The sequence below is a fragment of the Muntiacus reevesi genome, chromosome 13 (genome assembly GCF_963930625.1).
Source record: "Muntiacus reevesi chromosome 13, mMunRee1.1, whole genome shotgun sequence".
In the NCBI taxonomy this organism is placed as follows: domain Eukaryota; kingdom Metazoa; phylum Chordata; class Mammalia; order Artiodactyla; family Cervidae; genus Muntiacus; species Muntiacus reevesi.
In genome coordinates this window covers 51,791,533-51,863,621 of record NC_089261.1, presented here as the reverse complement: position 1 = coordinate 51,863,621, position 72,089 = coordinate 51,791,533, and positions in this window count along the sequence as shown.

The window sequence follows — 72,089 nt, the reverse complement described above, 5'->3', positions numbered from 1 at the left end:
ACCACTAAAATAGAAGACTCTTGACATGTTTGAATGAAGCAGGAAGCTGACAAGAAACATGTGTTATCTCTGGTGCAGTAATCTAAGTACCAGTGAGATGCTTTGAATGGCACGCTCTCACCTCTTCCTCCCCATCTTTCTTCCCTCCACACTCTGCTTATTACATTTCTGTTTATATGTACAGTGAGGGGTTAACTGAATTTTCTGCAGTATCTAGTTCCTTGTGCCTTGACTTACTTTACTGCTTATGAGAAAGAGAAAGTATAATTTCTTGTAAATTAATAACTATCAGAATGGACCTAAGGAGCAATAGGATGGAAAGATAATAGGTAATAGTGGGAGGGAGATATAAATGATCTTTGAGAACAAAACTGAATTAAGAGTCTTCATTAATTCCTGATTACTAAGAAATTAGAAACTGGGTATTCCATTTCTAATTCTCTACATTCTACATAGAATGAATTTGAAATCCACTATCGTTTTTTAATTTCACAAAACCATTGTTCTTCCATCATCTACACTCCCAGAATTGATTGCTTTATTTTCTCCTCAAAGTGAAAGGAGTTTTGCATTCACCCTTCAAGGCTTTTGATATGGGATTTGTCTTCTAGAGAAATTTGAGCAGAAGGGATACCTAAAAACTAAGTTTTCCAAGGCAAAGCAGAGGCAAGAGTTTGTTTCCTGAGTAGAAAAAAAAAATGGTTATGGAAATTATGTTCATACAAGCTTCTATTTTTTTATACAAGTAACCTTTCCTGTGGCTAGAGTACCATGGTTCAGCATTTTCAGATGTAAATATCTTTTCCTGACCCTGGCATAAATAAGTTTTGGAAAGCACAGAGATATATTTGGCTTTAAAATAAATGACCTCTCATTTAAAGGGCTCACTGAAAGATGCAGTGGAAGGGGGAATGAGTATGAGAAGTGGTGATGATGATTATTTATCAGGCTTCTCGCAGGTCCCCATTGGTGTCTAGGAGCTTGACTGTCTCTGCACTTGCCACATTAATCACTTCCTCTTTTAAATTCAGGAGCTTGGTGTACGGGGTCGAAGACAAGGTAAAACAACAAAAAGTCAATTATGGTAAATACCCTTCTGATAGTGAGTTAGAGGTAGTTCTCTGATGATTTTGGCATCAGTCATTAAAAACACTCTGCTTTCAATTTATAACTTTGCGTATATTTATCATCTTTATTTGTAAAAAATCTGTGCCTGCTAATGTGATAAGCTATACAGTTCTTGTTCTCCTTAGAATTATTCGGAATGTAAATATGCATGACTCTCTGGAGATAACAAATACTGTGTTTATATGAGAGGGATGCTTTTACCAAGAATCCAGAGATACTTGCCTGAAGGTGATCTCTGGTTTTTCTGCTTATACCATCAACTGTTCTCAGGTTTGTCTACCATATATAGACTTTGGCCCTCTCAAGGATACAGTGTGAATCTGTACACATGTCCCTCTTTGCTCACTTTTATTTCTCTTCAGAAGAGAAGAAAAAAATGGAAACTCAATTTTGTGTAAGTAAACCTAGTATCAGGAAGTCAGAACAGGGAATGGTTTCTGGTATTTTCAGAAGTAAGGACTTTCAACATCAACAGATTTCACCATCTCTCTACTCTTGACAGAAAGTTGCTAGACATTTCATAACATATTCAAGACATGTCTGTCATTTTCAGGTTTCATCAATTTGAACAACTGCAGCACACACATGTGGGACACAGATTCGGTCTCTGAGCAACGTGACTCCAAACAGCCTCCTCCCTCCCACAGTCAGGACACCCAGTTCCACAACTGCCTCCTCTCTTGGACATGCCCAGCCCTCTCCTCTTTGGGGCCCTTGCATTTGCTCTTCTTCTTGGAATTCTTCACTGCAAGATCTTCTCAGGACTGGCTCTTCCTTACTGTTCTGGATTCAGCTCAGATATTGCCCATACAAAGAATCCTGCCTATGGCCACACCATCTAAAGCAGCACTCCTGTCCCTCCCCCATCTCCGCCTTTCTTCCACTCACTCACTCACTGTTGCATTACCTTCCCTGTTATTCAGTAGCTTTTGCTGCAGTCTGGTATTACATTATGCATAGGCTGTACTCCTTTGCTGGACTAATTCTTTATGAGAGTGGAGACTTTGCTGGACTTGTTTCTATAATATCCACGAGTACTCTTGATAAGGTACTCATTATATATTTGTGAATGAGTGGAAGAGAATATGGATCACTGGGTTTTTCAGCATATAAACAGGGACACATTGGCTTAGATTTTTCCTTCCACACAGTCACAATTGACAAATGGGTTGGATTACTGGATATTTAATGAATGTTATCCTGTTCTTTCAGAATTTTTAATGATATCCCAAAGTTGAGGAGAAAATGTTTTATGGAGATTTTATATAGATCCCTAAAAAATGATCAACCTTGTTTAACTGTCTCCAGCCTATGTAAGTAAAGGGCTCCACCTGTGTTGAGAGAGCAGTGGATGGGGAGAGGAGAGAGAGGCTTCTCCTCCAAGGCAGTTGAGGGGATGTTCTTCTTTACCATCTGAGCCACCAGGGAAATGTTCTTAGGGTTTCCCTGTGGCTCAGATGGTAAAGAATCTGCCTGCAGTGCAGGAGACCTGGTTCAATCCTTGAGTCGGGAAGATCCCTTGGAGAAGGGAATGACAACCCACTCTAGTATTCTTGCCTGGAGAATCCCATGGACAGAGGAGCCTGGCAGGCTGCAGTCCATGGGGTTGCAAAGAGTCCTACGTGACTTAGTGACTAACACACATAGCCCCCTAGCAGGGGACTCCTGCATCTGGCTTCCAGCCTGGAGGCTTGCTCAGCCACAAGTTGTGTTTTCTGAGGCTGGTGTATGTATTGCTACCAAAGCAGAGAGCTGGGGAACTCTTTTGCGATCCTGATAGGAGATCCCTGAAGTCTGAAAGAGCAGAAACTGGGGACTCTGTCGGGGAGAAGTGTGAATGCTGGGGGTTGGCTAGGGTTGCTTTCACTTCTGAGCAGGGGGAACCTTAGTGAATTTCTCTGGGTCAGTGGAATCAAGATAGGGAACCAAACCAACATCATCTTTAAAAAAGTCTCATCCAAGAGAATTGCCTAGAGACCCGGGCTCCCAGTAGAAAGATGCAGTGGAAGGTTAACTGTGGGAGGACAGCTATGGGGTGTACTAGCCACATCAGAGAGTGGTACAGAGTGGGGAGTGGAAGCTGTTAAAAGCCACTGAGTCCCCACTTTAAGGAGACACACCTGTGGATGCTTGCCACAACAGAGGGGATGCAGTAGCCAAGGGACAATGACATGACACCAGCTAAGAAAAAGACCTTGCAGCTTCTGTTCTTCCCCACCCTGGCAGAGTAAATGAAGAAGAGTGGGAAAGCGCAGATCTCATGTCTCACTCTTGGTCGAGGGCAGCACTTCTCAACTGTATTCATTGCTGCTTCCTCACAGAGCCATTTCTGACTTTTTGCATGCAATTGTGAGTTGTTGATACGACAGATATACTATAAGCTTATGTACTGTGGCCCGTGCGGAGGACCCACAAACTATTGGGTCATCTAACACTTGTTCTCATCCCTTGAGAAGCAATTTTCACTCCCCTGGGGGCAATATCATGCCCGTTAAGAGTGCATGGTCTAGAGTGGTGGTTTTTAACCAAGAGGGATTTTCCTCCCAAGGGGAAATCTCGCTGACATTTGGCAGTATCTGAGTTTTTGTTTATCACAACAGGAGGAAGTGCTACTGGCATGAATTGAGTAGACGCCAGAGATGCTGCAAAGCATCCTACAATGCACACATCAGTCCCCACAGCAAAGAATTTTCTGATTCAAATTACCAGAAGTGCCGAAGTTGAGAAATCCCCGGTTAGAATCTAGAATTTCCAGGCTAAACATTCAGGGAAAGGCTTATGCTGAAAGGAGGGGAAAAACTCTGAATTAGCTCAGAGATAAATGCATTGGAATTGACTGGAATTTTGAAAAGCCTGAGTGATTGAAAAGGTATGGAGTCTGAACCCAGTGCTATCATGAGGCAGAAGATTATTGGATGGAATGAGCCAGAAGGCAGTGTGGGAGAATAAAACTGTCTCCTGATTGCGCCCTCCTGAGCTTACTTTTGAATCAGTTGGTTAAAGTTGTAACAAAATGGCTTTGTAAGTTAGTGGTTTGGAACTCCTAACTAATGCAGCATATGGGTATTAAATCCTCAGACCAGCTCACCAAGCCCACCCTGTAATGCATGTAAGCGGTATTGATGGACTGTGGCATATGGCCACTGCCGGTGGTTGTGTCTGGCAGAATGGGAACATGGTTTTCTACCATTCCAGTTCTAATTGTGGACAGTGTCTCCTGGGACTGATAGCAGGTAGGTGGGACAATAGCTGTCTGGGCAAATACAAGTGTTATAGGGATAGGATGGAAGGAACTAGACCTTCTGCTGAGGAGAGGTTGTTTTCCTTCCAAGACAACTCTCTCCTTCAGAACTGTTACTGGCCTTTCTAAGACATTTATTTGAAACATAATATGTTAACACATCCAAGGAGAAAAAAGAAAGCTGCTAAAGTAGGAATACATTTGAATTTGCACTAGAATCCTGACTTCCATAGTCAGGGAGGATGAATCAGTTTTCGATCCCAAGATGTAGTGACTTGAAATAGCAGTTTATTCTCATAATTCTGCAACATGGGCTGATGGGCTAGGCTCAGAGCGGTGACTTACTCAGATCTTAATAGACGTCCCTGATGTGGCCATTGTCAGTTGGTGTGTTGACTGGGGGCTGGCTGGCCCCACATGATCTCAAGAACATGTGTGGACCTTGGTAGTGACGGCCGGGTCTCTCCACCTTTGCAGCCCATCCCCATGAAGGTGAGGCCAGGCTTCCTTCCATGGCAGCAAAAAGGCAAGAGAAGAAACTGAGACCTTTTGAAGTCGAGTGTAAAATCACACGGTGTCCCTTCTGGAGTGTCAGTCCACATCAATGGGAGGGAAACTAGTTCCGCCTTGAGAAGAAGGTGTTTACAGGCCGTTCACAGGCAGTTTACAGAGGCGTATGCTTCCAGGAATGGGAGGAATTGATGGAACCATTGTTGCACACGGTCTACCAGAGGATCTGCCCTAGTCTATCAATGTGTTCACAGATGAAAAACACTTAAAATTTATTTGTGGGTTTAAGAGTAGGATCTGCTGATGAATGGTCTCTAAGGAAAACAATACTAGTACCAGTGTAATACTACACGTGTATGCTGGTACTAGTACTACACAAACATGTTGGACATATTTTCTGGTATGATAGACTATATAAGATATTCATAGCAGCTTCTGTTTTCAGTCTCCCATTCCTCTTCACTTAGGGATGGAACTAGTGTAGTACCATCTGGATTCTCTTCCCTGTGTCCTAAAGTTGTACCTTTCTACACAGTTAAGCTGTCGGCAGGACTTCTGTCACAAGACCCTATTACTTTAATATGATCTTAACTAATATACAGAGGATGAGATGGTTGGACGGCATCACCAGCTCAATGGACATGAGTTTGAGTAAACTCCGGGAGTTGGTGATGGACAGGGAGTCCTGGCGTGCTACAGTCCATTGGGTCGCAAAGAGTCAGACACGACTGAGTGACTGAACTGAACTGAACTAATACACTTGTTTAAACTGCTATCTTTGAGTACTTAAAGTAATCTCAAAATGCAGTGGGTCTGTAGTGTTAAAGTCTAACCTGAAAGCTCTGTTTGTATTCTCTGCCAGGGTCAGAGTTTTGTGCTCTGCCACAGGTTTCTTCATGTCATAAAAACAGGGGAAGTTTAAAAAGATTCTGTGATGTGAAGAATCTTCTTCTACTCAGAATCTGAACTGCAAATAAATCCTGCATTTGCCCAGAGCTGTGACAATTCCAGTGTGTAGTTGATCGAATGCTTTGGGCTATAAGTAACAGAGTACCTGAACCAGATTGGCTTAGACAATAAAGAAATTTATCATCTGCTGTAGCCTCAAGTTTGATTCACTTAAGAACTTGATGGTGGGCTCAAATTCTGTCTCTCACAGTGTTAACTCGAATCTCTTGCTTTTACCTAGCGGTAGAGAGAGAAAAACTTCTCCCCAACAGTGGACATCTTACATTCCATCTAATTAAGCCATTTAAGGTCACTAATACCTTAAATTAAGGTCAAGCATTCATACCTCTCTGTAATTCTCTAAACTCATTCATTGGCTGAGATTGATCTTGAATTGCCTGTGGAGTCAGGGATGTCAAAAAGTGTCTTACAGAGTGAATAATTGTCATAAACATCCTCTGCAAAGCAGTTGTTGTTATTTAGTTGCTAAGTCATGTTCAACTCTTTCGCCATTCCAGAGACTACACCCTGTCAGGCTCCTCTGTCCATGGGATTTCCCAGGCAAGAATACTGGAGTGGGTCACCATTCCCTTCTCCAGAGGATCTTCTTGACACAGGGATCAAACCTGCATCTCCTGCATTGGCAGGCAGATTCTTTACTGCTGAGCTACCAGGGGACTTACTGCACAGCAGCTCTGGATGATGCAGAAACTGATGGAACTAAAATTAAAATGGGTAAAAATAATAATTAAAGGGAAAATGCCAGAGTTTCAAAAGATACTTTAAAAAAACAATAAACCTTATATTTCTGAATTGTGCTTTATTTGCTGTGAACAAAGTTCCAGCACATTTACCCTGTTCGTCTTTAGGCTCAATATCACATGTAAAGACACAGAAAACACACAGGTGGTATGGTATGTACTTAGGTCCCTAAAAGTAAAATGTGTTCTGTCAACATTTCCCAGGAAATCCTTGATCTGTTCTCAAGTGCCTTCCTTCCCAGAGGTCACCTGGTGGGAATGGTTCATGATGAAGGTGCAGTGAAGGGAGGATCTGGAGAATGTTTATTCTTGCTTATTCTCTCCTTTTCTCCTTTAATCTGGGCAGATTGTGAAAGGTAGGCTTCCAGACAGCAGTGTCTGAATTGGTTCCCAGCTGTATCATTAGCACCTGGAATAGCACCTGGCACAAAATAGACATTCAGTCAATTGTTGAATCAATTGCTGAAAACCCTCTTAGGAGTAGCACTGAGGTGAGGGTAGCCTTGAGACAAGGAGTCTTTCAACAACTGTGAGCAGGAAGGATAGAGGGCAAGAAGGGAAGTGCCGCCCACTCAGCTGGCTATTTACAAGGTCAGTAAAGCTTGGACAGCCTCCCCTCAAAGCACTGGGTTCTTTTTTTTTTATTAAGCAGCAATGAAACTAACCAGCTACTCCTTCAGAGACTAAGATATCCTGAGTTAATGTCTAATGATGGGGTTTTAAGAAGGAATTTAATTAGCCTTGGTGGATTTTGTTACATTTCATGTAGCTTTTAGCTTTTCCTCAGGAAAACATACCAGACATGGAGTGAGTATAAAGCACTCCATGTGTTTTGTTTGAAGATGTTGATGTGAATGTGTGTCCTTTGATGCTAGTGCTGTGGAATTTAAATATAAACATTTTGATAAAAGCTAAATTCCCAGCATACTCACAACCCTTTGATGGCTCACCATTAAGGGAACGAGAGCCCTTGGTCAGGGGCAGGATGATAAATAAGGTGACTGCTGCCCTTTGCCTAAAATCTTTGTCTGAAAATTAGATGCTTGGGTCCTTTCTTTTCTTTGCGGAGCCCATTATAATTTTTGCTCATACTAATTCAATATTGCAACCTAGGCTGCCAGAGAGGAAATTGGGTCTCTTGGGATTGTTAGTGGTGACCTCTTGGAGGCTCCCTATGTGTATGTGTGTCTGCAAGAATGTTCCAACTATTATCTTCAAAAATGATGACATCTCTCCTTTAGTGAGGAAGGGTGATGAGTGCCAGGTCTGTGCTAGGCTCTACATATGTCTTTTTGAGTCATCTTTACAAAAATGCTATGAGGCAGGTGTTTGTTTTACTTCTACCTTGCCCTCCTGTGGTCTGTTATTAACTCAGCAGCGAGTGACCCTGTTCAAGTCAGATCCTATCACTTCTCTGCCCAGAACCTTCCAGCAGCTTCTTGTCTCATCTCAGAATAAAAGCCAAAGTCCTGCTGTGACCTACAAATCCTTTGGTTTGATGCCTCCCCTTCACCTCTCGGACGCCTTCCCTTCCTCCATTCCTGTTACTCCTAGAGGACATGGGGGCCCTGTGCTGTTTTGGGGAAATACTTACTTCAGGGTGTTCATACTTTCTGTTCCTTCTGTTTGGGATGGTTGCTTCTAAGATAGGCACGTGGATAGCAGTTCCTTTAGGTCTTTACTGGAATGTCACCTTACCAAGGACTTCGGTAGCAATCCTAGCTAAAATTTCACAGCACCGAGTTTTTCATATTTTCCTTTCCAGCTTTAAGTATTTTCTTTTGATATCAATTTTACCTCCTTGCTTTGTTAATTGCCTACCCTATTGCAATGGAAGCTCCACAAATGCAGGGATTTTTCTCTTTTTCTTCTCCCTGCCCCTACTCTCTACAACCTTCTACTGAGTAACTAGAACAGTGCCTGGACCACAGGAAAAGTGAAAGTGTTAGTCGTTGAGTCCTGTCCAGCTCTCTGTGACCCCATGGACTGTAGCCCGCCAGGCTCCTCTGTCCATGGAATTCTCCAGGCAAGAATACTGGAGCAGGTTGCTATGCCCTTCTCCAGGGGATCTTCGTGACCCAGGGATTGAACCCGAATCTCCTGCATTGTTAGGCAGACTACCATTTGAGCCACTGGGGATGCACAGAGGTACATACTAAATATTTATTGAATGCTGATCAATTTCATTCTTTCAGCCATCAAGTATTTATGATGTATTTACACTGAGAGCCAGACATTATGCTGGACTCCTGTAAAATGGAACTAAACCAGAGAGACAGGATCTCTAACTTCATAGAATTTAAAATCAGGAGAGGAAAGAAACAATTTAACAAGTGTCTGTTTTATACTTGTGGACTCTAATAAATTTCACCGAAATTTGTGAAATTCCCCAATGCCCACTGTTCTTAAGTGGCACAACTGGGATGAACAGCGAGGAATTTGGAATTACCTTGTCAGCTCTCCTTCCTTTATGGCATTTGGGATTAACATATGTGATTTTTTAAAATTAATAATTGCACATGTTTGTGTGTACTCACAATGCCCTTCATTGAGCAGGAATTTTGTTGCTGTTTGCATCTATTGGGAGAGTTCTCTAAGGTATTAAGGATTATCATTAGACTAAACTCATCAATCATTATTATTCTGGATAAGCTTCATTTGATCTGCCCTTCAAGAACGTCAAAATAAGAATAACAACTATTTCATCTCACTTGTTCTAAATAAAGAAAAAACCGTTTAGCTTATGATATGCATAGGACAATATGAAAATAAAATCTAAGCGAATCCCTTATCTTACGATTCATACTATGATTTCTTTTTGAAGAAGTTAGAGTGCCCATTAAATTTCAACTGAATATAGTAATTATAAATTTTTGATTAAAATGGGTACTTAAAATAAGGATATATTAGTTAACAGTTATAATTTTTCACTGTTAACTCTGGTTTTGTTAGGTTTGGGATTTTCACAGAGAAAATTTTTCAAAAATTTTGTTTTTGTGTTTTTTTTTTTAAATACACTTAAATTTCCTAAACAATAACAACAAATTTTTAGACATTGGCTGATGTGCTATCTTAGGAGAAAATTATATATGGTATTTTGCAAATAGGGAAGAAATCTCTACGTTTGGAAATATATCACTTCACAAAGGAAAGGCTTATCGCCTCCATTGCTATTTGATCATAAAGGTTTGAGTTTATGGTTCTGTGCTCTTTAATGAGAAACAACAAAAGATGCTGTTGGAAGAGGTTCTGCCAGATTCCTGCTGTATCCGATAGAATGGAGAAAGGCTTGGTTTCAGTAAGACCCTTGTCCTTTTCATAACTCATTGTGATTCAGGGGGAAAATGCTTGTGAACAGAACATGGTCTTTCATTTCTTTAATCCTTTCAACTTTATTCTCAGTGAGAAGAGATATTTTAGTGTATAAATGCCATCAGCATTAGCAGGAAATAACCTTGTTTTTATCTTTATAAATGTTAGTCCCTGAAGAAGAAAGAGTCACTCTACTCCTCTCCAAGTGGAAATAGGAACATATCAAAGTGCTAGCTGCAGGATAAGCCAGGACCCTGGAGGAGGGAATGGGAGTAGGAGAGAGGAAACCCAGGGAAAGGGACTTCCAGCTGACCCTTCCAGATGTCCTGAGCCACATACACAAAATCCTGTGTGAAAGACATTGCTTCTGTTACATTAGTAATTATGCTGTCCCTGGGCTCCCAGTAAAGACATGGTTATCACATGATATGAAAGTTATGTATGTTTCTCAAAAATCTGAAGGAGAAATGCTTTGGTGTAAACAGAATAATAGTAAGTTTGAAATGAAGGCATGAAGAAATGATCATTTGATATGATTTCCCCCAAATCACAGTAATTTCATGGAAAGTAAAAGGACAATTATAAAGTTTTATAGATGGGATAAAATGTTCGCCAAGGACTTCTCATGTGGCTCAGTGGTAAAGAATCTGCCTGCTAAGCGGAAGACATGGGTTTTATCCCTGGTGGGGAAGATCCCCTGGAGAAGGAAATGGCAACCCACTCTAGTATTCTTGCCTGGGAAATCCCATGGACAGAGGAGCCTGGTGGGCTACAGTCCATGTTGTTGCAAAAAGTCAGACATGACTTAGCAACTAAACAACAACAAAAATGTTCACCACAGATTTCTTCATTGTCCTTAGCACTAGCACTAAAAATGTAAATACTTAGATGAACTCAGTATTGTGTTAGGTGTGCACAGGGTGGAGTGTGAAGCTTTTGCTTTCATGGTGCTATACAGATGTGGGACCTTCAAGGCACTGCTTTTCTAGATGAAGGAAAGTATAATGTATTTTCGTCCTCTAAAATTGGTCAGGCTGTGGGTATGTTGCTTTTGGAATGAAAGTCTCCAAACTCTTCTGGGGAAGAGAACATAATCTCTCATTATGTAATCTTACAAGTTCAGAGAAAACACAACACCAAATTTTTAAAGTTGTATTTTTAAAGAAATAAGACATTCCAAATTTGGTCCTAAGTCATTTAAAATGATCAATTCTGGCTATAGGGAATGGAAAACATGTTTATTGCAAATGTTTGGAAACACAAATAAATGGGCTCTGAGAAGGGGATCAATTTTGTGACACATATATCCGTTTTCCTTAAATTAGTTTTCTTCTGCTCATTTCCAGTTTTTTTAGGTATTCTGGTTTAAAGAACCATGGCATAGTTGAATTCTTTATAGTTGAATTCTGTATAGGTAAGTTGTGTATATTACTTCTTAGTAGTTAGATTAGTGTACACATTTTTCTATTACTTTATTAGAACTACATTTAACCTGATGTGTAACTATGGTGGTGGTGGGGATTTAGTTACTAAGTCATGTCAGGCTCTTGAAACCCCATGGACTGGAGTCCACCAGACTCCTCTGTCCATGGAATTCTCCAGGCAAGAATACTGGAGTGGGTTACCATTTCCTTCTTCAGGGGATCTTCAAAACCCAGGGATCGAACCTGTGTCTCCTGCACTGTTGGTGGGTTCTTTACCACCAAGCCACCAGGGACAGGTAACCATAAGATACCTAGCTGGTATTTGTAAAGTTCCCAACATAATTAGATCAAAGCACTTAGAGAATCTTGGGAAATCAGTCATGTTAAACTTATGCCAAGTACATGTTTTCTGGAGTCATCTGACTGTGCCCAACATTTTTATCACTGTGAACTCATCCGAAGTATTTTTAATAACTTATAAATCTGAAGTTTGTAGGCATCCTGCCTGTAAAGCAGCCGCTGATTCCACAAAACAGTCAACTACTTCCTGGACAACAGAATCATGAAGTGGTTCTCAGATTAAACTCTCTTATTGGCCTTGATAGGTGTTAATAATTTGATTAACTATGGATTATTCTACACCTGAACAGGATGGAAAGAGAGGAGTCATTTTATCTATTGGAAGCTACATTGAGCAGTGATCATGGAGGCTCTGCTGGTGAGAACATTTTCGACAATCTCTATCATACCCAGATGGAGCCAAACTTAGAAACCTTCCAGTTCTCTGAGTAAGATCATCAAACAGATGAAAAATAAGAAAGCATCTGGAAATGATATCATCCCTGCCAAATGTTCACACTAGAGAAAAAGTAACCCATATAATGTGTCTGTATTCTCCTCCTGAGAATTCTCTTATAAGAATAAAAGAGAAAATGCTATATGGCCCTAGGGACATGGAGATCATCAGTTTTACATAATGATATACATCCGATGGCAGGCTAGATAGCCATTCCTGAACCAGCTGCAGACTATATGCTTTAGATAAAAGATAGCTTTCATAAATAAGTATCGATGAGAAAACTCCAATTTCTGTTTTGGAAAGACAGTATGTTCATGTCTTAAAGGTGGATGTTTTGACCTTGAGATTTCACCTCTCTCTCTGCAATGGATTTCTGTTTCATCTAGTTTCTAGTGTTTTTCTTAGGAAACACTGTATAAATATCTTGCATCCACTTTGAGATGTTTTTGTTGAGGAAAGAAGCTCACCAAGGGCTTAGTGACTTGAAATGAACCTGAAAGTTCCTGCTTTAGAATATAACTTTGTTTGATTTCTGAGTGATGAATAAAATATTCAAAACTGTAGAGACTACTTTGCATATGTTCTCTTCACTAGAAGATTTGGGAATCATCTTACTTACTGGAGGTGCACAGGATTCAGAACCAGAAATCCTAAGCAGAAATCCTATTTTTACCATTTTCTGAGAAATTATTGAGCCTCTGTTTTATCACCTCCAAACTAGATAGCATAATAACACTAACTGAAAAGGACTTTGTAACTGTAATACACTATCACAGTCTCATTCCTTTCTCCTAGTATGTACTTTTGAAAAATATTCACTAATTCTAATTTATTTTTTTAAAGTTTACAAAGACTTTCACATACACATTTTCACTGGGTGCTCTTGACAGACTCTGAAGCAGACATTTCTTTGTTAGTTATTATATTGTTAGTTCTCTGAAATTATAAAGTTTTTCCTTTTGGCACAGTGCCTTGTAGTTATAGTTGTCTTAATGTGTGTATTTGATAGGTAGGTGTATTAGTCAAACGTTGTCATAATGCTGCATAACAAAAAAAACATTAAAATCTCAGTGGCGTAAAATGAAATCATATAATTTTTGCTGATGAGAACAGCTAGTGTTCAGCCCGAAAAATCCTTTTTGCTTCATCTATTTATCCCCCCCAGCCCTCAGCACTGGCAACCATTTATCTTTTTGTTGCCTCTATAGTTTTGCCTTTTCCATAATCTTATATTTGGAATTATAAAGTATATAGTCTTTTCAGTATGACTTCTTTCACATAGTAATAGGCATTTAAGATTTCTCCTTGTCCTTACATGTCTTAGTAGTTTATGTGTTTTTAGTGCTGAATAATATTTCATAGTATAAAGTATGACAGTTTATCTGCTCACCTGTTGAAGGAAATCTTGGTTGCTTCCAAGTTTTGGCAATTAAGAATAAAGCTACTACATTCACATGCAGGTTTCTTTGTGGATGTGTTTTCAGCTCCTTTGGGTAAATGCCAGGGTGCAATGGCTGAATTGTATGGTCAGAGTAAGTTTAGTTTTGTAAGAAACTGTCCAACTATCTTTCTAAGTGACTGTGCCTTTTGGCATTCCTTTCAGTAATCTACGAGAGTGCATGTTGTTTCACACACTTGGCAGCATTTGCTGTCATCAGTGTTTTGGATCTTAACCATTCTCATAAATAGATGTGTAATGATACCTTGTTTAATTTGTATTTCCCTGATGGATGTGGGGAATCTTTTTTATTTTTATTTTAAAATTTATTTACTCTTTATCATGTGATTGTTGGATTGGGACAGTTACCAAACACAAAGATGAAGATATCAAGTCACATTAATTTCATTGAAAATTATGTCTCACTTAAAATGAATTTTAGACAGTTGGAATATTTGATACTCCAAGAAGGAAAACATTAAACAGCAATAATATTATAAATGGAAATTTGATACTTAGAATGTTGAGATTTAGTAACCCTGTATGATTCTGATTTGTGTTCCAAGAAAGGTCTGTCCCTTTCTTGTTTTTAAAACATCATATCATTTTCCCCACACACTGACTCATCACTTCTTGTCTCTGCCAATTTAACTCCTACCTAGTCCCCAAAGATCATCTGAAATCCTGTTACTCTCACAAAGTGTATATATACAAAAGCATTTTTAAATAAATATCCATCTAATCCTAATATACTTTTTAAAGTACACAAAGGACTTTCACATACAGATTCTCATTTGATGCTCTTGACAGACTCTGAAGAAGATATTGCTAGGACTTGCATTTTAAATATAACAAAATTTAACCTTTGTGCAGCTGAGCAACAAGGCCAAAAATGCACAGTTACATTCCTACAGCTTTGCATTTTAGGGAAATATTTTTATCCTTTTTACCTATTGACCCCTTTGCATATTTATCCTTTCCTATTCCCCACATCTGACACCACCAATCTGTTCTATCTATAAGCTTGCTTTTTGTTTGCTTTTTCTGTAGACTCCACATATGAATGATTATACATTATTTGTTTTCCTCTGCCTGACTTACTGACTTAACACAATGCCATTGAAATCCAGCTATGTTGTTGCAAATGACAAGATTATTTATTTTATGGATGAATATATATATATCACATCCTTTATATTCATCTATCAGTGTGCAACTTAGGTTGCTTTCATATCTTGGCTATTGTAAATAATGCTGCAGTGAACATTGGGTGCATATGTCTCTTCAAATTAGTGTTTTTTCCTTTGGATAAATAGCCAGAAGTCTAATTGCTGGATCATCAGTTCAGTTCAGTTCAGTCGTTCAGTTGTGTCCGACTCTTTGCGACCCCATGAATTGCAGCACGCCAGGCCTCCCTGTCCATCACCAACTCCCGGAGTCTACTCAAACCCATGTCGATTGAGTTGGTGATGCCATCCAACCATCTCATCCTCTGTTGTCCCCTTCTCCTCCTGCTCCCAATCCCTCCCAGCATCAGGGTCTTTTCCCATGAGTCATCACTTTGCATGAGGTGGCCAAAGTATTGGAGTTTCAGCTTCAGCATCAGTTCTTCCAATGAACACCCAGGACTTAATCTCCTTCAGGTTGGACTGGTTGGGTCTCCTTGCAGTCCAAGGGACTCTCAAGAGTCTTCTCCAACACCATAGTTCAAAGGCATCAATTTTTCAGCACTCAGCTTTCTTCACAGTCCAACTTTCACATCCATACATGAGCACTGAAAAAACCATAGCCTTGACCAGATGAATCTTTGTTGGCAAAGTAATGTCTCTGCTTTTTAATATGCTATCTAGGTTGGTCATAACTTTCCTTCCAAGGAGTTAGCGTCTTTTAATTTCATGGCTGCAATCACCATCTGCAGTGATTTTGGAGCCCCCCAAAATAAAGTCTGACACTGTTTCCACTGTCTCCCCATCTATTTCCCAAGAAGTGATGGGACCAGATGCCATGATCTTAGTTTTCTAAATGTTAAGCTTTAAGCCAACTTTTTCACTCTCCTCTTTCACTTTCATCAAGAGGCTTTTTAGTTCCTCTCACTCTCTGCCATAAGGGTGGTGTCATCTGCATATCTGAGGTTATTGATATTTCTCCCGGCAGTCTTGATTCCAGCTTGTGCTTCTTCCAGCCCACTGTTTGTCATGATGTACTCTGCATATAAGTTAAATAAGCAGGGTGACAATATACAGCCTTGGCGTAATTTTCCTATTTGAAACCAGTCTGTTGTTCCATGTCCATATGCTGGATCATATGCTTGTTCTATTTTTAATTTTTGACGAACTTTCATAATGTTTTCCATAGTGGCTGTAGCAATTGACAGTCCCACCAACAGTGCACAAGGGTTCCTTTTTTTCCACATCGAAGCCCAGATAATAGTCATTCTAACAAGTATGAGATGATACCTCATCGTGGTTTTGATTTATATTTTATTTATAGTGTAAGATGGTGGTTGAGTTTTATTATTTTATGTGTTTCTGTCCATTTCTATTCTTTTGCCTGTTGCAGTTCGGTTTTCCCAATACTTTCCCTCGTTGTCTATTTTTGGTTCATTTTTTAAAATAAATTAATTGACCATGTATGTGTGGTTTTATTTCAGGGCTCTCTACTCTGTTTTACTGATCTACAAGTTTGTCTTCTTAGTGATGGCATTCTCTCTTAATTATTATAGCTTTGTAATATACTTTGAAATCAGAGAGTGTGATGCCTCTAGTCTTGTTAACCTTTCTCTAGATTTCATGGTGGAGAAGGCAATAGCACCCCACTCCAGTGTTCCTGGTGGGCTGCCGTCTATGGGGTTGCACAGAGTCGGACAGGACTGAAACGACTTAGCAGCAGCAGCAGCAGATTTCATGGATTGGAACATTTCATCTGCAAAGCAACGGCATATTTTCTCAGATTTTTCTCAGGTGCACATGGAATATTTTCCAAGATAGAGCATATATTAGGCCACAAAAAAGTCTAAATAAATGTAAGAGGACTGAAATTACAACAAGCATATTTTTTAACTACAGTGGCATAAAAGTAGAAATTCATTATGTGAAGAAAACTAGAAAAATCACAAATATGTGACAAATAACATGCTATTAAAAAACCAACAGGTCAAAGGAAAAATAAAAAAAGAAATAAAAAAATAACGAGACAAAAAAATTAAAAATAAGCATACTGAAACTTGTGATGCAGCAAAAGCAGTTCTAAGAGGTCAGTTCATAGTGATAAATGCCTTCTTTAAGAAACAAAGTTTCAAATAAGCAACCTAACTTTACAGCTCAAGGAACTAGAAAAAGAAGAAGACTTTAAGCTCAAATTTAGTAGAAGGAAGGAAATAACAAAAATTAGAGCAGAAGTAAAAAGATATTAGGGATGGTCAATGAAACTAAGAGTTGGTTCTTTGAAAAGATAAACAAAACTGGTAAGCTCTTAGCTAGACCAACCAAGAAAAAGGAAGAGAAAACTAAAATCACAAATGAGAGAGTAGAGATTGCAGGTGTTACCACAAAGGATCATAAGAGTACTATGAACAACTATACGTCAACAAATTTTACAATGTAGAAGAAAAGAAATTCCTAGAGACATACAAGAGTATCTACCAAGACTGAATTTTGATGAAATAGAAAATCTGAACAAGCCAGTTACTAACTAAAAAGAGATCGAATCAGTAACCCAAAACCTGCTAACAATATTAGGACCAGATGACTTCACTGATGAATTCTACTAACCCTTTAAAGAAGAATTAGTACCAATCCTTCTCAAACTTTTCCAAAAACAGAAGTGGAAGGAAGTCTTGCAAACTCATATTGCGAGGCCAGCATTACCCTTATATCAAAACCAGGCAAGAATTTCTCAAGAAAATTGCTAGCCAATAACCCTGATGAACATAGATGCAGAAATCCTCAACAAAATATTAGCAAACAGAATTCAACAATACATGAACTGAATGATATATCGTAATCAAGTGGGATTTATTCCAGGAATCAGGGATAGTTCAACATCTGCAAATCATTCAGTATGATATACCACATTAACAAAAAGAAGGATAAAAATGATATAATCATTTCAGTAGGTACAGACAAAACTTTTGAAACAATTCAACATCCATTTATGATTAAAACTCAACCAAGTGAGTGTTTGTAGAGGAAACATACCACAACATAACATAGACCGTATATGCCAAGCCCAACTTCTAAATTCTGGATGGTAGATGGTAGTTCTTTAAGGGAGGGTGTGTGTCCTATGTTTTTTCCTCCTCCTTTCTGACTGGAATGCAGTCTTGCTAGAGCCAGGACCTATGAGGATACTCCTTAGGGGTTTCAGCACAGAAGGCTGGAAGAGGCTGGCTCCCTCATGATTTTGTAGAATGTCATCGATCTCTTATTACATGCGAGAATAAGTTTTGCATATTCAAGCCAATGTTTATTACAGTTGTTTTATCAGTTACCAAAACACAACCTAAATGCTTTGATGTTTTCTTTTCTTTTTTGTTCATGTTTTTAAAGTTAATTTTATTGAATTTTGTATGTTGAGTAATAAAGCCATATGTCGATAAAATAACTTTTTTCTTTTCCATTGCAACATTAATACTTCATTAGCTAGAAATTTCAGAACAGTGTTACATACAAGAAAAATAACAAAAAAGTCATTCTTCTCTTATTCTTGACTTTAATGGGAATGTTGCTACAATTTTTACTAGTAAGTGTGGTGGTGTTTGTGTAGATTCTTAAAATTTGCAATAGGGATAATATCTTTTTATTTTGTATAATTGTTACAAGGGTCAAATGCTCTAATGAATTAAAATGTTATGTAAATGTTAAAAGCTATGCCACAGTTACCTGGCATATAGTATACAGTCAGGAAATGTTTTTAGTGTTATTTTTACTATATTTATGACTTCAGTGTCTTAATATTAGGGCTAAAGGTTAGAAAATACATATAAGTTCTCTACTACAAAGAGAAGTGATCGAGATGGAAAGTTTGAAAACAAAATAATAATTTCAAGGAGTAGTTTCCGTGAAGTGAGATGCTTAGGAACTCATGTTTGGAAAATAATACTTCAGTTTGTTTTAAGAAGTTAACTGATGGATGGTCAACTCACTTCAGTTGACAACCAAAGTATTAGATCATCATATGACTTCCCCTGTAGCTCAGTTGGTAAACAATCTGCCTGCAATGCAGGAGACCTGGATTCAGTTCCTGGGCTGGGGAGAAGGAAATCGCAACCCACTCCAGCATTCTTGCTGGAGAATCCCATGGACAGAGGAGCCTGGCAGGCTACTATACACAGGGTCGCAAGAGTCGAACACAACTTAGTGACTAAATCACCACCACTATGTAGTTTAGTCATCAAGAAGGTCCTTATCTCACATTTCCTACATTTCTTCCTCCCACAACTGCTTTAAGAATATGTCCACTGTGAATTTATGTTTTTTCATCTTTTCCCATTTGCAGTCAGTTCTTGGACAAATCAGGGTGTGAGGTGTCAAAAAATTCCTTTGTTGTACCTCAAAAAATGTCTTTGAAAAGGACATCTCTCATAGTAGAGATGCTATGTAAAAAATTACTTTGATTCTTACAATTAGTTCCAGAGGAATTAATTGAATCTATTGACTTATGAACTTTGTGGAGGTTATTCACTGATTTAATTTCTGAAATAGCTGAAATTTTGATCTGGTAGTTTGATATATCGTATGCATGCATGCTCAGTCAGTCAGTCATGTCAGACTCTTTGAGACCCCATGGACTGTAGCCCATGAGCTCCTCTGTCCTTGGGGTTTTCCCAGCAAGAATACTGGAATGCGTTGTCACTTTTTTCTTCCAGGGGTTTTTCCTTATCCAGAGATTGAAACTGCATCTCCTGTACTGGCAGGTGGGTTCTTTATCTCAGAGCCGCTGGGGAAGCCCCCTGATACATACTAGATATAATTTAAATTTAGGAATTACGTATTGTTTTGTTTTTCTTAATGAGAAAAATATCTTAAATTCTTAATATGTTATGTACAAGTCTTTGATTATAAAATACAACAGTGGGTTTCAGATAATTATCTGGAACATTTAATCAATAATTTACACTTCTCAATGAATTGCTTTATGTCAGCTAAGAGAATTCTTCTCTTCTATTCTATTTTCTGAATAATTACCTCAAAACAGTTTCTCAAGTAATTACCTCATAACAATTTATCATTAGGTACATCTAACATGAACATTTACTGAACATCTATTAAGCGCTGTGAACTCATACATGTGCTAAAAATAATAATGAAGTAGTATCTAGCCTTTTAAAAATAGCCTTCCTTCTTCCTGGCTTCCCTGCTGGCTCAGACTGTAAAGAATCTCCCTGCAATACAGGAGACCTGGGTTCACTCCCTGGGTCAGGAAGATTCCCTGGGGAAGGAAATGGCAACCCACTCCAGGATTCTTGTCTGACGAATCCCATGGACAGAGGAGCTTGGCAGGCTACAGTCCATGGGGTTGTAAATTGTTGGACGTGACTGAGCGATTAACACTTTCACTTTTCCTTCTTTTATGTAACTTTATCATTATAAAAATAATTTGATATAAAAAAGAATGACTGCATCTGAAGAAAAAGAGCCAGGATATTTCATAGGTCACACATCAAATAAGTCCTGTGACTCCAGTTTGAACCCAGAATTTCTGACTATAAATTTGGGATGATTTCCTCTAAGCTTTGTTTTTCTTTGTCATTTAATTTCAAGCCTGGTCTTTGGAATATGTAATAACTAACTAACAATAAATGCTAGTCTATGTGCACTAGATATATTAGTCCATTTAATCTTTATTACCTCCCTTGGTGGTAAGTACTATTATTAGGTCTCTCTCAGTAAGCTGAGTTTTAGCAAGGTTGAGTGATTTGCCCAAGGCCAACATAGCTAAGTCCTTAGCAGAGCTGGGATTTGAATCCAGGCACATAGTTAGAGAACCCAGCCTCGTAACCTTAAAGGCACTGTGCCTCTTCTCTAGCAAGATGCTCATTCTCTCCTTGTTAATGTTATTTTGCCCACTCCTTGTGGCAGGTTAAACTTTCTCTGGAGACAAAATCTGAGTTTACTTGTCCTATATCTAGAGAAAGCTGGGAAGTGGCCCATTTTCTCTAGGTTTTAAGTTGTGACAAAAGGTGATATACTGATTTTTTAGAGATGTAATAAGTTTGCATGCACAAATGTAGACACTCACAAAATCGTTTCGATTTTTCAAGCTGATCTGTTCTTTGCTGCTGTGTTAATGGAAGTAAATGGTCAGGACTAAATTTTACAGTTCACTTGTGCTCAGAAGCCTTGTGTAGATTTCAGCCTGCATCCAGCTATTCTTAGGCTCACTTTTATTACTTTCCTTCGAAGTGCCTCCAGTGTTTTACAACTATTACACACTGGGATATCCAGAATTGACCAGAGCTTTCTAGGTGAAATTCTGCACAGCATCACAATTCCTCTGAGCTTATGGCAAAATTACATTAGGCTTTTTTTTCCCTGTACCGTAATGCAAGCCCATATGTCATCTGTTATCCATTCTCCTCTCTGGGTCTTTTTTTGTCATTGCTGCCTTTCAGGTGTTTCGGATTATCTTACCTAAGATAAATTAAGTTTGCTTTGTCTGAAGCAGGATAGTATTTTGCTATTTCTGTCCTTTTTTGCAGGATGACTTCCACATTTAGGATGACTTTTAAATAAGTGATCTAATTAGCTTGTTTCACAACTTAAAGAAATGTAACATAAAACATGAACTATGATTCACTTATTAGTATAGCTACTGTCATTTGGTTTTGTTCAATAAATGCTTCTTGTTTCTAAACACTTTGAAGCACTCACTTTTTTTTGCTATTATTAACTGGGCAGCTATTATGTACATGGCATGTTTCCAGTGAGAATTGTGAAATATATAAAAACAAGGTAGTATGTCATTTACTGTGTATGCAACTTGATTCTCAGATTCTTCAAATCCTAAATGGCATGAAGCCTATTTGATAGCATTGTTGTGAGCACTGTGAGATTAATTTGTGAAATCTGACACATATGAAGCTTGAAAAGATACAAGCTGCTGTTTGAGGATCAGCTATATAGTAAGAACTTTACATGCACAATTAATCTTTTTTTTTTTTTTTTTTTTAAATATTATTTTATTAGTTGGAGGCCAATCACTTTACAACATTTCAGTGGGTTTTGTCATACATTGGCATGAATCAGCCATATAGTTACACGTATTCCCCATCCCGATCCCCCCTCCCACCTCCCTCCCCACCCGAATCCTCAGGGTCCTCCCAGTGCACCAGGCCCGAGCACCTGACTCATGTATCCCACCTGGGCTGGTGGTCCGTTTCACCATAGATAGTATACATGCTGTTCTTTCAAAACATCCCACCCTCACGTTCTCCCCCAGAGTTCAAAAGTCTGTTCTGTACTTCTGTGTCTCTTTTTCTGTTTTGCATATAGGGTTATCGCCACCATCTATCTAAATTCCGTATATATGTGTTAGTATACTGTAATGTTCTTTATCTTTCTGGCTTACTTCACTCTGTATAATGGGCTCCAGTTTCATCCATCTCATTAGAACTGATTCAAATGAATTCTTTTTAACGGCTGAGTAATATTCCATGGTGTATATGTACCACAGCTTCCTTATCCATTCATCTGTTGATGGGCATCTGGGTTGCTTCCATGTCCTGGCTATTATAAACAGTGCTGCGATGAACATTGGGGTGCACGTGTCTCTTTCAGATCTGGATTCCTCAGTGTGTATGCCTAGAAGTGGTATTGCTGGGTCATATGGCAGTTCTATTTCCAGTTTTTAAAGAAATCTCCACACTGTTTTCCATAGTGGCTGTACTAGTTTGCATTCCCACCAACAGTGTAAGAGGGTTCCCTTTTCTCCACACCCTCTCCAGCATTTATTGCTTGTAGACTTTTGGATAGCAGCCATCCTGACTGGCGTGTAATGGTACCTCATTGTGGTTTTGATTTGCATTTCTCTGATGATGAGTGATGTTGAGCATCTTTTCATGTGTTTGTTAGCCATCTGTATGTCTTCTTTGGAGAAATGTCTGTTTAGTTCTTTGGCCCATTTTTTGATTGGGTCGTTTATTTTTCTGGAATTGAGCTTCAGGAGTTGCTTGTATATTTTTGAGATTAATCCTTTGTCTGTTTCCTCATTTGTTATTATTTTCTCCCAATCTGAGGGCTGTCTTTTCACCTTACTTATAGTTTCCTTTGTTGTGCAAAAGCTTTTAATTTTCATTAGGTCCCATTTGTTTATTTTTGCTTTTATTTCCAATATTCTGGGAGGTGGGTCATAGAAGATCTTGCTGTGATTTATGTCAGAGAGTGTTTTGCCTATGTTCTCCTCTAGGAGTTTTATAGTTTCTGGTCTTACATTTAGATCTTTAATCCATTTTGAGTTTATTTTTGTGTATGGTGTTAGAAAGTGTTCTAGTTTCATTCTTTTACAAGTGGTTGACCAGTTTTCCCAGCACCACTTGTTAAAGAGATTGTCTTTTTTCCATTGTATATCCTTGCCTCCTTTGTCAAAGATGAGGTGGCCATAGGTTCGTGGATTTATCTCTGGGCTTTCTATTCTGTTCCATTGATCTATATTTCTGTCTTTGTGCCAGTACCATACTGTCTTGATGACTGTGGCTTTGTAGTAGAGTCTGAAGTCAGGCAAGTTGATTCCTCCAGTTCCATTCTTCTTTCTCAAGATTACTTTGGCTATTCGAGGTTTTTTGTATTTCCATACAAATTGTGAAATTATTTGTTCTAGTTCTGTGAAAAATACCGTTGGTAGCTTGATAGGGATTGCATTGAATCTATAGATTGCTTTGGGTAGAATAGCCATTTTGACAATATTGATTCTTCCAATCCATGAGCACGGTATGTTTCTCCATCTGTTTGTGTCCTCTTTGATTTCTTTCATCAGTGTTTTATAGTTTTCTATGTATAGGTCTTTTGTTTCTTTAGGTAGATATACTCCTAAGTATTTTATTCTTTTTGTTGCAATGGTGAATGGTATTGTTTCCTTAATTTCTCTTTCTGTTTTTTCATTGTTAGTGTATAGGAATGCAAGGGATTTCTGTGTGTTAATTTTATATCCTGCAACTTTACTATATTCATTGATTAGCTCTAGTAATTTTCTGGAAGAGTCTTTAGGGTTTTCTATGTAGAGGATCATGTCATCTGCAAACAGCGAGAGTTTCACTTCTTCTTTTCCTATCTGGATTCCTTTTATGTCTTTTTCTGCTCTGATTGCTGTGGCCAAAACTTCCAACACTATGTTGAATAGTAGTGGTGAGAGTGGGCATCCTTGTCTTGTTCCTGATTTCAGAGGAAATGCTTTCAATTTATCACCATTGAGGCTGATGCTTGCTGTGGGTTTGTCATATATAGCTTTTATTATATTGAGGTATGTTCCTTCTATTCCTGCTTTCTGGAGAGTTTTAATCATAAATGAGTGTTGAATTTTGTCAAAGGCTTTCTCTGCATCTATTGAGATAATCATATGGTTTTTATCTTTCAATTTGTTAATGTGGTGTATTACGTTGATTGATTTGCGGATATTAAAGAATCCTTGCATTCCTGGGATAAAGCCCACTTGGTCATGGTGTATGATTTTTTTAATATGTTGTTGGATTCTGTTTGCTAGAATTTTGTTAAGGATTTTTGCATCTATGTTCATCAATGATATTGGCCTGTAGTTTTCTTTTTTTGTGGCATCTTTGTCTGGTTTTGGAATTAGGGTGATGGTGGCCTCATAGAATGAGTTTGGAAGTTTACCTTCTTCTGCAATTTTCTGGAAGAGTTTGAGTAAGATAGGTGTTAGGTCTTCTCTAAATTTTTGGTAGAATTCAGCTGTGAAGCCATCTGGTCCTGGGCTTTTGTTTGCTGGAAGATTTCTGATTACAGTTTCGATTTCCTTGCTTGTGATGACTCTGTTAAGATCTTCTATTTCTTCCTGGTTCAGTTTTGGAAAGTTATACTTTTCTAAGAATTTGTCCATTTCATCCAAGTTGTCCATTTTATTGGCATAGAGCTGCTGGTAGTAGTCTCTTATGATCCTTTGTATTTCAGTGTTGTCTGTTGTGATCTCACCCTTTTCATTTCTTATTTTGTTAATTTGGTTCTTCTCCCTTTGTTTCTTAATGAGTCTTGCTAATGGTTTGTCAATTTTGTTTATTTTTTCAAAAAACCAGCTTTTAGCTTTGTTGATTTTTGCTATGGTCTCTTTAGTTTCTTTCGCATTTATTTCTGCCCTAATTTTTAAGATTTCTTTCCTTCTGCTAACCCTGGGGTTCTTCATTTCTTCCTTCTCTAATTGCTTTAGGTGTAGAGTTAGGTTATTTATTTGGCTTTTTTCTTGTTTCTTGATGTGTGCCTGTAATGCTATGAACCTTCCCCTTAGCACTGCTTTTACAGTGTCCCATAGGTTTTGGGTTGTTGTGTTTTCATTTTCATTTATTTCTATACATACTTTGATTTCTTTTTTGATTTCTTCTATGATTTGTTGGTTATTCAGAAGCGTGTTATTTAGCCTCCATATGTTAGAATTTTTAACAATTTTTTTCCTGTAATTGAGATCTAATCTTACTGCACTGTGGTCAGAAAAGATGACTGGAATGATTTCAATTTTTTTGAATTTTCCAAGACCAGATTTATGGCCCAGGATGTGATCTATTCTGGAGAAGGTTCCGTGTGCACTTGAGAAAAAGGTGAAGTTGATTGTTTTGGGGTGAAATGTCCTATAGATATCAATTAGGTCTAGCTGGTCCATTGTATCATTTAAGGTTTGTGTTTCCTTGTTGATTTTCTGTTTAGTTGATCTATCCATGGTTGTGAGTGGGGTATTAAAGTCTCCCACTATTATTGTGTTACTATTAATTTCCTCTTTCATACTCGTTAGTGTTTGCCGTACATATTGCGGTGCTCCTATGTTGGGTGCATATATATTTATAATTGTTATATCTTCTTCTTGGATTGATCCTTTGATCATTATGTAGTGTCCTTCTTTGTCTCTTTTCACATCCTTTATTTGGAAGTCTATTTTATCTGATATGAGTATTGCGACTCCTGCTTTCTTTTGGTCTCCGTTTGCGTGAAATATTTTTTTCCAGCCCTTCACTTTCAGTCTGTATGTGTCCCTTGTTTTGAGGTGGGTCTCTTGTAGACAGCATATATAGGGGTCTTGTTTTTGTATCCATTCAGCCAATCTTTGTCTTTTGGTTGGGGCATTCAACCCATTTACATTTAAGGTAATTATTGATAGGTGTGGTCCCGTTGTCATTTACTTTGTTGTTTTGGGTTCACGTTTATACAACCTTTCTGCATTTCCTGTCTAGAGAAGATCCTTTAGCATTTGTTGAAGAGCTGGTTTGGTGGTGCTGAATTCTCTCAGCTTTTGCTTGTCTGTAAAGCTTTTGAATTCTCCTTCATATCTGAATGAGATCCTTGCTGGGTACAGTAATCTAGGTTGTAGGTTATTCTCTTTCATTACTTTCAGTATGTCCTGCCATTCCCTTCTGGCCTGGAGGGTTTCTATTGATAGATCAGCTGTTATCCTTATAGGAATCCCTTTGTGTGTTATTTGTTGTTTCTCCCTTGCTGCTTTTAGTATTTGTTCTTTGTGTTTGATCTTTGTTAATTTGATTAATATGTGTCTTGGGGTGTTTCGCCTTGGGTTTATCCTGTTTGGGACTCTCTGGGTTTCTTGGACTTGGGTGGCTATTTCCTTCCCCATTTTAGGGAAGTTCTCAGCTATTATCTCCTCGAGTATTTTCTCATGGCCTTTCTTTTTGTCTTCTTCTTCTGGGACTCCTATGATTCGAATGTTGGGGCGTTTCACATTGTCCCAGAGGTCCCTGAGGTTGTCCTCATTTCTTTTGATCCTTTTTTCTTTTTTCCTCTCTGCTTCATTTATTTCCACCATTTTATCTTCTACCTCACTTATCCTATCTTCTGTCTCCGTTATTCTACTCTTGGTTCCCTCCAGAGTGTTTTTGATCTCATTCATTGCATTATTCATTTTTAATTGACTCTTTTTTATTTCTTCTAGATCTTTATTAAACATTTCTTGCATCTTTTCAATCTTTGTCTCCAGGCTATTTATCTGTACCTCCATTTTGCTTTCAATATTTTGGATCATTTTTATTATCATTATTCTAAATTCTTTTTCAGGTAGATTCCCTATCTCCTCCTCTTTTGTTTGACTTGGTGGGCTTTTTTCATGTTCCTTTACCTGTTGGGTATTTCTCTGCCTTTTCATCTTGTTTAGATTGCTGTGTCTGGAGTGGGCTTTCTGTATTCTGCAGGTCTGTGGTTCCTTTTATTGTGGAGGTTTTACCCAGTGGGTGGGGTTAGACGATTGGCTTGTCAAGGTTTCCTGATTAGCGAAGCTTGCGTCAGTGTTCTGGTGTGCGGATCTTGATTTCTTCTCTTTGGATAGCAATGGAGTGCCCAGTACTGAGTTTTGAGATGGGTCTATGTGTTAGGTGTGACCTTGGGCTGTCTGTATGTTGACGTTCAGGGCAATGTTCCTGCGTTGCTGGAGAATTTGCGTGGTATGTCGTGCTCTAAAACTTATTGGCTCTTGGGTGGTGGTTGGTTTCGGTGCAGGTATGGAGGCTTTTGTACGGTCACTTATTACTTAAAGATCCATGTAGTCAGGAGTTTTCTGGTGTTCTCAGGTTTTGGGCTTAAGTCTCCTGCTTCAGGATTTCAGTTTTATTCTTCCTGTAGTCTCAGGACTTCTCCAACTATACAGCACTGATAATAAAACTTCTATGTTAATGGTGGAAAGTTTCTCCCCCGTTAGGGATACCCAGAGAGGTTCACCGAGTTACATGGAGAAGAGGAGAGGGAGGAGGGAGATAGAGATGGGCAGGAGGAGAAAGAGGGGGACTCAAGAGGAGAGAGACAGATCTACGAAGTTGTCTGATCCCAGAGTGTTCTCCGTAGCCCAGACACCCACAAAGATTCACAGAATTGGATTGGGAAGAGAAGGGGAAAGGAGGAAATAGAGGTGTTCTGAGGTAGAAAACAGAGTCAAGATTGGGAGAGAATAATCAACACATTCGTGAATAAAAATGGGAGCTGAATATTGGATTCTTAAATGTTCACAATTTATATCATATACTGAAAAACAAAAATTAAAAATCTAGAGTAGAGGTTAGACTCTTAAAAATACTATATTAAAAACAAAAACCAAAACACACAAAAGAAATTTTAGAAATATATATGAAGTTTGGTATAAAAATAGGGCTTCTCTTCTTTTTTGTTTTTTTTTCCTTTCTTCTGTAAGGTTATAGTGGATTGAAAATGAAAATTAAGGCGTAGTAAAAGGAGTGCTAGAGGGCTTTAAAAGAAATAAGAGAAAAAGAAAAAGAAAATAGAAGAGAAGAAGAAAAAAGAACAGAAAAAAAGAAGACAAAGAAGAAAAAGAAAAAAAAAGAAAAAAGAGAGAGAAAAAAAGTTGTTTTGCCTAATTAAAAAAAATCGTAAAAATCTATGAAAGTTAAGGAGTAATGGGGGAGTAATAAGGAATTTTTAAAGGAAAATAAAAGAGACCCAAGAAAAAAGAAAAAAAAAAAATTTTTTTTTTTCCTTACTTAAAAAAAAAAAAAAAAAAAAGAAAAGAAAAAGAAAAAATATATCTAGGAATTTCTCTGGAGCTGTTGCGGTCAGTGTGGGTTCGGCTCAGCTTCAGATAGCTCCTCGTTCCAGCTTACACTTCTCGATATCTACAGGCCCTTCCGGTGTAGTCAGTCGGTGGTTTCTTCAGGGATTTTAATCTGTGGCACCGGTCCCTTCTGAAGCGGTTCCCTTTATTTGGGTTCTGTTGCCGGTCTCTCTTCCGCGCCTAATTTCCGCCCTGACACAGGGGGCGGAGGTGGATTCTTATTCAGGTAGCTAGTTCCGTCGCGCTGCGGGGAGGGGCTGTGCGGGGAGGGGCCGTGCGGGGAGGGGCCGGCGCTCCCGGGAGAGGCTTGCGCTCTTTTCTCGGTCTGCGCTGCTCAGGCTCCAGGCTCTTCTGTCTGAAGCGCGCGCCACGCTGAATGCGGCTCCAGCCCTCGGGCGATTCACAAAAGCGCAGCACACAAAGCTGGGCCCGCGCTCCGGCCCCACGCCGCCCGAGCGGCCCAGGCAGCCAGGCGCTTGACGGGCGCTCTCTCCCCGGGTGCGGCGTGTCTTCTGCCCTGCGCGGTCCGAGTCTCAGTCCCCGCCGGCGCCAGTCGGGCGTGCGCGCCCTCTGCCCTCCGCGTCCCCAGCCCCAGCCCCCGCCCGCGCCGGTCAGGCGCCCGCGCCCTCCGTCTCGCCGCGACCCTCCCGGCGGACTTCGGTCGCCCAGAATCTCGGTCCCTTTGTTCTGCGAACGGCCGGCAGTGTGTTCGGGCCGGTTAGCTTTCTCTCTCTCTTTGCTCTCCCACAGTTCAAGCTGGCAACTCACAAAAGCTCCCTCCGATTGTCCTCAGGGCGCTCAGGCCCGGACCCTGCCCCAAGTAATGCCGCCCGCTCCTCTCCGTTCCGCCACCAGCGGATGCGGGCGTCTGGGGTACTCCTCTGCTGGGAGTTGCTTTTAGGCTCGTAATCTGTGGGTTTTATTTATTCTATCCCTCCCAGTCAGATTCAAACTCTTGAGATTCCAACACTTCCCCCAGGCCCGCCAGTGCGAGGGCTTCCCGGTGTCTGGGAACGTCCTCTATCAAGTCCCTTCCCGGGACGGATCTCCGTCCTTAGCTCTTTTGTTTCGCTTTTTATCTTTTATATTTTGTCCTACCTCCTTTCGAAGACAATGGGCTGCTTTTCTGGGCGCCTGATGACCTCAGCTAGCGATCAGAAGTTGTTTTGTGAAGTTTGCTCTGCGCTCAGTTATTTTTTTGATGAATTTCTAGGAGAGAAAGTGGTCTCTCCGTCCTACTCCTCCGCCATCTTGGCTCCTCCTCCCCACAATTAATCTTTACAGTAGTAGATGAAGTCAAATTTATCTATGTTTTTAAAAATAATATACATGAGGTCAACTACTGTGCCTAAAGTCACTTGGGTTGTGAGTAAGTAACTGGGCTATGAATTGGACCTCTGACTACCTGACTCTAGAGCATATGGAGGTTCACTGTACTGACCAACCTCACCATTTAATGAGTAGCATAAAAATATATTACATAAGATAGGAGAGAGTAAGTCTCATAGTGTAACCATAAATATAGTATTACTTGTGTAAGACAAGAATGAGATTTTTCAGTTAGTAGTTTATGGAAGGATTTATGACAGTTTCTCCGGGTCTTGAATGAAGGATAGAATTTATTTATTTACTGGACTCTAGTTGCTTTATGATGTGTTAGTTTCTGTTGTATAGCAAACTGAATCGGCTGTATGTATACATACTGTTGTTTAGTTGTTAGGTTGTATCCAGCTCTTTGAGACCCTATGGACTGCAGCACACCAGGCTCCTCTCTTCATGGGATTTCTGAAGCAAGAGGACTGGAGTGGGTTGCCATTTCCTTCTCCAGGGGATCTTCCTGACTCAAGGATCAAACCCACGTTTCCTGCATTGGCAAGTAGATTCTTTATTGCTGAGCTGCTAGGGAAGCCCACGTATGCAAATAGCCCCTCTTTTTCAGATTTTCTCCTCATTTAGGTCACCACAGAGTACTGAGTAAAGCTATGCAGTTGGTTCTCATTAGTTATCTATTTTATGCATAGTATCAGTAATGTAAATATGTCAATTCCAATCTCCCAATTCATCCTAGTGTCCTCTTTTCATGTCTATATGTTTGTTCTCTGTGTCTCTATTTCTGCTGGGCAGATAAGATCATCTATACTATTTAGATTTCAAGGATAGAAATTATATTTGAGGGGCAATGCATTTCTGGTACAAGTGCCAGTATTAGTAGCTACAAGGAGAGGGAGTGATAGGTCATTTATGGGCACCCACTTATGTTTTTTTGACTCAGGTTTAAGAGACTAACAGGAAATGAAATTGCAAGTGTTTGGTGGGACTGGAGGGAGGAGAATCAGAATGTTGGATGAAGTAAGCTGAATTTCTTTGACAGGCAAAGGGAAGTCAGGAGGTTTTTGACAGCTGAGTCAATGAGTTTAGCAATGCTCTGAGGAGACTGACTGTGGCAACCTGAAATGGTTTAAATATAAGGAGAGACTGGGGGCAAGGAACTCGGGGGTGCCATTTCAAAACTACAGTTCAGAGATAAGTCGCTACTTACCTGAGTTAGGGTATTGGCATTTGGAATGGAGTAAGGAAGAGAACAGAATATGTCACAATAGAGAAGAGTTCACTGGATTTGACAAGCAAATGTCTAAAGAGGAAGGAAGGGGAGGGGTAGGTGGCAGAGGGGAGGAGAGGTTAAGGAAGCTTAGGAATTGCTTGATGTATGGTGGTTCCATTAGGAATGAAACAGGTGCGTTTGATTTTAGACACATTGAGTTTGAGGACATGGTGAGTTTCAACATCAAACATGGTTGTGGTATCCAGCAGTCTTTTGGGAACACAGGACTCAAGTTTGGAGATGCCAGAATTAGCTATGAGAACTGAAGCTATGAGATGAGAGATTTTAGAAGTAAAGATTTTGTCAACAGAAAAGAAAGGAAACCAAGTTATACCCCAGAGTAGTACCTATAATTATGAAAAGCAGTTCAAGAAGATACATGTTCAGTTACTAAGTCGTTTCTGACTCTGTAACCCCGTGACTGCAGGATATCAGGTTCCTCTGTCCTCCGCTATCTCCCACAGTTTGCTCAAATTCATGTCCATTGACTTGCTGATGCTATCTAACCATCTCATCCTCTGCCACCTCCTTCTCATTTTGCCTGCACTCTTTCCCAGCATCAGCGTCGTCTTTTCCAATGAGTCTGTTCTTTGCATCAGGTGACCAAAGATCGGAACTTCAGCATCAGTCCTTCCAATGAATATTCAGGATTGATTTCCTTTAGGATGGACTGGTTTGATCTCTTTGTGGTCCAAGGGACTCTCAGGAGTCTTCTCTAGCACCACAATTTGAAATCATCAATTCTTCAGGGAGAATTCTTCAAAGAGATCCAACCAGTCCATCCTAAAGGAAATCAGTCCTGAATGTTCATTGGAAGGACTGATGTTGAAGCTGAAACTCCAATACTTTGGCCCCCTGATGTGATGGGCTGATTCATTTGAAAAGATACTGATGCTGGGAAAGATTGAAGGCAGGAGGAGAGAGGGACAACAGAGGATGAGATGGTTGGATGGCATCACTGACTCAATGGGCATGAGTTTGAGTAAACTCCGGAAGTTGGTGATGGACAGGGAAGCCTGGCGTGCTGCAGTCCATGGGGTCGCAAAGAGTCAGACATGACTGAGTGACTGAACTGAACTGAGTCTTCCTCATGGTCCAACTCTCATATCCGTACATGACTGGTGGAAAAATCATAGCTTTGACTGTACAGACCTTTGACCAAAGTAATGTCTCTGCTTTTTAATATGCTGTCTAGGTTTGTCATAGCTTTCCTTCCAAGGAGCAAGTGTCTTTTAATTTCATGGCTGCAGTCACCATCTGCAGTGATTTTGGAACTCAAGAAAGCAAAGTCTGCCGCTGGTTCCATTGTTTCCCCTTCTATTTGCCATGAAGTGATGGGACCAGGTACCATGATCTTAGTTTTTTGACTGTTGAGTTTCAAGCCAGCTATTTCTTTCTCCTCTTTTACCTTCATTAAGGGGCTCTTTGGTTGCTCTTCACTTTCTTCCTTTAGGGTGGTATCATCTGCATATCTGAGGTTGTTGTTATTTTTCCTGGCAATCTTCATTCTAGCATCTTAAATCTTGCTACAGATAGGGAGACTTTATTGGAGAAACATCTGGGCACTGGATTGATGGTTACTGGATATATATATATATATATATATATATATATATATATATATATATATACACACACACACACACACACACATTTACTAATTTGATATGTGTCATGACACAAAGCAGTTAACTTCTGCAGGTTTCATTTTATTTGTTGTTAGATAGTTTGGTCAAGATTACTTTAATGTATTCTATGATTTTTCCTTTAAGCTTTGCCAAAGAGTCTAGGTAAATTTAAGTAGAAATTTGAAGTAATTGTGCTTTTATTTCCTTTTCTCTGCCTCTCTCTCCCCTTCCTTTCTCCCTTCCTTCCATGGGATATTTTTTCTAGATGTGTAATTGGAATGGGGAAAAAGAAAGGTGAATTCCACTTAATTCACACAAGCTTAGGTAATAAATAACTAATGTACAAAAAGTATGTGTGTAATTGACCTCACTGGGCTAGGGGCACTGATCTTCTGAGCAGTCAAACATCTGTGTGTAGCTTTACAGTTGGCCCTCTGTATATGTGGTTCCCTGGTATTCGGCCAACCTCAGGTTGTATAGCACTGAGCATTTACTATTGAAAAAAATATGCATTGTATGTGAACCACACAGTTCAAACCCATATCATTTAAGAATCAACTATATATATGTAAATAATCCCATGTAGGTTTAGAAACCATAAGAACAACTAATATTAATTCATTATGTACTGTAGTCCTCATTATTCTGAGTACTTCATACATTAACTCATTGAATACCACCAATCTTATAATGTGACACATATGCCATTGTTGTTGGCATTTTGTAGGTGGACAGGCTCAGGCAAACATTTTTAAGTAACTTGTCCAAAATCATACAACTGATAAGTGGGGCATCCAAGATTTATTTTCAGTGGTTTGTGTTCTGCTTGACTCTTACCTATCATGCTGATCTGCCTCTCTAATGACTGTCATTACCTGTGTTTACAACAATGTCAATCTATCATTCTATCAATCCTTCACATAATATGTAGCAGATGTTCAGATTTTTGTGATACAAGTTCAATTAAAAGCAAATTCTTAAATCATAAGGACTTTTATTTTTTAAATGTTCCACATTAAAATTGTTTTTATTAAATTTTTATGAAATATAAAATATTAATAAAATACATGTAGGACTGGAATGACTAAAAGACTGATGATGGCAAGTATTAGTGGGGATGTTGAGCAATTTAAAATTCATACACTAATAGTAGGGATATAAATGGATACAATCATTTCAGAAAACAATTTCCTAGTATCTACTAAAGCTGGACATATATTTACTCTATGAACCAGCAGTTCCATGTTCAAGTATATTCCTAACAGAAATACAAACTTGTGTGGACAAAAAATCTATAGCAGCACTGTGTATGAGAACCAAAGGGAACACATATATTCATCAACAATGGAAGGAAGAAATAAATAGGAGTACTCTTAGATGACTCAGCTATAAGAGTGAACAAACAGGAATTATAAGCAACAATATGGTTGGATCTCACAGAAATATTGTGGAAAAGAAAATAGGTACCAAAGAGTACTTAATGCATGATTCCATTTGTATGAAGTTCCAGCTCTGTTCTAACAACACTAACCCGTGTTGTTAATAGTCAGGATAGTGTTTTCCTGTGGAGGGTGATGACTGGAAGAAAGTCAAAAGAAGCTTTCAGGTTCTTGTAAATTTCTGTATCCCACTATGCCTGCTGGTTACATGGATGTGTTCACTTATTCGTAACTTGTTGACATGTTCACTTAATATTTATGTGATTCTCTATAGGTATGTTATAGTTTAATAGAAAGCTGTCATTACAAAAACATTCATAAGGCAAAAGAATAGCAGTGTGGTGCAGTCCCATGGAGCCACCATTCACTGTTGGAAAACCACACCCTTGGATACCCTTTTGGCACATTTCTCCTATCATTTTCATCTTCCCTTACCCTTCAGGTAAGACTGTAAACTATTGTCTTGAATTGGCATTGATTTCTTCCTTTTCTTTCATAGTAGTTTGTTTATATATATATATGAATTGAAGTATATGATACTGATATATGGCAGGGCTTAATATATGACAATATATATGAAATTTAAAAATCATATATTTAAGTTGAGTTCTTTTTAAAAAATAATTTTATTTATTCCTGGCTGTGCTGGGTCTTCTCTACTGCATGGGTTTTTCTCCAGTTGTGGAGAGGAGGTGCTGCTCTCTAGTTGTGGTGTGCAGGCTTCTCGGGGCTGTGGTTTCTGTTGCTGTGCGCACATTCTTGTTTTGGAGCACGGGCTCTGGGATGCTCGGGCTTCAGTAGTTGTGGCTCCCAGGCTCTAGAGCAGAGGCAATAGTTGCGGTTTACGAGCTTAATTGCTCTACGGCATGTGGGATCCTCCTGGATCAGGCAGGGATTGAACCCGTGTCTCCCACATTGGCAGGCAGATTCTTTATCACTGGGCCCCCAGGGAAGCCCCGTTTACACTGAGTTCTAACTAAATGTGTGATCTTGTGTAAAGCATTTACCAGCTCCAGGCTTCAGTTTTCTTTCTTTCTTTTTTTTCTTTTTTCTTTTTTTCAATTTATTTTTATTAGTTGGAGGCTAATTACTTTCTTATTTGAAATTAAATTTGGGCAAGGTACTCCCTTTTTGTAATTTTCTTGACATTATATCTCTTACTTATTCAATTTAGATATCAAATAGTTACTTACTTATTTTGTGCCTCAGTCATTGGGCTGAGGAAGAGATGAAAGCATGCACAACTGTCCTGCACCCTCCAGTAACTGAGTCTAATGGGAGGCAGTGAGGCATGTATCTGTAAAATGACTGAGAAACACAGTTTTCATGTTCTCATCTGAAAAAAAGAAGGAATTAAGCTAGATGATCTCCTAAAAGTTTTTCAGCTTTAAAATTTGATCACTGAATGTATTTAAGAGCTAAAAGATTTGTGACACAGAACTTAATTATGTAAGTGTATAAAGTATATGATGAAACCATCACAGAAGGTTTTATGGAAGAAATAATTCTTAAAACTCATTTTTAAGGATGCACAGTATTATGAGACAGGGAGAAAAATGACTCAGCTAAGAGTATTCTGACTTCTATATATCTCACTCCATACTCACATAGCACACAATGGCAATGCAAATAAATGGAAGAGACAAAAAGATTGATAATATAAAGAGTGAACTATTAGGGATCACTATCAGGGGAAAGGCGGGCAAGTTCAAATTAGAGATGATTGGGGGAAAGTGAAGAATTATGGACTAAACTTAGAAAATGTTTTAGGTTGAAACTTGGGAGTAAGAGAGAGAAAGAATTGGATAATATTGGAAGTAGTGGAAATAGAGAAGGATTATCATGTTTTGCAGTGTGCTGAGTATATTTTGATCTTACCTCTGCCATATTGCCCCTTGGTGGAAAAGGGTAAAACTGGAATTGCTTTCATTTGCAATTTTCTGTCATTTGAGGTTGTGAGAGATTGAGCTGAGTAAGGCCTCTATTGTATGTGGGTTATAGTTTTCTACAGTCAAAACAAGATGAGGACATTCTAGGAAATGAGACCAACTTGAGACAAAAAGGAGAAATAGGAGCTATAAGTTAATCAGAATATGATTAGACTGTCCTAATGTAAGGTGATATTTTATACTGGGAACATTTGGGAAATGAAGTTATTTAGATGCATCAGTTGCAGGCTTTGATGAACTAGGGTAATAAGGTTAGGAAATTGTTAAAAACTCAACCTTTGATGGTCTCGCTCACTATAAGGTTATAACATAAAAATCTTAAAAAAAATCTTTTAGTTATTTCTGGTATATTTACTAAGTTTTACAGCAATATGTGGGATGCACTATGAGAAGAGCCTCAAGCATTGTTGTTGTTCAGTTGCCCAGTCTTATCTGACTCTTTGCAACCCCACAGACTGCAGCATGCCAGGCCTCCCTCTCTCCTACCATCTCCCAGAGTTTGCCCAAGTTCATATCCATTGCATCGGTTATGCCATCCCGCCGTCTCATCCTCTGATGCCCTCTTCTCCTTCTGCCTTCAATCTTTCCCAGCATTGGAGACTTTTCCAATAAGTTGTCTGTTCGCATCAAGTGACCAAAATACTGGAGCTTCAGCTTCAATATCAGTGCTTCCAATGAGTATTCATGGTTGATTTCCTTTAAGATTGACTGGTTTGATCTCCTCGCTGTCCAGGGAACTCCCAGGAGTCTTCTCTAGCACCATAATTTGAAGGCATCAATTCTTTGGTGCTCTGCCTTCTTTACAGTCCAGGTCACACAACCATACATGACCACTGGGAAGACCATAGCCTTGACTATACAGACCTTTGTTGGCAGAGTGATGTCTCAGCTTTTCAACATACTGTTTAGGTTTGTCATAACTTTCCTGCCAAGAAGCAATCATCTTCTGGTTTCAAGGCTGCTGTCACCATCCGCAGTGATTTTAGGGCACAAGAAGAGGAAATCTGTCACTGCTTCCACCTTTCTCTCTTCTATTTGGCATGAAGTAAAGGGGCCAGATGCCATGATATTAGTTTTCATAATATTTGGTTTTAAGTCAGCTTTTCCACTCTCTTCCTTCACCCTCATCAAAGGGTTCTTTAGTTCCTATGCGCTTTCTGCCATTAGAGTGGTATCATCCACATATCTGAGATGGTTGATGTTTTTCCAACATGTCTTGATTCCGGCTTGTAACTCATGCAGCCTGGCATTTCTCATGATATGCTCAGCATATAAGTTAAACAAATGGGGTGACAACAGACAGACCTGTTGTACTCCTTTCTCAATCCTGAACCAATCCGTTGTTCTGTACAGGGTTCTAATTGTTGCTTCTTGACCCACATACAGGTTTCTCAGGAGATAAGTAAGATGGTCTGGGATTCCCTTCTCTTTAAGAGCTGTCCACAGTTTGTTATGATCCACACAGTAAAAGGCTTTAGCATAGTCGATAAAACAGAGGTAGATGTTTTCCTGGAATTCCTTTGCTTTCTTTATGATCCTGTGAATGTTGGCAATTTGATCTCTGCTACCCTGCCTTTTCTAAACCCAACTTGGACATCTGGTAGCATAATTGATGAAACAGAGGTAGATGTTTTCCTGGAATTCCTTTGCTTTTTTTAGGATCCAGTGAATGTTGGCAATTTGATCTCTGGTTCCTTACCTTTTCTAAACCCAACTTGGACATCTGGAAGTTCTTGGTTCATGTAATGCTGAAGCCTAGCATGCAAGATTTTAAGCATGACCTTACTAGCATGGGAGATGAGTGCAATTGTCCAGTGGTTTGAACATTCTTTGGTACTGTCCGTCTTGGGAATTGGGATGAGGATTGATCTTTCCCAGTCATGTGACCACTGCTGGGTCTTCCAGATTTGCTGACATATTGAGTACAACACTTTGATGGTGTCATCTTTTAGGGTTTTGAATAGCTTTATTGGAATACCATCGCATCTAACAGCTTTATTGACAGCAGTGCTTCCTAAGGCCCACCTGACTTCACACTCCAGAATGTCTGGCTCTGGGTGACTGACCACACCATTGTGGTTATTCAGTTCATTAAGATCATTTTTGTACAGTTCTTCCATGTTTCTTTCTATTTCTTCTTGATTTCCTCAGCTTCTAATAGGCCTCTACCATTTCTATCCTATATTGTGCCCATCTTTGGGCAAAATTTTCCCTAGATATTTGCAATTTTCATGAAGAGATCTCTAGTCTTTCTGCTCCTGTTGTCTTCCTCTGTTTTTAAGCATTGCTCATTGAAGAAGGTCTTCTTGTCTCTCCTTGCTATTCTTTGAAACTCTGCATTTATTTGGATGCTCCTTTCCCTTTCTCCCTTGCTTTTTGCTTCTTTTCCTTTCTTCAGATATTTGTAAAGCCTCCTTAGATAACCACTTTGCCTTCTTGCTTTTCTTTTTCTTTGGGATGGTTTTGTTTGCTGCATCCTGTACAATATTGCAGACCTCTGTCCATAGTTCTTCAGGTATACTGTTTACTAGATCTCATCCCTTGAATCTATTCATTACCTCCACTGCATATTCGTAGGGGATTTGATTTAAGCTGTTCCTGGCTGGCCTACTGTTTTTCCTGGTTTTCTTTAGTTTAAGCCTGAATTTTGCTATGAGAAGCTGATGGTCTGAGTCACAATCAGCTCCAGGATTTGTTTTTGCTGACTGCATACTGCTTCTCCATCTTTGGCTACAAAGAATGTAATCAGTTTGATTTCAGTATTGACCATTTGGTGATGTCCATGTGTAAAGTCATCTCTTGTAATGTTGAAAAAGGTTGTTTGCTATGACCAGACCAGTGCATTCTCTTGGCAGAATTCAGTTAGCCTTTGCCCTGCTTCATTTTGTATTCCAAAGCTGAACTTGCCTGTTACTCCAGACATATCTTGACTTTCTACTTTTGCATTCCAGTCCCCAATGATGAATAGAATATCTTTTTTTTTTTTTTTTTTTTAAAATCTTAGTTTTAGGAGTCTTCTAGGTCTTCGTAGAACTAATCAACTTCAGCTTCTTTGGCATTGGTGGTGGGGCATAGACTTGAATAACTATGATGTTGCCTTGGAAATGAACTGAGAGCATTCTGTCATTTTTGAGGTCGCACCCAAATACTGCATTTTGGACTCTCTTATTAATTACAAGGGCTACTCCATTTCTTCTATGGGGTTCTTGTCCACAGTAGTAGATGTAATAGTCAGCTGAATAAAATTAACCCACTTCTGTCCATTTGAGTTTGCCGATTCCTAAGATGTTGATGTTTATTCTTGCCATCTTCTGTTTGACCACATCCAGTTTGCCTTGATTCATGACCTAACATTCGAGGTTCCTATGCAATGTTGTTCTTTGCAGCAGTGGATTTTGCGTTCATCACCAGACAAATCCACAACTGAGTTTCAATTCTGCTTTGGCCCAGCTCCTTCATCCTTCCTGGGGCTATTAGTAGTTGTCCTCTGCTCTTTCCCAGTAGCATATTGGACACATTCCAACCTGGGAGACTCATCCTTCAGTGTCATAACTTTTTGTCTTTTTATACAGTCATGAGGTTCTCATGGCAAGTATACTGGGATGGTTTGCCATTCCTTCCTCCAGTGGGTCACGTTTTGTCAGAACTTTCCCCTATGACCCATCCATCTTGGGTGGCCCTACATGGCATTGCTCATAGCTTCACTGAGTTACACAGGCCCCTTAGCCATGACAAGGCAGTGATCTGTGAAGGGGATTAAGCATATAGAACAATAATAATATAAAATTATTTCTGAAAGAATGGTTGTATTGAAGTGTGGACAGTATAAATTGAAAATGGAGGAGAAAATTTCCAAGAATGAATGCTGATAATGGATGGTTAAATAATGAATGAAGGGAAGGAAGGGAGACTGGTAGGTCCCAGGTCTTGAGCAAGGGGGAGAGTGGGAAAATTGGGTGTTATTTACAAATTAGTACTAAGTTCTTTAAACGTGAATATTTTTTCACTTGGTCCTTCAACATATTTCTTGCAAAGTTCCATGGATCTGTACTTTGAATTTATTGGATCATGACATTGAACAACAACAAATTTGAGGTTCCTTCCTCAAAGTTCTTATCATTTAATGAGATTTAGTCATAGAACTCCATAATTACCTATCCAAATGGATAATTCTAAATGGTAAGTCTTCTGAAGGAATGGTATTTGATTCTGGAGGAACAATAGGCAGAGATCAGACTTTGGTCTCAGTCAGGGAGGATTTTCCTCAGGACATTATACTTGAACTGAGATTTGAAAATGAAAGGAGAGTTAGGCGAGAGGGGCTAGTCTGGTTCTGTCAAAAAACATGTGTTATGTTTTTGGATGGTGGATGGGGCAAGACCACACAGAACTTTCTAGGCCAGAGTAAGGATTTTGGTATTTATTCTCAAGGCATTGTTAATCCAATGAGGGGTTTAAAAAGCAGAGGGGGAGAATCTGATTGCCATTTGGAGAAACTACTATGGTTTACTATAGAGATTTGTTTGTAGAGGGTGGGTGGAGGATAGGAGACATGAGAAGTGGATTTGGGAGGACAGGAAGTTATGGTGGTAGTCTGATCTGGAGGTGATAGTATCTAGAACTGGGGTATCAAGAGGTGGAGGAGGTTACCAGAGGGAGATTACAGAGTGAGGAAAGGAGGAAAGAAGGCCTAAGGATGAACCTTGAGCATCTAGGATTTCGAGACTGGTAAAATCAGAATGAGCCTTCAAAGGTGACAGAGAAGAAATGGTCAGAGAGACAGGAGGACAACAGAAAAGTTTGTTATCAAGGAGACACAGGAAGAGGAGCTAACAAAATTTCTGTATAGGTCTGCATCTCCAGAGATGCCGTTTGGTAATGAACTGTGGCTCTGGTACCACCACCACTGTGTCTTAGGAACCGTACATCATGGCTGGCCCTCCGCCCTTGGACACTGGAAGATACTCTTGCCATTTCTGAAATGGATTCTCATCATGAACTTCTGATGCAGGACTTAGTGACTGTATCTGATTGGCAAAGCTTAGGCCATATTCCTATAACCTAGCCTCCTAGAGGTAGGAAAAACATAAAGCTGAACTTTTTGGTTTCTGCTACAAGAGGTAAGTCCAGCCTCCTCACCAGACTCACCTAATGGTTAATCTCCCAAAGGAGAGGGCAGATTAAGGGTAGAAAAAATCAATTGGAAATGCCTGCAACATTCCTCCTAAATATTATTTTATTTCAGACATTTCAGAAGCTTTCTGTGGTCCCTGTTTTCATCTTGGCATGAAGAGTAAAATGCCTCCTCTCTCTAACTTTGTGTCTTATATGCATCGAAGTTGGCCTGTTTGTCCCTGATTCACGTGCACCCACACTGCATCATGCATTGTGCAAGGAGCCGAGCTTGCAGAGGTAAAGATGTAGCTTCTGTCCTAAGGAAACTTGGAGTAAAAAATGAGAGGATCTACCATGTAGAAGAACATAAAGCATGAGCTCCAGGGTCACTTGCCTGTCTGAGTCGCATTTAGAGCTTAGAAGGGGCCATAGGAATGGGTTTACATGATGATAAATTTGAAAATATTTTTCAAAAATGAGCCAGTTTATCTGGAATTGATTAAGAACCCTTGATTCCCAATTCTGACTCCTTTTCTATGAAACATCCTATCTTAAGTGTTTGAGTGGCTGTGAGTGTTTCATGGTGGGCTAAGGGTAAGTTGAATCAGGGACACCATTAGTTTGGATTTAGTGGGATATAGTTACCTGTTTGGGCTTCCCTGGTAGCGCAGATGGTTAAAGCATCTGCCTGCAATGCAGGAGACCTGGGTTTGTTCCCGGGTTGGGACGATCCTCTGGAGAAGGAAATGGCGACCCACTCCAGTACTCTTGCCTGGAAAATCCCATGGAAGGAGGAGACTATTAGACTTCAGTCCATGGGGTCGCAAAGAGTCGGACACGACTGAGAGACTTCACTTTTCACTTTCACTAGTTACCTGTGTGGCAGACTTCCATGAGCATTTAAATGACAGCTAGCAAGAACATCAACTGAGGAGACACTGGTGAAGCTTTGAAGACCAGCATGTTCTAATCCCAGCATGTTTCTTGCCCTCACAACGAAGAAAACTGGGAGCCTTCAAGGAGAATTTCTTTTATTATTGAAGAACTGTGGCTACTTCTCTCTTCTCACAGTCCTCTCTTCAAAGCCTGTATCAATTTCAAAGTCTCTTTTCCAGCATGTCCTGTGGCAAATACACATCCTGTCTCCTGTCTCCCAAATCCTGGCGCAGACCTTGTTCAATGGGAAGTAGAGGAACCCAAGTCAGAGATACTCGGGTCCCATCATCTGCTGACCACCATCCCCCACGTCTGTCCTTGAGACTGGGAACTACTTGAGTGAAAATAGCTTATCTTTTTTTCTTGTTTATTGCCTGGATAGAGAATTTTATAGACTTATGCCAACTAGGGTTTGTCTTTGGAGATCATGGGTAATGAGATGGTTTGAAGTTTAAAATGCTTTGAGCCCAGCAACTTGGGTTTATTAATGGTATTAAGGACATTTGAAAGAGAAACCCAAACAAAAAAAAGCCCTTTATTCAAAACAATTGATAAAGCCCGGATACTTCGTTTGAAGTACATTTCAGAAAAATGTTTTGTAATGTTTCAATAACCCCCCCCCCCCTTTTTTGGCTATTCTTAGATAAAGTTTTAAAAGAGCTAAGAGAATATCAAGATAAAAATGGAATATTAAAAAGTTATACTGTAACATTTAGAAAAATCCTACTCAAGTAGTAGTTGATTTAGAAGAGATACATCTTAAGTAGAGATAAGGAATAGGGTCTTAGATTTTTGAAAAACCAACTAATGAAGAAGAATGAATCTTATGAGCTTAATGGGAAAAGATTTAAATTTCTTGATATTTTGAAATAAATATTCACAGAAATATAGATAGCATAAAACTTAACATGCCATACTACAATGAAGATATCAATAACAAACTTGAAGATGTTCAATTCAGATTACTTAATATTATTCATTGAATAGGCAAACTTAGAAGAGCTTAATTTGTGAAGTGATTTCTCCTAATTTGACAACAGTCATAAAAATATGTAGTATGCAGACAAAGAATATCACATACATTTCAGTAAACAAACAGTGTTGAGGTCATCAAGCCATCAACCCTTGCAACCAGCCCCAACAGTATACTCTGAGGGGATATAGGATGGAGAAAAACAGGATATTGGCCCTAGATATTAGTTAAGGCACATATTAAAAAAAAACAATTTTAATAAGCCTAGACTCTTGCATCTTCTCATCATAGAGAAACATTAAACATTTTAACTTGAGATGTCTGGTTTATTTCTTTTTTCTTTTATTAGCAATAATATTTTGATATTCCAAGTCCTTTATTTTGTATTAGTTTTTTTGTTTGTTTTGAAGAACTCCTACATATTCTGGTTTCTCCCTTACCTCTTTGGAACAGTTTCTCAGAGCTATCTGAGAGGCTGTATTCTGAGCTTAAATCCTCAGTAAGTCTACTGAATAAAACATAATTATTAACTTTTGTTATTGTTGTTCAGTCACTAACTTGTGTCCTACTCTTTGCAACCCCATGAACTGCAACACGCCAGGCTCCTCTGTCCTTCACTATCTCCTGGGATTTGCTCAAACTTATGTCAGTTGAGCTGGTGATGGCCATACTACCATCTAATCTTCTGTTGCCTCCTCCTCCTCCTGCTCTCAATCGTTCCTAGTATCAGGGTCTTTTCCAGTGAGTCAGTTCTTCACATCAGGTGGCCAAAGTATTGGAGCTTCAGCTTCAACATCAATCCTTCCAATGAATATTCAGGGTTGATTTCCTTTAGGATTGACTGGTTTGATCTCCTTGCTGTACAAGGGACTCTTAAGAGTCTTCTCTAACACCATAATTGGGATATACTTTTTTCAACTGACAGGTACATAATGAATCATGAAGCTGAAAGAAATTTTTCTAAATTATCCTATAATTGATTTTTTAAAAAATAATTGAAAAATTTAAAATCATGGTAAAATATATAACATAAAAGTTACCATCTTAAATATTTCTGAGTGAACAGTTCAGTGGTCTTAAGTATATTCACATGGTTGTGCAACAGATATATTTTATTGATTTTTAAGTATGAAATAAAATAGAGGTAATGCTTGTTTAAGTTTATGTTTGGGTTGCAACATTATCATATGAAAAGGAAATCAAGAGTTTGCAACCAGAAAGAATGTAGAGTATGACAGAAAATTACTTCATGTGTTATTTTTATTATGGACTTTGTGGCATTTGTGCTGCTACAGATGTGTGTGTGTGCATGCATGCATGCTAAGTCACTTCAGTCACGTCTGACTCTTTGTGACCCAGTGGACAGTAGCCTATCAGGCTCCTCCGTCCATGGGATTCTCCAGGCAAGAATAATGGAGTGGGTTGCCATGCCCTCTTCCTGACCCAGGGATCTAATCTGAATCTCTTAGGTCTCCTGCATTGGCAGGTGGTTCTTTACCACTGGTGCCACTTGGGTAGCCCAGAGGAGAGTTTACCACCCCCTAAGTGCCTCCTGTGTGACCTTGGCCCCAGATGCTCCTTCTCTTGGAAACTGCCCTGGATCTCCTGTAACAGCAAAGAAAATAATGACCGACTCTGAGGGTTTCACAGTCCTCTCCTTATCAGAATCCTCTCAATACAGAATGAAGCCCTGCTTCTGCTTTTGTGTTTTAGCTCTGAGTCCTGCTGAATTTGTTGACTTACTAGGCCCTCCTTAGCTTTTTAAAAAGTTTAATATTTGACCTTTATTTTTTTCTTCAAAAGCTAAAATTCCTTCAAAACTTGTAATTTGTTGTCACTCCTTTTTCATTCACAATAAGCACTCATTTTTGCACTGAATTTTATTCACATAATTATGTGCTGTTTTCTGAGTCCTTCCCCTCTGCTTAAGGTCCAGGAGATTTAGGGTCTCCTTGTCTGTTATTTAATTAGTCCCACTGACATATAGTTCGTGTTACAGTCTTTTAATTTCACTTTCCCTTTTGTTTCTCCTTTATTTCATTTTTTAAATTATTTATCCCCCCCAACTTTAGAATGATCAAGAAGTTTCAGAAATACTATAGATAGAAATTTAGAACTAAGAGTGCTAAAAATAATGGAATCATAGCTTACTTTGTAAGTAAGTAAACTATAAGTTTTTCAAGGTCACATTGATTTCAAAGTTAGTTCCAGAACCTAGTTTTCTGTCTCTTACTCTAATATTAGTTACAATATTTCTAGCTTCTCCTCTAAAATATCACTTACCCAAGCTCAAACTATTAAGTCTTTATTAAAATCCTCAGTTCACTTGCATAAAATATACATTACCACAGAAAACTCACCTTCAGTGTTAGTAATTTCCTCACAACAATTAGATCCTAAAGAGAGCATGGAAAGGAAAAATCATATGTAGGCACATTTACTAAATCACCCTTGAAAGTTCTTTAACTCAGGAGTAAGTGGGGTGCTTCTCCCATTTAAGAGACACAGGAAAGCTGAGGCCAAGAAGGGGTGAGAGCAGATTCTGGTTTCTCATGTTGTGCTCACTCTGCAGAAATGCTTATTGAGCAGGATGACAGGGTTGCCTATTGCACTACTGAAATAAATACCCAGCTATAAAAGGCTGGTATTCATACTCTGTCTCCCTGCCCGTCTCTCTTTTCTCCAGTTAAGTCTCTGTTAAATCAGACAGCATCAAGGATAAAACTGGCATATGCTCCCAACTGGATCCTTAGGATTTTAGTAGCATCTAATTAGAATACAGTAGAAGTCCATGTGGAAGAGCGATTTGGCCAGGTTAACACATTTGAAGGCAATTACTTCCCCCCAATCCAAATGAAATTCAATTTCTTCCTTCCCAATCATTTGGATAACTGTGATCTTCTAAACTGATCTATGATTCTTGGCACAACTGAATGTCAACTCTAGCTATTTGCCATGTGAGCCTAGGCATAGCTCCATTAATACACAACTCACAAACATCAATATGTGTTAAAGATACATATGGGGATTTGTGACAGCAATGAAAATTGCCTTTGTGATGAGCTAGAAGTAATCATTGTATGATAATTAGGCATTTAAAAATACCCATTGTATACTACAGGAAGATTTCGGTATTTGCCATTTTTTCCCCTACAATAGATGATTTGCTACATTTATTCTTTATTTGTCTTTCTTGTGAATACATTTATTGCTAACGCTTTAGCATTATTGTTAGCTTCATTGCATAATTAGTGGTATTCAGTCACTGCTTTTTAGCTTGAAAGAACTGTAATTAGTTTTCATTCACTAGTGGCATTTATGCAGTATCAGGGTCATTGCCAAAGGTATAAGGGCTGTAATGCTATTGCTAGGTTTTAAGTTCCAACAAACTTAAAAATCTATTTTGTTCATTTTAAGTAATAAGGGTGTGAGTTTCAAATGATATAATTTCATTCTGCCTGGAGAAAAGGATATTATAGGATTTGAATGAGTGATATGTATATACACATGAGGTATAAAGTTGTTCTCTGTCGGGAGTAGAAAATTCCATTCTCACTATTTAGCTGGTTAATTCTAAATGACCCAAATCATGTTTAAGAGATTTTTTCTTTTGTCCTTTCTCCACCAGTTGTGTGCAAAAATATTATTAGTTGGTAAAAATGTGAGCTTGTATAATCCAGCTGTCCTGAGTTCAAGGTCCACTTGATTTATTAAGTAGTGTTTAAAGGGTTAATTATGAAGATTAAATTCAATACTGTTTGCGAAGCACTTAAAACAGTGCTCATACATGTTAGTTACTATAATCACGTCTTTATATTTGTGCCGCCAAATCTTTTGTACTTCTAAAGGCTGTTCAAAAGTTTCTGATCCAGGGACTTGATGTCAGAAAACCTTATTAGAGTCAGAGTGCTCTGGAATTATAAAGAAGGAAGACATAGATCAGAGTGAGTGTCAAATGAAGGAATGTGCCTTGAAGAGTGTTTTATTAATATTGCTACCAATAATAGAAATCCAAAGCATTAGAGATGTTTTAAATCCTACCTAAATTCTGAGGCCCGTGTGCTCAGATTTCAGGCCTTTACTTTGTTAATGAGGCAAGAGCTTTTGGCGGTGTGTGCGTGCTGTGGTGTGTGCTGGGAAGGGGTGTGAATGCCCATGCCTGTGCGGGTGGTGGGGAGCCACGGGGCTCAAGGTAAGCTGCGGAGCTCTGAAATCACTGTGGCCATCTCAGGAATGACCTGATCTTCGGGGGATCAGTGCTCTGCATGTCCTGCCCAGTGGATCTCGTCAGTCGGAGAGATGAGCTTCCTTTGCCTCTTTTATTTTCATCACACACTTTTGGGTTTCTCACTCACCGACTTAGGAAACCCTGTGTCATCACCGCTGCCTCAATTCATTAGAAGTTCATGTTCTGACACTGGTTTCAGAGTTTGGAAACAAAAGTTTCTGGTTGTACAGTAACTGTGGAGAGAGCAAGAATGAGGAGGGAAGAGTTAACAGCAGCTCTGTGCCAAAAATGTGTGAGGATAATGTGAGCTCACACTGTAGTAGGTAGCCCTTGCTCTGCGGGGCAGGTGCTGTTACAAGGCTTTATGTACATTAAGCTTTGAAATTCTTACAGAAACTTTATGAGGCAGAAACCTTTATTATCCTCACATTGTAGATAAGGAAACTGAGGCCTGACTGAGGCGTGTTGGCACTGGACCCAGGGTTTCTGTTCTTTGGTGATACCCTGTGCTATGCGCCTTCTATATAGTGGTTGCAGGGGAATTCTTGCCTCTTTTCTGTTTGGACTGGCCAGGGGTGTCCATTTTTCAGCTTATCACTGACTGATAAATAGGAATCCATCTGCAAGACTTCTTTAATTACTATTTATATTTTAAAATTAAAAAGATATTTTCCCATTCCCACAGATCTCTTGTCATCAGCTATATTCTTGTTTTTATTTTATATTGGAGTATAGTTAATTTGCAATGCTGTATTTCAGGTGTATAGCAAAGTGATTCAGTTGCACATATACACATATCTATTTTTCAAATTTTCCTCCCTTTAGATTATTACAGAATATTGACTAGAGCTCCCTGTGTTATTGTTGGTTGTCTATCTTTTTTTTTTTTTTATTTTTTTATTAGTTGGAGGCTAATTACTTCACAACATTTCAGTGGATTTTGTCATACATTGATATGAATCACCATAGAGTTACACGTATTCCCCATCCCGATCCCCCCTCCTACCTCCCTCTCCACCCGATTCCTCTGGGTCTTCCCAGTGCACCAGGCCCGAGCACTTGTCTCATTCATCCCACCTGGGCTGGTGATCTGTTTCACCATAGATAATATACATGCTGTTCTTTCGAAACATCCCACCCTCACCTTCTCCCAGAGTTCAAAAGTCTGTTCTGTACTTTTGTGTCTCTTAAATGTCATAGTGCGTGTATATGAATCCCAGTTTATCCCTCCCCTACCACCTTTCTTCTTTGGTAACTATAAGTTTTTTTTCTAAATTTGTGAGTCTGTATGACTATATTTCTTATATATTACTACAGTCTGCTTTATACAGAAATAGAGTTGGACAGTTGAGCCAATCATTTGGGTTATTAAAGTAAAAGAATAGATTTATTGTTGAGAAAAAAAGGTTGAGATTTTAGATTGAGTTACCAAAAGCACTGATAGCACACACATGATGCTGGGTTAGCAGATCTTGGAATCAAGATACCGTGTGCTCTGAAAATACTTGGTATGTGATATTTTTCTTTAATTTTAACATTTTAATCATATGCATTTAAAATATGTTACCAGAATCAAAAGGTTCTCGTTTTTCTTTCCAGATCTGGAAGCCAGAGAGAAGAAAGTGTTAAAGAGTTGAGAAATTTTTAATTAGGGAAGAGGAGCTGGAGGATGAATAGTAAAGTGACAGAGAAAAACAGGCTAGAGCACAGTTCTCACTAATAATTTTCAACTAATTGATAGTTGGCTAAAAACTGGTGAGTTAATTAATTATTCAAAAGACTGATCTTTAGTAAGAAAAATTACAAAAACAAAGCATTGAAAGCCTTGCCAGAACTCTGAAAGGAATTTTCATGGGCTGAATACAGGCAGGCAGTGGGCATTCAGTATGCAGAATACGAATCCCCTCTACTTTTTTTGCTATTTTCTTTGGTTAGTCTCAAGATTCAGTTTTGTATGCAGACCAGGAGTGATTAAAGGCAGACATTGGGATTCCAGGGATGGGGAATGAACTAAATCTGACATAGGAACATCTGAGTCATAATTCTGTGTTTCTTCGGACAAAACCAGATTTTCTGATCTGTAAAATGGGTAATATGGGTGCTGCCAGCTATATAAAATTATTAGAAAGAAAGATAAAATGAACTACTATTTCAAGAGCATGCTGAAAATCTGTTAGAGACAGGAAAACTAGAGTGCATTGTGGTAGAGCAAGTGCAGGCAGGGAGATGCCGAGAGTAAAATGTAATAGAAATGAATCCGAGTTCCTTGAGGTACGTGGTTACTCTAGGCCAGCAGTTCAGTCCTGACTGCACATCCCTAGTGAATGCTTTAAAATATACAGACACCTGCTGCTCACCTCCAGGGTTTCTGCTTTAAATGTTCTGAAACTAGGCCCAGTTACAGATTCTTTTTTGCCCAAATTCCCAAGGTGATTCTAAACAGCAATTGAGGTTAAAAACCCCTGCTTGTAGGGTTTCTGGAACAAAATGTGCAACTGGGGCAAAATGGACACGTTGACATTTTTAGTTTGAAAAATTAAAACTCTCCTCTTATAAATGGGTCTAATGTAAATGCAATTCATGAAGACAGTGTTGACAAAAAGAGGTGACCACTAATCAGAAATACTGTCATACTTACAGAAAATGTCTTTCATAGTTGAAAGGTCCAAACTAAAATGAAACAAATGTACTTATTCAACTTTTACGATAATTTTTCACATTAATGAGCCTTAGAAGTCAGGTTCCTCGAGTTCCAATTACTGAAAGGGCTTTGAAAGTGTGATATCATACATCATGAGAAAATATTAATAACTCTGTTAAAAAGAGGACCAAGGTAATAAAATTATCATAAACAACTTGATTCAGTTATGCTACAGAACATCCAGTGATTAAAAACTTCTTTCCCTATAGCCTCACAGTTTAAATTCAATTCACTTATATTTTTGCCCTGTTGTTAATTGTACTATTTGAAAATTCAATGATATGTAAAATATAAAGGTGGCAATTTAAAACCAAATGTATATCTACTCTAGGATGTCTCAACTTGATGCTTAATTTGAATAATTTAGGGACTGTTAGGAAGTTGCTAAGAAGAATTAGTATAAAAACATTTGGGGCTATTTTCCCTCAAATATAATGATGCTTAAAATAGAAAAGTGCTTGAAGTTGTAAAACTTTATGTTCTGGCCTCCCATGGACTTTAGAATAAAACTTTCCAATAAATGACCATGATCCCATTAAGTGAGCAGAGGAATTCTTTGGATGGAACCGCACATGATCTTGTCCAGTTTGTAGCAGAAGAAACCAAGGCCAGGAAACACTAAGTGGTATTCCCAGCACTGCAGAGTTCACCGATGGTAGACAGATCTCGCAGTCCTCCCTGACTCATTCTGGAGAAACTCGATAAATGTTGATTAGATATTACCTGGAATGGACCTTGGTCTTGGCAATGTGTGACTAGTTTCCATCTTAACAATGTGCCTCAGAACCTTGGGGGAATCCCTGGCTGATGTATCTCAGCTCTGGCGACTGATTTGTAGGACTTCTCTTAGATTTTTACTTGAGGTCTTCTGGATAATCTTAAAGCATCCTTCTGCTCTTGTTGTTTAGTCACTAAGCTGTGTCCCATTCTTTGTGACTCTGTGGATTGCAGCATGTCAGGCTTCCCTGTCCTTCACCATCTCTCCCAGAGTTTGCTCAAACTCATGTCCACCGAGTCAGCAATGCCATTCAACCATCTTATCCTTTGTTGTCCCCTTCTCCTCTTGCCCTCAGTCTTTCCCAGAATCAGGGTCTTTTCCAATGAGTCGGGTCTTCATATAGGTGGCCAAAGTATTAGAGTTTCAGCATCAGCAAAGTATCAGAGTTTCAGCATTCTTTGCAATGAATATTCAGGGTTGATTTCCTTTAGGATTGACTGTTTGCACTCCCTTGAAGTCCAAGGGACTCTCAAGAGTCTTCTCCAGCACCACAGTTTAAGAGCAGCAATTCACATAGAATTTGACTCACTGTACATTTTATATCACCAATGGTCTGATAATATTAATACCAATATAAGCCAGAATCAGAGTCACCATGTTACTATCTACACACTTGCAGATGTATTGTCTTGTTATTTCACCTCCTGCTCCTACTCAGCCTTCCAAACTCCCTACTCCCAAAGGAGGCTTCATGCTAGCCCTGCCATCACTCTTATGATACCCAAGTTGTTAAGTCAAATAGAATGTATTACAATCAAATAAAATGCAATACAAATAGAATGTATTACACTAGTGGACAAAGATAGAAAAGCAGTAATCAGGCATGAAATGTGTTTTACAGTTCTGTATGTATTTGTTACAGAACTAGTAGTAAAAGCATTGTGGAGTAGTTTATATCTCACAAATTTGTGACAGGAGAAATAAAAGCAAAAAGTTGCAGGAACAGTGTTTTAAACCTAAGTATTTAAAGACATGATGTTATTATTTTAAAAATTAAACAAATCTTACCTGTAAGTAACAAATTTGTAAGTGCTTTGATTCACAGATATCTTATTATTAACCAATGGTTAATATTAAGCATTAACCATTGAGTATTTCATGAAGTTATGTGATACCTCAGGTTTATGCCAAATTATACTTTAATCATTTTAGGCTTCAATAGTCATTCCTTCTTTTGTCTTCAAGCATGCTTTATACAATTACTTCTATTCTTTTAAAGTCGCTATTTTTAAAGATCTTCTAAGAGGAACACTCTCTCATCTTTTAGGGACTCACTCCAGCCAAAATAGGTTAAAAACATGTTCAAAGAACAAGGGAGTTGGGATTCAAACTCAGGTCTTTGTGACCTTTTAACCACTCCAAGCTACAGCACAAAGAGCATAAGCCAGCTCTTCTGGAGTTTTGGGTAGAGGAGGATTGACAGGCAATGAGCTTTTAGGCTCTGCCTGAGGCCAGTCTCTTGACAAAAGAACCAGCTACAGGAGGTTTTAATCTCACTGTCTTGTGGGTTTTTTGGCCCATGACAGAATGGAACTAGATTTGAATAAGTTCTTTTGGTTTAGGGTTTCCCTCTGACAGACATCAAAATGTGGGATGGGGGGCATGGCCCTGGGGGATTATGAATAGGTTTATATAAGCTTTATCTAATGCTCTAATTTTCTTCTGGACCATTCTCCAAAGGCCTGTCTCAGATGCTAGGGAGAGGAGACTCTACAGAAGGTTAGTTGAAGAGACGAGACGTATCCATATGAAAGCAGCATGCGTGGTCATATGGCATTGTTGCCTAGTAACAGAGTTGAACCACAAAATTCAGGCTGAGTTGGAGAGCAGCTGTATCCTCAGGACAGAATATATCACTGCAGGCCAGAGATCCTGGGTTCAGCTGAGCTGACAGGTCCTCTAAGAGAAGCAACAGCTTTCCCCAGGATCCTGTCAATAGTACACAAACAGAGCTGCTTGATGGAAAAATAGAGGAAATGGAGGATACACATTGGAAAAGATGACAGTCATAATCATGTGGTAAGATCAAGGGAAGGAGCCTGGCAACATTCTTGAACTAGTGAATAAAGGTTTTACAACTAGAATTTCCAGCTACTGTCATTCTTTGTCTAAGATACGTTTTTCATTGTTGTTAGTTGTGCTATCCTGTTTGATGTGACTTGGGGGAATACAGTTTATGTGCTTGTTTATATTCTGAGGATAATTCATTACAGTTATTTGCAGAGTTCTTCAATTTTAGAAAATCTCGAATTCTATTATTTAATATATTATCATTGGTCATTAAACTTAAAGCAGGAATTTGATATCTTTGAAAATAAAATTAAATGGTAGAAATCAATGAAATAAAGCTAGACAATGGAAATTAATGAAAATCCCTTTTCAAATAATCTGGGTAAATATTTGCCTGTAGGTTCCACCTTGAAGTTTGACCAGAATGTCTTTAAATAAACAGCTTTGGGACCCTTTTCAGAATTTGCTTTTAGATACTATTTGATTCCAAAGTATATTCTTATTATTTGCATTTCAAGAGCATTTTATTTTATTTTTGAATAGGAAAGCAGCTTCCATAATCAGAAAAACTTCACAGCACACATTTAGTTCAAAACAGCCCTACCAAGAATTTCCTTAATTTTTTTGCTTCCTTGAACAAAGATTGTGACTCCTTTACAGATCTTCAAACAGTATTGTGACCTCTTTTTGCTATGTGTTATTAGTTTCTCTTCTACATGACATTTTGAAGTTTGTTAACTTTGAGTCCAAGGTCCATTTGAATGTCATAGGCCCTTCCTCCCTGTGGGCCGTGGAGCAGTTCAGAGAGAGGGAGGGGCTATGATTTGCCCTCATATCAAAGACAGCCACACAATTGATGTGGGAGCACTGAGGTGTAGCTGTTGCCCAGCTTCAGCCTGCTGATCCTGACCCTGATTTTTTCCTTCAGTAGTGACGCAAGCCATATTTTAAAACTTAAACTCTGCTTCCTTCTTTCTCCAAACATCCTGAACCCAATTGACTGGAAGATTATGAACAAGAACCTCTCTCTTTTGACCGCTTATAGGCACACCCGCGTGTGTGTTTGTGTGTTAGTTGCTCAGTCGTGTCCAAATCTTTGTGACTCTCATGGACTGTAGCCCGCCAGGCTGCTCTGTCCATGGAATTCTCCAGGTAAGGATACTGGAGTGGGTTGCCATTCCCTTCTCCAGGGGATCTTCCCGAACCAGGGAATGTACCCGGGTCTCCTGCATGGCAGGCGGATTCTTTACCATCTGAGCCACCAGGGAAGCCCTACACATAGGATGATAATACTGAATCATTTAAAAAAGTGTGTCCCCACAACCTCCCCATCCCACCTTTGTGATCCATCGTTTAAAGATTCAAATTTTACAAATGAAATAAAAAGATTTGTGAGGCCGTTATGGCCAATATCAGGGAGCTGAACCATCTGCTCAATTATGTAAAATTTCAGAAAACTTTATATGAAATGTTGTAAGAAGGCCCTGCTGGTGGAATCCATGACAAAACCTTCCACTGATGCTCCCAACCAAACCAAATTTTGTGTGTTTTATGACCCAGAAAATGATCCTGTTCAGGGAAACTGGTTTTGTAAATGCTTTAGAAATTAAAGCAACAATTCCCAATACAAATGTTGTTCAAAATGCAAATGACCAACCCATTACAGAAAAAGCCCACAGGACATGCTTAGACAGTCACTTATTACTCAGTTCAGAAGTGTTGTATTAGCAGTCGTCCTGAAACCAGAGTCTAGATTGTGAATCGGAAACCTCTGCAGAAAAGGAATGGCCCCTTGAGAGAGTATGGCATTCAGAAAACTCTAGAATAAAGTCTGAAAAATTGAACAGTGATATATAGCTGCCATTTGACTTTGATTATTCATATAATCATATTCAGAGGGTGCCAGCTTGATGCTCTATATATGTGAAATATTTGGAAACATATTCATTAACAAGTGGAATAATAGAAACACAATGACAATCATTGAAGACTTATCACATATCTGGCATTATTCTTCGTACATCAACGATATTATTTTATTTTTCCCTTACAACAGCCTTGCAGGGGGCTATTGTTAACCCCATTTTACTTATGGGGAAACTAAGGCCCAGAGAAGTTCATTTGTATAACCTGCTCAAGGTAATGTAATTGTTTGAAGCAGAGCTGAGTTTTTAATCTGGGCATTCTGACTCCAGAGTCTGTGGTTTACCATTAGCTCATATAATCCACCTATTCATTTCACAAATAGCTCTAAAGTGTCTGTCCTACCCTCTAGAGCTTACCGTCTAGTGAAGGGGAAAATAATGCTAAACAAATACATGATGATGTGTTAGGTGATTACAACTATGATGAAGAGAAAATAAGGGATATAGAGTGAAGGAGAGAAGCCTTATTTTATAAAAGGTTGTCAGAGAAGTTCTCTCTGAGGAGGTGAGATTTGAACCAAATTTGAATGAGGGAGCAAACCATTTGAGTATTTGGATAATTGGCAGAAGAGGACAGAGGCAGAGGAAACTGCTGGTGAAAATGTTTGAAGAACAGCAAGAGGCCAGAGTGACTGGAATACAGTAAGCAAGAAGGGACAACACAATATTGTCAAGCAATTATCCTCCAATTAAAAAAAAAATTATCATGATCATTCAGTTGATGAAGCCAAAGACTTCCCATGTCAGAGTAGGAGGATTACAAGTGTATATGCCTGCAACAGGAACTGGTTTGCTAGTTGGGTTCAAGATTTGAGGCATCTGATATTGGATGTTTCCCTATGGGAAATTGTTTTGGTATAACCAAAACATGCCCACTAGATTGGGACTGTCCCAGTTTTAGCACTGGAAGTCTTTTATACTGGGAAACCCCTCAGACTAGGAGAAATCACGGTGGCTGGTCACTGCCTAACAAAGTTCTCAAAGGGTTTCTTAGGCAATGATTGCTCGAGGGAGAAACAGCGACTTGCCATCTGGCGTTGTCCGTGGTTATAGCTTTTATTCGGTATATAAATTATAAAGTATAAATAAAATAGAGATTTGCAAATATCCTTCTAAGTTTATGTAAAATAATCCTTAAGCTTCTTTCCCTATTGTCAAAACTTGAAATACTTAATTTAAATATGTGTATTATAAGCAATGGATTCAAGTATTTAGAATCTCTTCCAAAGATATGCACTTCTCAGAGCATTCTAAAAAAGGAGAAATATTTTTGATCACATTTTCCTGCTGTAGTGCAGAAAAACTAGAAGAGAAGAAAAATGAAGGTAACAGCTTACATTTCAACAGGTTAAAGAGAAAAATGGATGAATATGTCAATTGGTGCTATAAAGGCATTTGTTCCAATTCAAAACTATTCCTGATATTCAAGAAAACTATTCCTGGAAATTAAAAAAAAAAAAAGCATTGAGTTGATCCAAACTTCTGTAGAAAACAAACTGGCATTTGATAGAAATCAATACAGAGCAACCTAAATTTCATCATTATGCATTTGGTAAGATTGCAAGTGGTAAAGAATCTGCCGATAATGTAGGAGATCCGGGAGATGTGGGTTCCATCCCTGAGTCAAGAAGATCCCCTGGGGGAGGATATGTCAATCCACCCCAGTATTCTTGCCTGAGAAATCCCATGGACAGAACAGCCTGCTGAGCTACAGTCCATAAGGTCTCAAAGAATCTTATGCAACTGAGCGCATGATGGATGGATGGATGGATGATCCAAGTAGTAAACTCTTAACTTGCTGGTGGCTCAGATGGTAACGAATTTGACTGCAAAGCTCGAGTCCCAGGTTCAATCCCTGGGTTAAGAAGATCCCCTGAAGAAGAGCATGGTTACCCACTCCAGTATTATTTTCTGGAGAATTCCATGGAGAGAGGAATCTTGCAGGCTATTAGTTCATGGGGTCACAAAGAGTTGGACCTGACTGAGTGATTAACACTTTCACTTTTATCACTTTTAACTTGCATTAAACCTTATCACATACATAATTTTTGACATGAAAAATGCTTATGATATGATATTAAGTGAAATAAGTTAAGATACCAAATATGTATGTAATATGAAGTTTACTATTCTTATTAAATAATTAATTACTATTAAGTAATTGCTATTATTATTATTATATTAAAGAAGAGCAAAAATAAACCCCCCAAATAATTACTTTAAAAGGATTCTATGAAGGCATGCTACTGTTTTAGCCATGGCTACTTGTATATGAAACTTACACTTTTTTATATATTCTGCAATGTATCCCTACTGTTTTTAAAATCTGGAAACTAAAATTAGGAAAAGAATTTTAAGAAACAATTTTGTTTTTGTACTGGGACTTCCAATAAAATGCAAACTACCACTAAACAGATAAGAATTATTAAATTGCAGATGAAAATGTATTCCTGTCCCAAACTGCCAAGGCAGAAGCTCTAGAAGCAGAGTTTTATCTCGATGTAGAATTGGAATGGAAGGAATGAAATATAACTTTATTGGAATAAAATATAAGGAATCTGGGGCATACTTGCTAGACATTCAAAAGTTATTTGAGGGTAAACTCTCAGCCACTCCCTTGAAGGAATGATCACAGCAAAGAGGAAGATGACAATTTGAAAGAACTACCGCTGTAAGTAGCACAGAGAAGTTAGTGGGTTACCCTATGACTTGTTAAGGGCTTCCTAGGTAGCTCAGCTGGTAAAGAATCGACCTGCCATGCAGGAGACCCCGGTTAGATTCCTGGGTTGGAAAAATGCCCTGGAGAAAGAATAGGCTACCCACTCCAGTATTCTTGGGCTTTCCTGGTGGCTCAGATGGTAAAGAATCCATCTTCATTGCGGGAGACCTGGGTTCAGTCCCTGGGTTGGAAAGATCCCCTGGAGGAGGGCATGGCAACCCACTCCAGTATTCTTGCCTGGGGAATCCCCACGGACAGAGGAGCCTGGCGGGCTACAGTTCACAGGTTAGCACAGAGTCAGACATGACTGAGTGACTAAGCACACAGCACATGACTTGTTAAAATGGGTGGGTTTGGAATTTGCAGGAGGCTTTTGTGATTCAATTTTAAATGACCTATTCTTTCTTTAAATTATATTCTTTGTAGTTCCATTTACATATCGGAGTAAAGGGTAAGGAGAGTCGTGTAATCCTTATCCATAATGTTGTACTTTCTCTCTCTGTTGCTATTTATTTCTCTTGTCCTTTAATGAGATGCAATTTTCTCATTGAGAAATAGTGTTAGAAAAAATAAATCACTATCTTAGATTACTTTATAACTTTTTTGTACAATTTCATGTTCATTATATCTTTCTAGCAACTTAAAAATCAAATTGAATTTGTACTGTTTAAGCTTTTGAAAGTGTTAGCTGCTCAGTCCAGTCTGACTCTCTGCAACCCCATGGACTGTAGCCCGCCAGGCTCCTCTGTCCATGAAATTCTCCAGGCAAGAATACTGGAGTGGGTAGCCCTTCCTTCCTCCAGGAGATCTTCCCAACTCAACTGAAGCTGGGTCTCCCATTGCAGATGGATTTTTGACCATCTGAACCACCAGTGAAGCTTTTGAAATCTGTGGTCACTGTCTGGCACATCTGAAATGTGAATGAGCAAGAATTCTAACTCCCATTAAGGCTCTTGGTCTCCCAAATATTTCTGCTTCCTATAGCGCAATGCCTTTGGGGTGTTATTCCTTAAGGTCTAAGAAATAAGATCAGTTAGGAAGTGTCAATTTAAAACAAACAGAGCAAATACTCTCATATCTTTTGCAAACATTAGGTAGTTTTAGAAAATAGATCACCTGTTTCATCAGTGATGGAGTGAAACAGACATTGAGGTTTTTACCTCTACCTCAGATTGGAAGAAGATGCCTACATGAGTGAGCTATTTGGGGGAGTTTCATGTAATTATGCAGTTTCAATATTATTTCAAATCTTTCAGGGCATGATTCTTTTTCTTGAATGATACTAGAGCCTTCTTTTGTTTTTCCTTCATTCATTAAAAAATAAATGCCAAATATTTTACTAGATGCCTTCAAATCAATAGTGAACAGTCTCATGAATCTATGTTTCTTGCCCTCCTTGGTTCCCCAAAGGAAAGCAAAGTTACATGATATTCTACAAAATATAAGTTCTTGGTTTAATAGTATCATTTTATGCCTCATGCTTACATTTACATTTTAACAAATGCAAAGCAATGTGCATTTCTTGGTTTGTCTCTGGGGATACGTTTTCTATGCTTTTGTTATTTAGCATTGATTTAGAATGTCTTCTCTGGACAGTTGGTGCTAACATAAGTTGTGTCTTTAAGTGATGGCAATATTATCATGCAGAAGAATAATGTTTCCATTAATGCTTAAGTCGTTATTTAGAAGAATAATTATAATTCTTCATGAGAACGTTTATCTTCCTGGGAGGCAAGGGAGAGACACGTTATATAATTCCTTCTCAGCAGCTCAGGAGAATGGAGATGTTTGAAGCTTGGCACCTTTCCATGTCCTTAGGTAAGGGAAAACATGAGGGAGTGACCAGTGATGACAAGCGACATGTTTCCTGCTCAGGATGGTTTCCCTGGTTGCAAGGCAGGTCACTGAGTGCTCCTGGGCTTTGGCGTCTTCATTCCTGGGGAAGCCATTTTGGCCCCTAGTATCGCCATTTTCTCTTTTAAAAAACAACTGACACATTGAACAGAGATGACCCACAGACTCTAGTCATAAAGACAGTTTTAATTTTTTTTTCTTCCCCTTATCTTTCTAAACGTGGCCTGTGGGATGAGACTTTCCCATCACTGTGAAAAATTAGGCAGGCTCCCGGGCATTTCTGGTCACTCTTGGGCAACATCGTTTTCTGGTAACTTAAGGTCACAGACAACTGTCTCAGTTTAGTGATTTTACTGTCAGTTGCATGTGTTAATAAAAACTTCAATTTTGAGTTAAAGTTGAGGCTTCTTTCTTTCTGGCAGCTCAGTGGGAAGCCCGAATGTAAAATGGGAGTGGGAGGGATTTATTACCTAATCTTCTACTTCCTCTTTTCTACTCCAACTCTCTGGTAGAAGTTTCTTCAGGGTTTGGGGGTGGAGAGGAAGAAGAGGTTAGAAATCCGGCAATGGTACTATTTCTTGGCTCCCTGTGTGGTGATTTAGCATCTTGGCAGGTGTTTACAGCTGACAACTTGACAGATATTTATAGTCTACGCTTTTGTGGTAGCTTTTGTGTACTTCTGTACTTCTCTGCAGGATCTCAAGCAGGGGTCAGCTTGCTGTTTGCCGTATGATTAGCAAATGTGTCTTTTTTCTAGTAGCAAATGATCTCTTACTATTATACTGTGGCACAAGCCATGCATTTTATTCAGTGCCTGATAAATGTGTGATAATCAACTGAAGACAGACTGAGCAACAGTACATTAAACTGGGCTGGTTAGTCAATCTACGGAAAGAATTATACTGATGGGACCTATGGGAGAGAAGAAAGTACAGATCAACACAATGTTAGGATAATATTGATATTGCAAGTAGGAAGAGAAATGATAGGATTGAAGTCATTCACAAGGGGAAAAGGCATAAGGGGAAAGAAAGAAGAGCATAAAGATAGATATTGTGTTGCCAAATAAAAAGAGAATCTTCCCGTGACATTAAGATTGTCTGTGAATCAGAAACTGTGGAGATGTAAAAGAGGAAGTTACATAAGTGTATTGTATTTGTGGTTAGACAGAAAATAATTTCACAACAACAAATGATCCAGTCAGATTAAACAGCTCAAAATAACTTTGCCCAAATACTTCTAAGGATTTAGGTAGTCAATAAAACAGGGAAGAAAAGGAGCCAGTGAACATCATTATTCTTTTATAAGAGAAGTTTATATGGCTCTTTTAAAAGAATGGAGCTGTGTTAAAAACAGGAATGAAATGGTTGAAATAGGAGCTTAATTTAAAGGCAATAAGACCACTAATATACTCACTAAATACCAGTTGGCTATTAGGAACCTATTTAATGAGATTTGCCAACCACTAAAACTACCATATCTATCTGTTAAGTAGCTGTTAAATATCAATAATTTTGTTTGTTATGGAAAATACAGTTACACTACTTCAACACAGTAGGAAAACTATAAATAATAAGTAATAAAGTGTTTATTCCAAGCTGGGCACTATTCTGTGGATTTTCTGAAAATGATCTCCTGGACTCCTGGCCTATCAGGTCAGTGTTATTGTGTCCTCATTCACAGTTGGGAGAGCTGAGGTCTGGGAAGTGTGATTAACTTGCCTAAGATCACACAGCTGGTCAGTGGTATAAAGCTTGAACTCAGGCAGTCTGACTCCAGAACCCGTCTTCCCACCAGTGTGTTACCCAGTGGCACCTGTCAAAAAGTGCTCAGGAGACCTAAGGACAATCTAAGAATGGCTGGATGATCTGGTTGTCAGTCCGAAACTTTCTGTGGTCTGTGTCATACTGATGGTGAAGTCAGATGATCTGTTGAAAGCAGTGCAAGGGAGTCATTCTTACAAACCCTCATTCTCATGTCTGCCTGTAGCTACTGTCAGATCAAGAACTGGACAGGAAAGCAGGGCTCCTAAAATTTCAACCTTTCTAGCTTTTCTTTACCTCAGGTTTTCTAATTCTTGGGTCAACGGCAGTCTCAAATCCATCTTCCTTTTGTTGACCTGAAGTTCTCTTTCTTTTCCTCCTTCTTTACCTCCTGCATTTCGGTTCTTCCATTTTGCTTGCTGCTGGGTTGAATGTGGGAAAACCTTGTCTCAAAGATTCACTGATCACTGAAAGCAGAGACAAAGTGTTGACAAGAAGTCTGAAAATGTGCAACTGAATGACCTGAAGGTTTTGCATCTGTAGTATTGTATTACAGTTCATCTTTTGGGGGCAAACAATGAATGATGAAAGCCTCAAACAAAACAAAACAAAAACTCTGAGAAGGAATTTTGTGCTCACATTATTGTTGCTTGTTAAAACCACATTTAATAACTATAGCCCATAGCAGGATTAGATTTTCTGCAACATCATTAATAATTAATCCTCTAAATTTACTGTTGACTGCTAATGAATATACACCAAGTATATTACTCACTCTAAATTCTTTCCCAATACGTCAATTTTTTCTTCTTTCTTTTTTATTTTCCCTAATTTTTCAAAGTTGAAATTAATGTCATTTCCTACTGCTCCATAATGCTTCTAAGAAATCATTTTTTCCCCCCTAGAGCTTACCTACCAATCGAAGTTTTGAATGATCAAATCATAGCCATCTCTTTATTGTTCACTTGGCTAAATTTTAGATTATGCCCTCAGGTTAAGACTTGCATCATTGTACCTCAATACAATGTGCCAAGCACATGGACATCTTACAACTAAATAACAACCTTAGTAACAACATATGTGAGAGTTTATTAACTTTAACTGAACATATTTACCTTGATGGAGCATCTACTTTTAAGGAAATAATTATGCATCCACACTAGACTATGTGGGAGTTGAAAGTCTGGAAAAGATATAGCAAGACCATTATGTAAGAAACTCAGCTAAACATACTCAGCTGAAATAAAGCACATAATTCCAGAAATAGTATATAGTGAATGACATCAGTGAGTTAAGGCACATGGAATGTATGACAGTATCCTGGGTTAGCAATTTTATAGTCACTCTTTGCAAACTTTTCCACTACCTAACGGTAAATTTGAAGAAAGCTCTTTGCATGGATCTGTATTTTCTTGATACAACTTTTGGCTATTTCTTCTTGGATCCTCTGCCCAGAAGCGAAAAACAGCTGATTCTTAAAAGAACCCTTCCATTGGTCTGAAAACTCTCATTAAGTCAAGTTTAAACTTCTTTCTCCAAGTTAAATATCTGTTGTTATTCATAGCTTTTGGTAAATTTGTTTGTCATATGCATGAGTAGGCTGCATAATGCAGTGTGATGTAATCTTTACACATGGGTTGCATGTGTAAGTGGTCATGTTACTGATACTTTCTACCACGTGGAATATTCTGACTTCATGAGATTTTCTACCCTAGTTTTTATTTCCTAGTTTTCAGAAATCCAACAGCAGGTGATGTTAGAGAACTGAAACGGTGGTGGTGATGGAACTAAAATAGATCTGTCAAAGTAGAGTAACATTTCTCATTTTCCAGTGCAGACTGATGCATGTTTTAGTAGATCTAGCTGATTGTCAGACCACAAGTTTTATGCTTACTTTCTACAGCTTTCCTGTCTAATGAGGGAGATACTAGCCACCTGTGGTTATTTAAACCAGTTAAAATAAGATAAAAGCCTCAGTTCTTCAGTCACAGTAGCCACATCTCATGTACTCATGTACACATAGCTGCATGTGCTAGTGGCTACCATATTGGACAGTGTATCTCTGGAGTATGTTCCACATTGTAGAACGTTCTAATGGATGATGTTCCTTAGTGAACAGCAACCCTGATCTCCTGCCTACATGTTCATCATGGCACAGAAAAGTTCCTTTTAGTGATTTGTAGTGAGTATTGTTAGGTTGCTGAGTGCATCGTAAAAGAATCTTGGAGTTGGTGAAATAATTTTTATCCCATACACACTCTTAAGGGTAGGACAGGACTCAAGGGGGTCCTCTCTCTCTCAGAAGATGCTCGTCTTCGCCTGTGTGGCTGCTGGTTCATATGCTATTTCTCTCACTAGGAAAAAGCCAATAAGCTTCTCACTTTTCTTGCCGTATTCATTTTTTTTAAAAATGAAGTACTTTCTCAAGTTTTATTAGAGAACATCACAACTTCTGTAATAAGGTAGCTTGACTTCAGTGTTTTTTTCTTTTGCATTCCTGTATGTATGCATTAATCTTAATGTTTAATTTTTAAAGCGTTAAAATTGTTTATAGGTGCTTTTGCCCTTCCTGTATTTGATGACAGGGCCCCCACTGATACCATGGCAGGCTCTTTTCTGATCATGATATTAAGATGAAAATGTCATATGATCAGTTGGAAGGAAAATACAAGCAATTGTCAAATTTCTAAGATTTCATGCTCAAGTTGTTTTTTTTCCCTCCTTTTTTTGATCTTGGACTCAAATAATCTTCCTTATATAATTAGTAAATGATTTGGACTTAAGTATATTGCTGGTACTCAAAGAACAAGCAGTCTACTCAGGAATGACTTAATTTTTTCAAAGATTACATTTAGGGGGAAGAATTGTAAAAGAATATAGATTTTTGATGTGACAAATGTTAGGGATTTATTTAAATCCCTTAATATTTTTTTCTCTGCAAAATTATGATTATATTTCAGATCCTTAGCTACTATTTACATCTGGCTAGAGTGTGGTTGCCTCTGGGGTCCCAGTGGGGTGAAAAGATGAAGTGGCCCAGGGCAGGAGTTTCGTGCATTACATTATCACCTGTCACTGTGTCTTACATTCTTTGTAAGAACAAGATAGCCTGCCCCACTCAGGTCAAGAACTTGACCACCAGCCAGATGCCCAACAGCTTGTTTGACCTCATTAAAATTGAACGATCATGTTAATGTTTGGGGCTGAGGCCAAACCTCTTAGAGCTGTTTAAAATTTCTGAGGATATTACCATAGGATTTGGTTTCTGATCTTTTCTTAGTATTTTCTAGCGGATCAGTCTGACTGGAAATAGACTGAGGGAATTAGATGTGGAAATTGGAATGAGAAAACAAAACATGTGCTGCAAGAAAATACAGCCAACACATGGCCACTTAGATCACTTTTTTTTCCTCTCTAAAAACAATCTGTGATATAAAAGCCTAGAAAATAATATACCTTAGAATTATAGCTAAGTGGGAACTTGTGACCTCTAAAAGTAAAATGGCATTTGCTGGCCAGAGAGGCAAATAATTATAGTTGTTTTTATTGTCAGGAAGTAATTTCTGTCTGATAACTCTGCTAACTCAGTGGCGACCTCTGCTCCCATGCCTGTCCTGTGCTGTGCTTAGTCACCGAGTTGTGTCTGACTCTTTGTGACCCCATGGACTGTAACCCGCCAGGCTCTTCTGTCCATGGGATTCTCTAGGCAAGAACACGAGTGGGTAGCCATGCCCTCCTCCAGAGGATCTTCCTAACCCAGGGTTCGAACCCAGGACTCCAGCATTGCAGGCAGATTCTTTACCATCTGAGCCACCAAGGAAGCCCATCCTGCAGAAGTTCAAAAAAGTAAACATAGATCACCTAAGAAAGGTGGCATGGGATAACAATACAATTTCTAGCAGCCTTTTGTTCAGGTCACATGGAATTAGCAACTGATCAGGTTTTCTGAAGTTGGCAGATTTTTTTGAATATATATCCAACCTGTATCTATGAAGGATAAAGTTTTTACTTCTCATTTAATTATTTCCTGCCAGAGGACATGCTTCCACCATTGCTTGGGGTCTGTTGAACTTCCCTGCTCAGTGGGCCTGTCACCCTGGAACAAATGCCTCCACTAATTGGTGTTCTGCCCTGTAGTCCTCATGCTGGCTTCAGCATGAAGCCAGTCTCTCTCAAAGAACGAGCTGAGTGTGATTGAAAGCCCTGTGATGCTCGGAAGCACAGATGTGCAGGACCTGGATGTGTTCGTTCGGTCAGTATGGATGTTTTTCAAACACAAATAATACACTTGATCAAATTTGTTATTTTTAACTTTGATAGAAATGATATATATGGCACGTGTGCTCTTGCAGATAGATACTTATTCGTCATCAATGACTCTGGGACTAATCCTTCATTCTTAAGACTATTATCCGCTGTGAAGGTAGCTGAAAGGAAAGAAGACTAAGGCTGAGTCCCCACTGCTGGCTGATGTCTTATGCTTGCAGTCAGGCTCTTGTGGGCACAGCCTTGGTCACTTCATTTCATGTTTGTACTTCGGTCTCCTGGTCTATAAAATTGTGTTTTGGGACTAGAAGTTGACTAATATTCTTCTTATATTTAAAGTGTATGAGTATATGACATGCCTGGACCAAAGGATGGAAGTAAATAAAGACTAATGAAATAAGTAGTAAGCTGTGCTGTGTTGATTCATGGGGATTTTATAATTATGCAGTTGGATTTTTCAAATCATACTCTTTAAAAAATTTTTTTTGGAAATATAGTTGATTTATACAATGTTATGTTTCAGATGTAAGGCAAAGTATTTCAGTTATTCTTTTTTAGCTTCTATTTCATTAAAGGTTATTACAAGTTACTGAGTATAGTGTGGACGGCTTTCCCATGACCTTAACAAAATCATAACACTTTACATTTGAACAATAATATCTAATCTTGTTCTGGGTATATTACAGTTTCTCAAGCACCTTTATGTACATGCTATGATTTGAACTTCACAGCCACCTAGTATAGCGAGTGATTAGAGCAATTATTGTCCAGAGCCTCAGAAATGTCATGCTGGAGAGGTCACTGAGGTTAGTGGTTGAACTGGCATGAACCCATTTCTTTTGTCATTAGTATAATAGCTGTTTCACTCTACCTCTGAACTTTATTTATTGCTAATAATTCTACTAATAATTTTTCAGACTTAAAGAAAAATAGAATCTTGCACTATATATGATTACCATTTGTTTTTAGCTTCCTGAAACCGGTTTTTGGTTGATATTTCAATGTATTTGACCTCTTTTCCAGTCACATTTCGAAAATTAAATTGTAGAATTGTTGTGAAAGTTGTTTTATATTTTACTTTATTTTCAAAGCTTGTGCAAAAATTTTTAAATTCTTGGAGGTAGAGGTGAAAGGAATCTTACAGGTCTATCTTTGCAAGCCACGTTAATACTCTTATTTACAAAGCAGAAATAGTCACAGATGTGGAAAACAACTTATGATAACCAAGGGGGACAAGGGTATGATAAATGAGAGACTTGGATTGACATATATAAAATATATGTATATAAAATAGATAACTGTTTATAAGAACCTAATAAGAACCTATTGTATACTACAGTATAGCACAGGGAACTCTACTTAGTACTCTAATGACCTATATGGGAAAATAATCCCATAATAATAATAAAAAAAAGAATGGATATATGTATAAATGATTAACTTTGCTATACAACAGAAATTAATGCAACATTATAAATCAATTATACTCCAATAAAAATTAACTTAAAAATGGATAGATATGTGATTGGTGGAGAGAGGGACTTGACTTTTAATTGCCTGGTAAGACCTAACTGGCTCCTTAAATTTGGGGGGGTGGGAATTGTCCCCATTGGATATAACTACAGGAAAGTACTTTGAGATTTGCATTCCAGATTCTGGAGGGATGCACATGTTTTTGTTTTGTTCTTAAATTCATATAGAACATGGTAACCAAACATTTGACAGCCTTGAAAATCTTGTTTGCAGTGTGACTACTATTCCTAGGCAGCAAGGGTTCATGATTCATTGAGAAATCTACATCCTGCATTGTGCCAATTGTGTAATTTCTCAGGAATTTATCTTGGGAGCTGTGATAAGAAATCACAACTGAGATTCAAAATACTAATTTCAAATTCAAAGAACAACTATTTCCGAGCTATCTTGAGGGATATTTGACTTTCTAACATTTTAAAGGAAGCTAAAATCTCTAAGCAAGAAGCAAGCACTTACATAAATTTTATCAGGTTCATGAAAAATTATGTAATTTTTGATTTCTTGAAACTCTGGGATAGACACTTTTTCTAGGTTTACATTCATTTTATTAACATGACTATTGTTTCAATAAATGAACACCTTGATACATAAAATTTTCTGTTTTCAACTCATCCCTAAAAGACATCCTTAGGGATCTCCAGTTGAGTGGAATTAACCTAAAAATAACATTCTTCACATCGACTCATTCTCTTGATCATTGTTGTTGTTCAGTTGCTCTGTCATGTCCGACTCTTTGTGATCCCATGGACTGCAGCACACCAGGCTTCCCTGTCCTTTACCATCTCCCAGAGCTTGCTCAAACTCATGTCTCTTGATTGAGTTGCCCTTTATTGGTTTGGCAGAGTCATCTTTATCTTGGGATACTGGGAAAAGACTTTTCTTCTTGGTTTGAAAATCTCACTGATTTGTAGAACAAACCTTCAGCTTGATCTTTTTTCTTTTGTCAGTTACATAAGTCATGCTGTGTGAAGTAACATCTTGTCACTCATTGTCCTAAAGCAGGAGTAGGTGAGAAACCACCTACTGTTGAATATGAAACCAGTGCCAAAAGGCAACCGCTCCTTGCTGTTCGGCTGTGCCCTGAGTGATCAAACAAGCCTGAGAGCAAACAGGAACTGCAGTAGCAGGAATCAAAGGGCTCTGCTAGCCTAGCAGATAGCGGGGAGTGAGGGAGAGATTTTCCTAAAGTGAGGTGACTCCATGCAAATAAAGGCACCCTCCCTCTGTTTGTGTTCAGGACATTTGAGCACCATTTTGCAGGAGAAAACTTCATACTGATGCAGTTTTTATTCAATGGATAGAGAAACAACAGAGGAGCACTGTTAGAAAGATGTTTCCTGCTTGACGTTTGTGTTTATATACATACGTTTATACTTACATTCTTGGTTTGTTTTAAAATATCTTAAACATTTTTTTCAAAGTAAAAGCTTTATTGAGATATAATTGACATAGAACATCATATTAGTTTCAGGTGTACAATATAAAGATTTGATATATGCAATGTGCTGAAAAATGATCAGCAAAATATGTTTAATTAACATTCATCACCTCACATAGTAACATTGTTTCCTCATAATGGGAACTTTTATGATCTATTCTCTTGACAGTTTGCAAATATAAAATACAGTATAGTTAGCTGTAGTCACAATGCTATATATTACATCCCCAGAACTTTTTAATCTTGTAATTGGTAGTTTGTATCTTTTGACAACCTTTATCCATTTCCCACCATCAACCTCAACCTCTGGCAACCACATCTGTTCTGTTTGTGTGAGTTCAGTTTTCTTTCGATTCCACATGTAAATGAGATAATACTGTATTACATAGGACTGTCTTTCCTTGTCTGACTTGTTTAACTTAACATAATGCCCTCAAGGTCCATTCATATTGCCTCGAATGACAAGATTTTATTCTTTTTTATGGCTGAATCAGTGGACACTTGTTTCCAAATCTTGAAAGTGATAGTTACTCAGTCGTGTCTGACTGTTTGTGATCCCAAGGACTATAGCCCACCAGGCTCCTCTGTCCATGGAATTCTCCAGGCAAGAATACTGGAGTGGTTAGCCATTCCCTTCTCCAGGGGATCTTCCCTTCCTGGAAGGGGATCTTCCCTTCCTGGAAGGGGATCTTCCAGGGATTGAACCTGGGTCTCCTGCATTTCAGGTGGATTCTTTACTGTCTGAGCTGCTGCTACCATAAAATAATGCTGCAAGGAACATGGGGATGCAGGTAGTTCTTTGAAATTGTGGTTTCACTTCCTGTGAATATATCTTCAAGGTGGGATTGCTGGATCAGGTATTAGTTTCATTTTTAAGTTTTTGAGGAACCTATACTGTTTTACACAGTGGCTGTGCCAATTTACATTCCCACCAACAATGCACAAGGGTATTCTTTTCTTCACACCCTCTCTGCCAACACTTGTTATCTCTTGTCATTTTGATGACAGCCATTCTGAAAGGCATGAGGCAATCTCATTGTGGTTTTGATTTGCAGATTATCTTTTACAGATAGAACAAGGCAGAGTATTTTCAAGTACTCATTTTAATCATGGAGTTAATCAGAAACAACTGTTTCAAAATCGTTTAATTCCTTCAGATAATTGTTTCTGTTGGTCAGATGGAAATCTTGATTTTGCAGGATATTAAGAGAAATGTCTTGGTATAATTGATCTTCCACAAGTAATTTAATGACTAATAACTAAAAAATGACTACATAAATTCTTGTGAATGATCATTTTTTACATGTAGAATACATTCTGTAACTCTATCCTGGTTCCAAACCTTCAGAGTAACATTATAATTTAGAATATATACAGATGAATAGGCTGAAGGGATAGTCTATTGCTTCTAGTGAATAGTGTTCCTATTATTTCCATCATTTAGACATTTACCCTGCCTCCTGACTTCTGGTTAATTGTGTATTCCCCACAGATTGACAATACCACCAACACTTAAGTCACAGGTATGAAAATACTGAAACCAATTAGATTTGGTGTTAGAATGGTTTGATGGTATTGGGGACAGGGTAGGCACTAAGGCACTAAAACATAGAGAACTCCTTGCTTCTTATTTTCAGCTCTTTGCTCTGTGGTCCCCAGCAAGTCTCATCCTCAGCTGCATCCGTTAACATACACTTTGCTTCTGCCCTCTCAACTTACTTGGGGTTTCAGGCCATGATCTCTCATGTCTGTGCATCGGACAATGTTAGGGAGGAATGTTTTTTTCCCATTCCTGATATATTAATATCTATGAATGTGGAGGAAGAACCACTAGAGTAATATTTCTGACCTCTCCCCATGCCCTCATACACTTCTCACTCCTGAGAAGGTAAAGGGTGACTGATATCCCTAGAGGGTTTGGAAGGAGAAGCTGAGCATGGTAGGCTAGCCCCTTCTCTCTTCTTTTCTTTGGGAGTTGGCATGTTCTCCGTGTTTCATGGTCCCACACTGCTGGTGGCTGGGGAAGTGAGTCTGGCCAACTGACCAGCAGTGTCCACTTACCCACAGATGCACCCGCAGTGCATCCTCCATTCTAGCTTTCTTTGATAATATAGATTTTCTTCTGGGCTCCCATCTACTGTCTTCTTTGAATTATTTTTCAACTGATTCTTTTTTTAAATTAATTTATTTTTTAAGTGAAGGATAATTGCTTTGCAGAATTTTGTTGTTTTCTGTCAAACCTCAACATGAATCAGCCATAGCGTATACATGTATCACCTCCCTTTTGAACCTCCTGTTGATACAGAAGCCCTGATTGAGTTTCCTGAGCCATACAGCAAATTCCCATTGACTCTCTATTTTACATATGGTGATGCAAGTTTCCATGTTACTCTTTCCATTCGTCTCACCCTCTGCTCCTCTCTCTCCATGTCCATAAGTCTATTCTGTCTGTTTTCTCCACCGCTGCCCTGTAAATAACTTCTTCAGCACCAGTTTTCTAGATTCTGTGTATATGCGTTAGAAGACAATATTTATTTCTCTTTCTGATTTACTTCACTGTGTATAATAGATTCTAGATTTATCCACCTGATTAGAACTGACTCAGATGTATTCCTTTTTATGGCTGAGTAATATCCCATTCTGTATATGTACCACCCCTTCTTTATCCATTCATCTGTCGATGGACTTCTAGGTTTCTTCCATGTTCTAGCTATTGTAAATAGCGCTGCAATGAACAATGGGTTACGTATGTCTTTTTCAATTTTGGTTTCCCCAGGGTATATACCTAGGTGTTGGACTGCTGGGTAATATGGTAGTTTTATTCCTAGTTTTTAAAGGAATCTCCATACCATCTTCTATAATGGTTGTATCATTTACATTCCCACCAATAGTGCAAGAATGTTCCCTTTTCTCCACACCCTCTCCAGGATTTATTGTTTGTAGACTTTTTGGTGATGGCCATTCTGACTGGTGTGAGGTGATATCTCATTGCAGTTTTGATTTGCATTTCTCTAATAATGAGAGATGTTGACCATTTTTTCATGTGCTTGTTAGCCATCTATATGTCTTTGGAGAAATGTCTGTTTAGGTCTTTTTCCTTGTTTTTGATTGGGTTGTTTGTTTTTCTGGCATTGAGTTGTATGAGCTGCTTGTATATTTTGGAAATTAATCCTTTGTCAGTTGTTTCATTTGCTATTATTTCCCCTCATTCTGAGGGTTGTCTTTTCACCTTTTCACCTTATAGTTTCCTTTGCTGTGCAAAAGCTTTTAAGTTTAATCAGGTCCTACTTGTTTGCTTTTGTTTTCATTTCCATTACTCTAGGAAGTGGGTCATAGAGGATCTTGCTTTGATTTATGTCATTGAGTATCCTGCCAAAGTTTTCCTCTAAGAATTTTATAGTTTCTGGTCTCACATTCAGGTCTTTAATCCGTGTTGAGCTTATCTTTGTGTATGGTGTTAGGAAGTGTTCTAATCTCATTCTTTCACATGTAGCTGTCCAGTTTTCCCAGCACCATTTACTGAAAAGGCCATCTTTGCCCCATTGTATATTCTTTAATACATTTTTTTTCTATTGAAGTATAGTTGATTTACAATGTTGTGTTATTTTCAGGTGTATAGCACAGTGATTCAATTTTTTATATCCATTCTTTTTCAATATAGGTTATTATAGAATACTGACTAGAGTTCCTTGTGCTAAACAGTAGGTCCTTTTTGGTTATCTATTTATATTATCATAGTTTGCATATGTGAATCCTTGTTTTGGGTTAAGGGGTCCTGTTTTCTGGGCCCATATGAACTATAAAACATGTATTGTCTCCTTTTCCTGCTATGTTCTTTCCCTTCTATTTATCTTCATAAAACTCAGCTCAAGGATTGCCCACTCTTGGTTTCCCTCCTTCTTGTTCTGTGCATCTGTGGAATAATCACATGTATACTTCTCTGTCACTTA